The 72089-nt window shown below is 33.2% G+C and overlaps 1 protein-coding gene across 1 annotated transcript; it reads right to left on the bottom strand.

Moving 5' to 3' along the window:
• Positions 1-26582: 26582 nt before the first annotated feature.
• LOC129226637 (pseudouridylate synthase 7 homolog) lies at positions 26583-64238 on the bottom strand. The gene is made up of 15 exons (XM_054861266.1): positions 63758-64238; positions 59844-59940; positions 59631-59711; positions 51737-51875; positions 50536-50641; positions 49598-49741; positions 45171-45233; positions 42548-42673; positions 39497-39558; positions 37887-38044; positions 36661-36793; positions 33262-33420; positions 30578-30647; positions 29172-29323; positions 26583-26723 (listed from the first exon to the last, which is right to left on the bottom strand). Exons 1-15 carry the CDS (start codon positions 64012-64014, stop codon positions 26599-26601), a joined length of 1872 nt encoding a protein of 623 aa, XP_054717241.1. The 5' UTR covers positions 64015-64238; the 3' UTR covers positions 26583-26598.
• Positions 64239-72089: the final 7851 nt, after the last annotated feature.

Genomic DNA, 72089 nt, shown 5'->3' with positions numbered 1-72089 from the left:
AAAGCGTAAGCTTTCGGTTTTTCGCACGACCAAGGAAATTTCTGCGGGAAGAGGTCCCATTTAATCCAGCTAATCAAAGAACTTGGCGAATAATTTTAGGTGAAAATTAAATGTAAAATGTTTCATTTAAGTCTGCAGAAACTTTTACAGTACTCAAATGTGAATTTTTCATAATTTTTTTAACTTGAAATCAACGATCAAGTTTTGTCAACTTTGCCGATTGACCTTCTCTTACCTTGTTTTCGGTCCGATTCCTTTCTTTAAAGCATTTTATCAAGCACTTTACTATACAAACAAATAAATTAACTAATTTAGAGACATTTCAAACCAATTTACCACTACTGTGGGAAAAATATTCAAATTTTGAATGGCGTTTTTCGGTTTTTTACGAATACCAGCCATTTTACAGTAATAAGCAATATATTAAGGAATAAATAAACAAAACATTAAAGCCAAATGACTTATAAGGGTCAATACAATGCAAAAATACTAATAAAATGGCATATATTAATTTTAATCATGAATTTATTCGAAAATATTTGAGTGTACGATGACTTTTGTGGCGTGTTATTTCTCTGTCTCTTAGTTTTCTGACCCATTTCAAAAAGAAGCTCCGTCAATATTTTGAAAGAAAAAAAAAGCGAATGGGTTATATTTAGAATATGACATATAGGAATGATGTGAAAAAATATTGGACTTAATATTCGAATTCAGTTTTGAGTTATTTTGGTTTTAATAAAAAATTTCAAAGTGCACGAACACTTTTGGGAGCCACTGTATTTTGCTTTACGCTTTGGCATCAGTGAATGGCATTTCATCATTTGTGATGTCCTCGGCAGAAGCATAAACAATGAAAGCGCACAGATTAAAGTTTTTTTTTTAATATTAAACTTAGTCGAATTATTTCAAAAATGCTCATATCCTATTTTTTTAAGCATGCTCTTTCAGAAAAAAATACTTTTAAAGTTTTGGAAACCACCCCATTAACTATCTGCAAATCTATGCAAGTGATACTCATGGAAAACAAATTTTAGAAGAAGAAAACACAAAAACTACAGAAATGGAAAAAAATTCAAAAATATAGAGACAATGTAGGCTTATTTGACGCAACTGTTAAAGTAGACAAAATTAAATAGGGGATCGGATATTTTATCAGTTTATATTTACATGTGCAAAAATCTACCTACTGGGTTGAAATAGCTAGATCATGAAACATCTAGCTTGAAACACTTAAAGAAGACATTGTTCTGATGGAATTTGCCATCAGACAAAAATTTGCAACTCCAAAAAACTATAGGGGGCGCTGCAGCCACTGTCTAATGGCGGATTAAAAAGGTAAAACAAACGCATGCCGTAACTTATAACTTGCTTTGACGCTTAGTGAATGACAGTAGTTTTTTAACGTATTTGTGGGAAGCTTTCTTTTCTATTCTTCTGAAATTGCATTACACCATAAACTGTCTGAAGCCTGCAATTTACCCAAAGAAAACACGTGGAAAGGAATGTTTTACCTTTTTCGGCAGTATTGTTAATAACCGCAAGGTAGCGTATTCGAATTCTTTTATGTTGGAAATATTCTAATGGCAGCTGATAATGATGGAGACTTGTACTTTAGTTTTCTACGCATAAGTAAAACTATTTTAACTGTTTTTATTTGACCATAAACACCAGATGTTGCATCCGCTCCGAATAAAAATAATAAATTTGGTTTAACAACTCCTACGAAAAGAAATGATACAAAGCGAAATCAATATATATATATATATATATATATATATATATATATATATATATATATATATATATATATATATATATATATATATATATATATATATATATATATATATATATATATATATATATATATATATATATATATTGTAACGGATTCGGTGCGACTTCCACTTTCTTGAAATGAAAACACAGTTCTTGATAAAAACACAGGAAATTTATTTACACTATGTACAGGAAAGATCTTCAACAACTGCTAAATTACTCATCAGCAATTAAGCAATTATCACACAACACCGTAAACTCAACGTTTACACACGTATTTACTTCCAAATACGAAAACAACACAGCGAACTGCCTCGCAATAAACAGAGCAAAAATGCACTCAGTTCGAAATCTCCATCGAAACTAAACTGTTTATCCATCGCTAACGGCTTAAATACACCGAAAAGAAATTTCTCAAATATTCCACACGTTTCTGTAAAGTAGTAGACCGTTATCAATGAAAAGAAAGAAAATAGGGGTCGTATACTTTAGCCGAATGAAAAAGGGGTTGTATATTCATTACGGGAAACTATTTACAGGTTACGTTCCTACAATAATTACTATTTACAGAATTTGTAACATTGCCCCCTTCCTAAGGACTGCACGTCCCGGGCAGTACAATCCCCAGAAAGGGTGCCAAACTTCTATCACAAGTTTACAAATATACACATTAATTAATAACTAACAGATACAGAAAACACAATAATAACAAGAAATATTACTAAACATTAAAAGCAAAAATTATCTACAACTTTTATGTTATCAACCATGGTTGTTTACGTAATACTCATGAACTATGGCCATAGTATGGGGCTAACCGATCATAATGTACAACCCTAGGTTTTGCATTAGGTGATTTTTGGATCCTCACTACGACGTCATTTAGTCGGTTAACGACTTTGTAGGGTCCATCCCAATGCGACTGCAATTTGGGTGAAAGACCTTTCCGTCGGATGGGATTCCATAACCAAACCCTGTCGCCTTCGTTGAATTCATGTCCAGTAGACCTTGTGTCGTATCTGGTCTTCATCTTCTCCGCCGCGATGTTGATTCGCTCTCGTGCGAAGTTATGAACGTCTTCCAACCGGGCCTGGAGATCCTGGATGTACTCCTCAGGCGATGAAGGCGCATCCGGAGGACGACCGAAGACGAGATCACAAGGTAGCCGAAGCTCTCGTCCGAAGAGCATCTGAGATGGGGCATATCCGATAGTCTCGTGGACAGCACTGCGGTAGGCCAGCAGGAACAAAGGTAGCTTCTTGTCCCAATCCTGTTGATTTCTGGATACCATAAGCGAGAGATTATTTAGGATCGTGCGGTTAAATCTCTCCACCATGCCGTCCGATTGTGGGTGTAGTGGTGTTGTCCTAGTTTTCTCAATTCCGAAAATTTGACATAGGCCCTTAAACACAGCAGAGATGAAATTCCTCCCTTGATCGGAATGAATCTGCAAAGGTGTTCCATATCTCGAGATCCAGTGTTGGACCAGAGTCTCTGCTACGGTGGTAGCCTCTTGATCTGGAATGGGATATGCTTCCGGCCATTTGGTGAAGTAGTCGATGGAAACAAGAATGTATTTGTTCCCATCAGCAGTTCTTGGTAGAGGACCCAGGATGTCAATCCCAATTCGTTCGAAAGGAGCTCCAACGTTGTACAGATGTAGCTTCCCTCTGCTTCTCTTCTTCGGTCCTTTACGAGCAGCACAGGCGTCAAAAGAATGGCACCACTTCTCCACGTCATCCTTCGCCTTGCTCCAGAAGAAGCGCTCCCGAACTTTATTGAGGGTTTTCAAGACACCAAAATGTCCTCCAGTCGCACTACTATGTATTTCTTTCAGAACATCTGAAATCCTTGATCGGGGAAGTAGTAACTGCCACCTAGATGTTTTGCCGTCGTCAGATTCCCATTTCCGGTACAGTACGCCGTTCCGTAAATGGAGCGAGTTCCATAAAGCCCAGTATCTTTTTGTTGCAGGACTGAAGATGGAAACGTCCTGCCAGCTAGGTCGCCGACTGTCACTTTCCATGAACTCCAAAATTGGTTTTATGTCGGGGTCTTCAAGCTGATCTTTTCGAACTTGGTCGTCACTCCATGGATCAGGTTCTGATGATATTGGAGTCACTGTCACCTGATAGGCGGTAGGGCTAGTCGTTCCATACTGTTTCTCGATTCGGGAACAATAATTGCAGTTCTCAGGACAGGGTCTCCTTGATAAAGCGTCAGCATTACCGTGAGATAACCCTTTTCGATGCTTGATCTCCATGTCATATTCCTGGAGCCGCTGTATCCATCTGGCTATCTGGCCTTCCGGATTTTTGAAGTTCAAAAGCCAAGTTAATGAGGCATGATCTGTCCGAAGCAGAAATTTTCGGCCGTAGAGGTAATGATGGAAGTGTTCTACAGCTTTCACTATGGCCAGTAACTCCTTTCTGGTGACGCAGTAATTTCGCTCCGACTTTGATAAGCATTTGCTCCAGTAAGCGATGACATGTTCATTTCCGTCAATTTCTTGGGATAAAACAGCTCCGATGCCCTCGTTGCTCGCATCAGTGTCCAGGATGAAGGATTTTTCAGGCTGAGGATAGGCGAGGATAGGCGTTGATGTTAAAGCCTCCTTCAGTCGTAGAAATGCATCTTCGCATTCTTTGGACCATTCGAACTTTTGCTTGCTCTCCGTCAGCTTATGCAAAGGTCGTGCAATGTTGGAAAAACCCTTTACAAACTTCCTGTAGTAGGTGCAGAGCCCCAGGAAACTTCGCAGCTGATGGATGTTTTCGGGACGACTCCAACTCCTGACCGCAGATACCTTCTCTGGATCGGTTTGTACACCCTCAGAAGAGATGATGTGACCAAGGTAGTTCACTTCCCGGCGGAACAAATTACATTTGGACGGGCTTAACTTCAGATTGGCTTCCTTAAGCTTTTGCAGCACCTTCCTAAGATTTGCCAGATGTTCTTCGAAGCTGCGTCCCACGATGATGATATCGTCTAAGTAGACCAGACAGGATTCGTAGGAAAGTCCTCTTAACACTGTCTCCATAAGACGTTCGAACGTAGCTGGTGCATTGCAGAGGCCGAAGGGCATCACTTTAAACTGCCATAAGCCTTGTCCAGTTGTAAACGCTGTCTTCTCTCGGTCATCAGGGTGTATCTCAACCTGCCAGTAGCCGCTCTTCAAGTCCAGGGTCGAAAACCACTTGTGTCCGGAAAGAGTGTCTAAGGTGTCGTCTATCCGTGGAAGAGGGTAACTGTCTTTCTTGGTGATTTCATTCAGTCGTCGGTAATCGACACAAAATCTGGTGGAGCCATCTTTCTTTCGGACCAAGACGATGGGATAGGCCCAAGGACTGGATGACGGTTCGATTACATCATTCTCCTTCATCTCTTTCAGGAGGGTCTCAACCTCTGCCTTCTTGGCGAACGGTAGTCGTCTTGGATGCTGTTTAATAGGGGGGTGTTCTCCAGTGTAGATCCTATGCTGCGTTAAATTCGTCCGGCCCACATCCTCCGATGTAGATGAAAACAGATGCTTGAAGTCGTCCACCAATTGTTCCGCAGCAGTTCTTTGATCCTTCGATAAGGGTGCACTCCCAATTAACTTCGATGTCAAGGACTCAGAAGTCACAGTCTCGGGGGAATTGATTCTTCTAATGATGCAGTTTACGGGAGTACAAGTTGCTAACACTTCGCCTTTCCGGATATTCCTTGGCCTTTCACTCATGTTGGCGACTCTCACAGGAATTACATCCTTGGAAAGGTCCACAAGCGTAGATGCCACCAGCACTCCTTTTGGGTTATTGCTTAAGTTGGGGTATTCAATGAGTCCAAATCTAAAACTATTGCTTTCTTCAATGGAGCCGGGTATTAATGATTCTGACCTTGAGGGAATTGATAAATCTGTTTGGGCAATTATTTGATGAGCGGATTTTACATCACTTTCTGCGGGAAAGACTGCTATGTCTTCTCTCGTCGAGTGCAGCTCGTTAGTCTTGAAGTCGAGGTTGAAGTCATACTTCTTTAAAAAGTCCAATCCGAGAATGAAGGGGTCTATGATAGCAGCAACGAATGCGGTATGATGGTAAATGGCATTTCCAAACACAATTTCTAAGTTTACTTTACCTTCAATCTCGATCTTGTCACCTGTCACAGTTTGGAGGGTAACGCAGGGCGGCGTCCACAGAATGTTGAGTCCAAATTGACGAGCCACATCTGTTCTAATGATCGTAACATTGGCTCCAGTGTCAATAATCAGTTCGCAGGGAAACCCGTTTACATATGCGTAAACAAACAGTCCATTACTGCCGCCACTCGTCGATGAAATCTGGAAAACTTTAAGATGGGGCTCATTCCAATTTGGCGACCTCCGCCCCGCGAGATTGCCATGGCTTAGTTTTCCTGGACCTGCGAGGGAGAGGTGCTCTTCCCTCTGGTTTCTTGACGAGCTTCACAGTTTCTTCGTAAGTGACCCTCGCCACCACATTTCCAGCACTTAAGTGATTGTCCATTATGGTCCTTGGGAGCCGAATTCCTTTTGAGGATTCCTGCAATTTCTTTTATTTGCTTTTCCAGATCAGCAAAACGTGACGAAACCGGATCAGGCTCATCAGTTTTCACGCCGCGGATTGAATGGCGATCCTTGCGGGTTGCTTGCTGGGCGGCCTCCAACTTCATTGCATACACAACAGCAGAACTCAGGTCTTTGACATCCGCCATCCGTAGAGCTTTCTGGATTTCCGGATCTCGAACCCCGTCGATGTAGTAGTTGAGTGCCAGGTTGTCTCGAACATCCGCACGACAGTCACAAAAAGCAAGATGAGACAATCTCTCGACGTCCGCCGCTAGCTCTTGCAGGGTTTCCCCGGTTTTCTGGAAACGGGATTTCAACTGGAGTCGGCTGAAATCTTTCTGGCACCAACGCAGATGTGAGGGCGGCGAAATCCAGGCGCTGGCTGTCCGGAAGGGTCTGGAGAATGTCCGCTGCGTCACCTCTCAGGGATGCTGCAAGATGACAGGCCTTGGTAGCAGAGTCCCATCCGTTCGCTTCCGCCACTATCATGAATTGAGTTTTGTAAACCTGCCACGAAGTTTTCCCATCAAATGTGGCAAGTTTAATGGACGGTCGAGCAACCGATGTGGGAGCGCCAAACTGTACAGAGCTGCTTTCCGCGGTCGCCAATCTCCTTTCCACGTCCTTAAAGATCTCTTCTTTAAGTAGATGAAATCTTCTATCTTCATCTTCAAATTTATTTTCTACAGCATTGAATCGGCTTTCAACGGTATCAAATTTTTCTTCAATTGCATCAACTCGATGCTCTATGTCATTAAATTGAAAACACAGTTCTTGATAAAAACACAGGAAATTTATTTACACTATGTACAGGAAAGATCTTCAACAACTGCTAAATTACTCATCAGCAATTAAGCAATTATCACACAACACCGTAAACTCAACGTTTACACACGTATTTACTTCCAAATACGAAAACAACACAGCGAACTGCCTCGCAATAAACAGAGCAAAAATGCACTCAGTTCGAAATCTCCATCGAAACTAAACTGTTTATCCATCGCTAACGGCTTAAATACACCGAAAAGAAATTTCTCAAATATTCCACACGCTTCTGTAAAGTAGTAGACCGTTATCAATGAAAAGAAAGAAAATAGGGGTCGTATACTTTAGCCGAATGAAAAAGGGGTTGTATATTCATTACGGGAAACTATTTACAGGTTACGTTCCTACAATAATTACTATTTACAGAATTTGTAACAATATATATATATATATATATATATATATATATATATATATATATATATATATATATATATATATATATATATATATATATATATATATATATATTGGTTTGAAAATTAAATTTTTATTTAAATGTACAATGAAACCTGAATCTTTTTTTTTTCTCATTATGATTTAATCTTGGTTTCAAACATTGAATATATTCTGTTATTCCACGAGAATGTCAACCTGCACACCAAAATATCAAACTCAATCAATATTAATGTGTTATACATAATTTTAGAGATATCATTCTTAATTTTCGAATATCGTAAAAGGTTTTTCAAGATGGATGCCATGTGTAGAATAACTACTGCTTAATGATCTTCAACAGCAACATGTAAATTTTAACTATATATAAAGCATTCAATAAATGCAACTTGTAATTTTTTAAGCATACCTTCGATGTCAATATATATATATATATATATATATATATATATATATATATATATATATATATATATATATATATATATATATATATATATATATATATATATATATATATATATATATATATATATATATATTCAGTTATTGCTTGCAATTTGAGATTTCAGATTCTTTAATTTCTGCCATTGTGAATTTTAATTTTTTCTCGTTGAGCCTAACTTGAATTATGTGTTGAACAGCCTGTTACGTTCGTCATAAAACATCGTATTTTTCCCTTCCACACTTTTTATAGGACTATAAAAAGAAAAATTTTGCTTTCTTCTCTTCCCAAGGGCTTCCTAGAATGCCTTTATAATGTTGAATTTTTATTAAATTATTTACACAATTAGCTATCAGTGTGACGAACGTAACATATTGATCGTGACGACCGTAATCGCTTGAAACAAACACTGCATCTTTCGAATGTTTAGTTAATAAAAAATAAATGAAAAGTATATTTTGAAGTAGTTGTTTTTTCAATGTATAATATTTTGTAGTTTTTGCAACAATTAACTCGATTTTCGACACATATTCGCAACTCCAACAAACTATAGGGGGCACTGCAGCCAGTCTAATGGCGGATGAAAAAGATAAAACAAACGCATGCCGTAGCGTAGAAAATGCTCATAAGTCTAGTAAATTTTTTTCGTTGGCGAGATTTTTTCGCTGTATTCTTTTTAAACTAATTTTCAAAGTCTTGTGGATATTCTGGCTCACGTAGAAAGAAATGAGAATTCATGAAGCATTACAAAACGTTAAATATTAATGCAAATTACGTAGTTCGTAGTTCTAAGCAGCCATTTCCACGATGTTAAATTCGATATTAATCAATTCTTGATAAAACTAAATAATAAGTGTAGCCTCACAAGAATAACAATTAATGCTAGATAATTTAATTATATGACATTACGAATTATTATCTAAAGAAGATGATATTTATTTGCCTTGCTTGGCTAGCGCTAATTGTTTTGCATTTGTAGCTTAGTTATTTTTCTCAAATTGCTGAATCGGTTAATTTTAAATTCTTCTGTTTCGTTTGTTTCTAATTTCTGAGTTATGATTTAATTATGTCATGCTTTGCAAATCATCAACAAAACTCTCACGGATACATGGTGGTAGTTTTCTTTTCAATTGATCTACCATTATTTCTTTTTACTTATCGAATTCTGTAATCTTTCTACAATTTTATTCCACTCATGATAAAAAAAAATAATAAAAATGGTTTAACTGACATGCGAAATCTCGCTAAGGGTTCTTTGCTCGCACAATACTAAAACTATGACCCTAAACAAATTTGGCGAAACCTTTCAGCTGAGAATGTAAGCAATAAACTAAATTCTTTCTTGGTTAAACATTTTTCATTTCGTTCTACGATATTATAGTCAAGAAAATATTCTGCATACTGTCCATTCCAACTAAATGCTGCAGTAAAATATGGTTAGTTAAATTAATTTAAGATTTAAAAAAGGAAAAAAACCATATTCTTACAAATTCACACAAAACAATAATTTTTTAACCTGGTATAACATTATCCAAGTTTGTTAATCCAGAGTTTTCTTGTGTTTACGCTTTCACTATTTAATAATCAACTCACTTTTTAGAAGGAAATTAGGAAAACTAACATTTGAGAAGCTCGAGAATGCCATTAAAGGACGAAACAATTTCTGTAGCTGAAAGCAATCTAAGACACAAACGAATGCGTTAATAAATACTCATAACAAACTGCCTATGTTAACCAACAGACACACGTGGAGCGCATTGTTTTACACTTTTCTTTAATTTTGTAAATCACCGCAAGGTAGCGTATTCGAGCGTTGGAGTTGCGAATTAGTGGAATTTTTTTGGGTTGCATTTTATGGAAAAATCGGCAGCTCAAAAAAAAAAAAAAAAAAAAAAAGAGAGAGAGTTAAATCTCTCTCTCAATATTAGTGTGCTATACACAATTTTAGAGGTAACATTCTTAATATTTGAATCTCGCAAAAGTTTTTCCAAGATGGATGCCGTGCGTAGAATAATTATTGCTTGAAGACTTCAACAACAACATGTAAATTTTAACTATAAAGCGTTCAAGAAACGCGACCTTTTAATTTTTTAAGCATACATTCGATGATTTTTTTTTCAGTTAGTGCTTACATTTTGAGATTTCAGTTTCTTTAATTTTTTTCATTGAATTTTAATTTTTTTCTCGTTGAGCCTAATTTGAATTCTGTGTTGAACGGCCTGTTACGTTCGCCATAAAACGTCGTATTTCCCCTTCCACACTTTTTATAGGACTATAAAAAGAAAATTTTAGCTTCATTCTCTTCCCAAGGGCTTCCAAGAATGCATTTAAAATTTTAAATTTTTATTACATTATTTACACAATTGGCTATCAGCGTGACGAACGTGATAACAAACACTGCATCTTTCGAACGTTTAGTTCAATGAAAAATTAATGAAATGTATATTTTTAAATAGTTTTTTTTTTCAACGCTACTGTATACTATTATGTAATTTTTGCAACAATTAACTCGATTTTCAACACATATTTGTGGAATTTTCTTGGGTTGCATTTTATGGAAAAATCGGCAGCTAAAAAAGAGAGAGAGAGAGAATTAAAAGCAGAGCAAGAATGTTAGGTAAACGAAAAGAAAATGACAAGAAAAAAATCAGCAAAACGTATGCGAATATTACGGCAAAACACACACACAACGATAAAAAAAATCAAGAAGACTGAGGAATAAAAAATGAGAAGTCAGGAGATGAGAATCAATTGTAGAGAAAGCTAGCTTTGTATAGAGTTGTAGACGAATGCAACTTCGCCTTTTTCAACATGCTAAGTTTACAGAAAGATTCAAAAAGCATGCTCTTCCATGTAGTCCCAGGAAAAATAGGCTCTTGTATGATATCTTGCTAAATAATAATAATACTATTGGAATGACTGTGGCAGAAATGAAAGTCAAAAAGTTCCTCGAAGAAGCTTTCTTGAAAAACACCATCCTTACAATGGATATTGCTTTTGTAAAGAAGATTACATTTCTTGATAGATTTCTGAGGAAAATAAGTGCTGCTTGTGTGTGATAAAAAAATAAAGGATGTTGTAAAGACCCAGACAGAAGAAAAACTTGTATTTTTTCTTCTTTATTACGTTCTAAACTGCCACTTCACCCGTACGTTTTCTCTCACGCCAAGCTCTAGTTCTTTCTGCGTCTGACTTAGGCATATTCACAACATGATTGTGTATTTTAATGAAGAAAACAGATTATAAACAGTGAGAAAACTAAAAATTACTCGAAATCCGCCTTTTAGCTGTTGCCAAAAACAATAAAAAATAAAAGTAATGATAAAGTTAATTTTGATAGTAAAAGTTAACAAACTAAATTCAAGGCTAAACCTTAGCAATGTGGATTACGTTCTTGAACGTGAATCAAAAAATCCTCGAAAATCTGCATTTTTTGCAACGTTTAAAGTGACTAAAATCCACAAATATGAGTAATTCTCCAGAAAACGTAATTTTTTAACGCAAATATTTTTCAATTTCGAAACCTTTTGTTTTCTTTTTTTTTTTTCATTCTTACATGAAAGTGTTACCTATTAGAAGTAACCATAAACAATGGCCCAGTTAAGTTCCAATTATTTTACTCATAAATAAAAATATATAAAAAATGCCTTGTTCACAGAAATAATTTTTTTTTAATGTTTAAAAATCGAGGCCAATTTAATATCAAAGTAATAATTTTGTAAATTATGCAAACAATCAGCCATTTTAATGATTAGTGGTAATATAATATTAAGCTCGTAGTTTCAAATGTATGTTAAACGAGCTGATGTGTGAATCACATGACTTCCTTTTACTCCAATTTAATGTCATTTTCTCATTATTGGCAGTTTTAATGTGATTCAATATAGTTTACTCTCTAAATATCACCAACAGTGTCCAAATTGAAACCAGATTTGAAAAAAGAATCGCCAAATTTGTCGCCAAATTGGCGAAAAGACTTGGCAACCAAAAGACTGGCGATATATCGTCAAGTGTCCGCCAAAGTATAACACCACTTGAGTTTATATCGAAATTAACAATGTTTTCCCCACAAAAAGGGGCAAAAGACCCCCTTTGGAGCATCCGAATGCAACCAAAAAGGGAGGTACAGAACTAGATCCCACTAGGAGTCTCAGTACCAAATTTCAACTTTCTAGGACATTCCGTTCTTGAGTTATGCGACATACATACACACATACGCACATACATACGTAGATACAGACGTCACTAGAAAAGTCGTTGTAATTAGCTCGGGGATCGTCAAAATGGATATTTCAGGTGTCTGATCGTTCCTAGGCATATATCCACGTGTGGTCGGGCTGAAAAATAAACTCAATATTCATTCGGGGGTGAGAAAAATAGAAATTAAGGCCGATTTTTGAATGAAAATTTTTTCGCGAATACAAGATTTCCTTTTTAGTAAAAGGAAGTAAAAATAGTATTTAGTAAATTTGAGGATATACTGGCAATTTATAAATTTGGTAAAATGCCTATTATTGATGTATTTTCCCTCCATCATTTATTTTTCCTTCAGAAATAGTGACATTGACAAGGTCTGTCGTGGACGTGAGATTCACGGAGATGAGGAATTTTCCATTAATATAGGCCTAATGGATACATTTTTCAGGGGATTTTTTTTTTCTTCGTTGCTACAATCTGCACATGTTAAGCATATGAAAACAGGTTCACTTCTTCTTACTTTCTTCTATATCTTAATATATAATAAAATAATAGTTTAAAAAACTAAAAAAAACACGCTTTCGTAGCAAAATGAACTAAAAAGTGAAAAATAATCTTTGGATGATAGTAGTTGACCAATCACTTAATTTTAATGTAATACAAAAAAGCGTAGGGTGCTGTCTATTTACATTTTTGCTTGGACATTAAATGGAAGAAATTCAAGACAACTGATAAGAAACCCCCCACGCTTTTTTGTATTCCATTAAAATTAAGTGATTGGTCAACTACTATCATCCAAAGATTATTTTTCACTTTTTAGTTCATTTTGCTACGAAAGCGTGTTTTTTTAGTTTTTTAAACTATTATTTTATTTTTCTGTTTTTTAGTCTTTTGTTGGAGAATTATCAGGCAAAGTTCTTTTTTTTTTTGTGCGGTATATGAAAATTTGAATCAGATTGGGACTTAATTGACGAAATTATTTATGAAACGAGTGCGAGGTAATATCTCAAAGTTAAGACAAGGGCACCCCGATGGGAAGCTACTGTGAGTCATCGATGTATGTTTGCGGAAATCATATTTATATTACTTTGAAAATTTGAGATGCATTTGAATAAAAGTTTTGTTCAACAATGGTCTCATCAGCAATAAATTTCCAATTGAAGGCTCACCTCAATTTTGGCATGAAATTAGTTAAAAACAGTTTTATTTCATGTTCTAATTACCTTGAAACATTGGAACAAATTTTGTCTGATGCAGAAAAATTAAAGGTTTTTGTAGATATTTTTAAATAATTTTTGCGAGTATTTTTTAATGTATTTTTTTAAATTTTTCCTTTTCACATTGTTGGATTTATGCCAAAATATTGATTAAAATTGTAGGAAACTCACAATTAAAAGAGTTAATTAATTAATTTGATTATAGAATATTGCATTGTTATCGGGTCTGAGGTCACGTGCCAAATTTCAAAAGAATCCGATCGCAGGAAGTGGGCGAAATTTGAGCTGCAAGATTCCATTACAAGATACATACATACATACATACATACATACAGGTGAAGCTAATAAAAGCTTGTTAAAAATCAATGTCCTGAGATAACATATCAATACATATCTTAACATATATCAACGCACAGCCAATACCGCTGAAGCCTCAGACTTGAAATTTGGCAGGCATGTCCACATGATTACGAAAGTATCCATTAAGAAAGGATTTTTAGAAATATCAATTAGTTCGGGAGAAATTAATTAAAACCCCTTAATATCTGTGAAATTAAAACCTGTCATTGAAATTTAAATTCCTTATTTTCAGAGGCTTTCCTCCATTCAAATCATTATTCAGTACTTCATCTCAACTTTTGGTCGATAGCGAACTATAAATTTGATATTGTTTTTGTTTCTCACGTGATTCTTCGAGGCTTTTCTCAAGTCAAATCATAATGTTTCTGTCTTTTACTTTTATTTTTTTCAAAACTAGAAACGAAGTTTTAAAGAACATCATCACAGACAGACTTTCCTTTTGAATTTAGAAGAGTGCAGTTTCCCGTAAAAGTTTGCTTTGCAATAACCATTAATAAGTCACAAGGACAGACATTAAAAGTAGCAGGGATCAATTTAAGAGAAAACTTTTTTTCAACACGGCCAATTTTATGTAGCTTGCTCCAAAGTCAGTTCATCAAGCAGCTTAATAATTTTAGAACCAGAAAAAAAAAAAAACTAAAAACGTTGTATACAAAGAAGTTCTTGCTTAAACATAGGTATAACAAAAAAAAAAAAAACCGAGCTGATGTGTGCAGCACATGACTTCCTTTTACTCCAATTTAATGTCATTTTCCCATTATTGGCAGTTTTAATGTGATTCAATAGTTTACTCTCTAAATGTCATCAACAGTGGCCAAATCGAAACCAAATTTGAAAAAAAAGTCGCCAAATTTGTCGCCAAGTTGGCGACAAAACTTGGCGACCAAAAGACGGGCGATATATCGCCAAGTGTCCACCAAATTATAACACCACTTGAGTTTACATCGAAATTAACAAAGATTTCCCCCCAAAAAGGGGCAAAAGACCCCCTCAGGAACATCCGAATGCAACCAAAAGGGAAGGTGCACAACTAGACCCTAATAGGAGTCCACGTACCAAATTTAAACTTTCTAGGACATACCGTTTTTGAGTTATGCGAGATACATACACATATACATACGTACATACAGACGTCGCTAGAAAAATCGTTGTAATTAACTCGGGGATCATCAAAATGGATATTTCGGGTGTCTGTACTCTGTACGTTTCTAGGCATATATCCACGTGTGGTCGAGTCGAAAAAAAACCCAACATTCATTTGGTGGTGAGCAAAATAGAAAGTAAGGCCGATTTTTGAGTGAATTTTTTTTTTTTTTTTGCGAATACAATACTTCCTTTTTTGGAAAAAGGAAGTAAAAAAAGAATGGCCTGTGTCTGCAAAGATAATCAATACTTTAAAAGGATCGTTAATAACAGTTAAAGATCGGTTAAGGACAAGGGCATATATATAAGGAGTCCAGGGGCCCTGGGATCCTCCCAAAATTAGAAAAAAATATAGGTAATAAGTAATTATTAAGGGGATTTTCGAAACTAGGTGCACCAAGCACTGTTAACCCCTGCTTATTCCATTACCCGAGCAATGCCGGGTACGGGGAATGCTAGTCTAATATATAGAAGAAAGTATTGGATTCGTGCAAATTTTCGAAGGATTCGAACGTTTTGAGGTGTGCTGAGTCCATTTCGACTATTTTTGGAAAATGTCTGTCTGTGGGTATGTGTGTGTATGTCCGTGTGTATGTCACGTCTGTGTGTGACCAGTTTTTTGTGGTCGCTCTACAGCAAAAACTACGGCATGAAATCGAACGAAATTTGGTACACATATGTGCCCCCATGTGAACTTGTGTCCATTGGTTTTTGGCGCGAATTCCTCCAAGGGGGGTGGAGCAATGGGGCGTTTTTTGAGTTACGCGTGCTTGCTATTCCTCAGGAAGTAACTGGCGGAATCAAACAAAATTTGGTCCATATGTTGCCATTAACAGGAACAGGTGCTGATTCAATTTTGGTGTCAATAACTCAAACGGGGGTTGAGCTATAGAACGTTTTTTGTCGTCAATTGTGACTGCTGTATCTCAAGAAATAATGAACGGAATGAAAGAAAAATTTATCGGCAAGTAGCCCTCAGTGGGCAGGGCCGGACTTATACTTCGTCAGTCCGTGTCCCGGCACGGAATAAAAAATTTGAGGGGCGCAAAATTACCAAATCAAAATGAGAAAAATATTTGCGACCGAGTGGCTGAAAAATAAAAGAAAGTTCTCTGGAAAAAATTCTGAAACCATCTACAAATGAAGAGGGCGCACAGCGATAACCCTGTATCTATTCCATAATCGCAGTCTGCACAATTTGTAAAAAGTGTTAGTTCTTGTCTAACTTTAACTTATTACAGAGATTCAAAAATCATTTTAAACGAAGGAGAATCATCAGTAAGATCATCACTAGCAGGGGCGTCTTGAACATAAATTTTTGAGAGAGGAGAATTTCTTAAATTGCCAAACAGAGCTCCAAATTTTGTCGAATGATAAAATACGGATATGCACAGCACACATACGTACTTACATCTGACATTTAGGCATTTAAATATTTCATTATGTCTCCAAATTTGCTGAATCGTCAAGCAAATTATGATTTTTTTGGGGAATCGGTGACCTCCCTTCGGGGTGCCCATAGTCACCAGGAGGAGGGAGGGGAGCGGTTTTTCAGAAAACTGGCAGTCAATTTGATTTTAGTAATGTAACGAAACGAAGTTCTTTGTGGTGTTAAGATTTAAAAAAAAAATAATGAATAAAAATGACAAATTTTATGCTGCAAAATTTGAGAAGAAAATGCAAATTAAAAAATATATATATATGTTTAGTAATGCATCAGAGAGAACATCTGTACTATTAAGACAAACCAACTAAGGGCAGCTGAGATGAACGTTTCAAACAGTTTTAAACAGGAATTTAAAAAAAAGAAGAAAGTAAAATTAATTTGAATTTTGACGTCTTAAATTCAAATCATGTTTTTCGCAATCACGAGTGTGTATGTATGTAGGCGTGTGTGTGTTTGTGTGTGGGGGGGGTATGTGTGTGTCGACATGTGTATGTGTGTGGGTAGTTGTGTGTATGTGTTTGTAGCTTCGTGAGGCCGGTCGACGGTGGTGCTGCAGAGGGAGACGGGGGGAAAATAAAATCATAGGAATTCAAAACTGTCAAGTGAGAACAATAAGCAATCGTGATTGCTCAAAAAAAAAAGTTACTGTAAAAGGACTAATTTTCTCGAAAATGAAGATAACGGTGATATCTCGAGCTGAAAATTTGAATTTCGTATAAACAGAACTGAAAGTTGAAAAATCCGACGTAAAAAGATGGTTCGCGAGGTTCAAATTTTTCGATTATGACTGGGTTGGGAAAATTAAAGCCTCGCGAAAATAAGTGCTTTTACAGTATTCAGTGCATTATAGAAACTCATGGCAAGCTTTTGACTAAAAAAACGAAAGGTCAAAGCAATAATTCTGCAGGAGAGTCATGAGGCACGATATTTAAAATAAAAGAAAGTGGAAAAAATACCATAATTATCACACAAAAGTCAAAAATAAAATGAAATAAAATAATTTAAAAAAAACCACCTCAGTCCAAAGCAATGAAATATTTGATTGTGGCTGTAGGCGTTTGAATTCAAATATGTTAAAGTGTAAGGTACGGGTGAAAATTAAAAATTTTATTTGCGTATTTAGGACTCTAATTTCGAAAGAGTTGCTAGGGAAAGCCCTAAAACCTGATCCCTATAACATCATGGAAGGTTATCTACAGTTGATCATAATTTTCAAAACTTTAATTTTGAAAAGATTCCGCAGAAGTGTTTTCGAGTTCCAAACCTTCCCTCTCCATCATTAAAGATCAGGTTTTGTTCAAACAATTTCAATTTCAAAAAATTCTGAGGGGAGATCCACTTAACTCTCCTCATCCTAACATCCCGAAGGTCTCTAAAACTTGCGATTTTAGAAATTAAACTTCTGACAATTTCCTATGGAGAGTTCTCCAATTCCATTCCTTCTCTTAAGATGACCTACAATTACGTATTTTGGACGAAAAGTGTATGGGGAATGATCCCCAGAAAACATCCTGTTCCCCTACTTCAACAGAGGCTGCCTGCCGACCAAGTGATGTAATGGTTAGGCGTTGGCATTTTACGCTGGAGCAGGTTCAAACCTGGCCCCAATCGGTGGATTTTAAAGATGTAGAAAATAAACAACACCCGGGTCGCATGATTTGGAGGCCTGTAAAAGATCCCTCGATTATTCGTTTGGCTTGAAGTACTCTTGAAAAAATTAAATTCCTAGCTCAGTTTCGCATCGTAAGAGCCCAAGTTCCACCTATATGATAAGGAAACTGAGAGTCGATATTATCGTGGTCATGGCGTCTGCCGATAGCTGTGCCACATGAACGAATGGATGTTAAATCGGTGGATCGCTGCAGTCTACAAAAGGTAAAGGCTCAAACACAAACCCATTAGAAAGGAATAAAAAAAAATAAAAAAACAAGGATTGCCAACAACTGCAAGTTTTTTTTTTCTGAAAATTTTTCTGTCTAGACCTTTAGACAACTCCTTATTTCCTTCCCTTTTTCAAGTTTCGTTCACAGAATTAAAATTTCGAATCGTTTATAATTTCGCTTTGATTCTTCAATTTTGAAAAATTCTTCCCCTTAACATTCCTTCTCTTCCTAATATCTTCAATTATTATTGTCTAAAATAGCGTTTTTAGAGCTACAATATAGAAAACTTTCCACAATGTAACCCCTGGACCCTCTACTTGTGCGCAAAATATAACGCAATGTTCACATTGCTCTTTATTTATTTATTCATTTATTTTTTTTAGCAATTACGAATTGCTTATTGTTTTACTTGACCGTTGAACGACGTTCGTCCTTAGATTTTATTTTTCTATGCTTATAATACAGGCGTCCAAGTGCCTCGGAGTCGAATTATTTATAAACGACCTTCTCGGCTTAACAATCTTTTTAATGCGAAAACAGTATCCAGCACATAGCACATAACATCCTGCATCCAGCTCCTGGCATTTATTTTAATTTTATCGTCTTGAATTCAAATTATAGTTGCGATAAAAGTCATTAGTAGAAACAAGAAGCACGAGCCCAACTAGTAGGTTCTTATCGCAATTCGTGATTGTAAAAAACATAATATGATTTCAAGATATCAAAATTCAAACTATTTTATATATTTATTCTTTTTTGCACATAGAAATAGGATTAGTAATATGCATGTAACACATAAGCATAATTCTACTAATTTCAGATCTTACATAGATTACACAAGTCTCCTAATTTGTATGCTCATATTCCAGTAAGGACTCGCTCTTAAACAAGTCGTTTGATCCGCTCTCTCTCTCTCAGATCGCTGTCTTAAGAACGGAGAATTAGCTCGATAAATCTTTAGCTAATTTTGAAATCACCAAAATCAGATCTGTTAACCGTTTTGAAAATTATTATTAATACTTTCATTGATTACCAAGTTACTTTGACACATTTAATGCGTTTGCTAAAAAAAATGTAAAAAAAAGCTTGTATTTATTTACTTTTTTTTTCTTGGGGGGGGGGGGGAGGGGAGTTATGTGCAGTTAAAAAGGGGCGCAATTTTTCACTTTTGCACGGAGCGGTTGAAAAGATAAATCCGGCCCTGCAGTGGGTATAAGAGCTGATTTTATTTTGGTGTCAACAGCTAAAAAGGGAGCAGCGCAATTGCCCGTTCTTTTTTTCCATTGTGAGTGCCCTATCTCAAGAAGTAATGCTACATTCTGTTTGAAATTTGGAATATATATGAATCCATATGTAAACAGGCTTTGGTTCAATTTTGACGCCAATCGCTCCAAAAGGTGTTGATTTTTTTTTTTTTTTTTTTTTTTTTTGTGAATAAAAATAGCTTTATTAATACAACAGTAAGATAAATCGTAATAGATTGTCGTCTGCTTATTTCTCGTGATTTTAATTGTATGGAAATGATCGGAAATATTATCTCAATGATTTAAAATTTTTAACTGTTGCCATCTTATGTTTGTTAACAAATAAAATATTTGTAATTAATTCAAGCAAAGCTTTTAAAATAACTTTCAATTTTCGCTCTTTGCTTTGCTTTTGCAATAATTCAGACATTGGGATGGTCGTCAAGTTTTTGCATGTGTAGTTTTGTTTTTGTTGGGAATATTGCTTCCTCGTCAAGCATGGGGAGGGATCAGAAAAAAAAAGAAAAATATAGAAGAAAGTTTCGTGATGGCCACAACATACTAGTTTTACATTAATTTACATCCCTGAAATTCAAGTTCAAGGAGGTGAGAAGTCAGAATTACCACACTTAGTTCTTCAAACAAAATCCATCTTCTTGTTTTTCGGAAATAAAATCTCGCAACTTCCACTATGGCTAAAAATAAACAAGGGGGCTCCCTTGTACCATGGAAAATAAAATTTAATATCATTACTGCCCTGTGTTAATGAGGAATGGCATTTTGTTTTTAGGTAACGGGGTGAGAATTTATTGTGTGACATGACTCCTTATCCTACTAAAACAAACTAAAACACAATATTAAAAAATTAAATATACTTAAACAATTAGTATTTGAGACATTTCTGAAAGGAATAATAAATACATAAGTATTTACTTTTAATTAAGCAAGTTATTATGCAACATAAACAGTCACACCAGGTGTGTGACATGCCATAGAGGTGAGAATTCACATGTTGTGAACCAAAAGTACACTAAAATAAAAATTATTAAAAAATTGTTGGCAGATTTAAATAGATATATTTTTGATGAAATTAAAAATCAGTTAAATGAATTGTTCCTTAAAGTTTTTACTGTAAAAGCTGTGTGACAGAAGTTACTTTTTGAAGAATGACCCATACACCCATATATGCTTACTTAAGCCTTGAAATTAAATTGTTAGTTTTATTAACAAAACTAAATTTAAACGCTTTCAGTTTAAATTTTTTTCTGGAAACAATTAAAAAACAACTACGTCACTTCCGTCACATAAAAATGTTGGGGATCAGAAAAGCAAAGCTCTCGCATAAAAAGTTTCACTTCAAAACAGAGGAGAAACAAATAAATTTTGCACAAAGCCAATAAAAAAGCATTTATTTAATCCATGTTGAAAAATTATTGATATAAATGTTACTTTTAAGACAAAGTATCAGTGCTTACTTATTAATTAATATTTAGACATGTAACAGTCTAAAATACTACTCGAATCATTACTGTGACGAACGTAACTTCAGAATTACGCTCTTCAATGTTTCTTTCGTCACACGTCATATTATGAAGAAATATTCATTTCTGTTACATTATAAGAAAAATGAGTATTATTCTGCATGAAAAAAAAAGTTAAGGAATGAAAATAACGCATTGCACTGTTTTTACAATAATATCTACCTATACTTTTGAGAGCTGAATTTCATGATGCAAATTCAAGGTTGCAAAAATGTTACGTTCGTCACACTATAGTAATTTAGTTTCAAAAACCAAAGTGATTTATACTGTGTTTTATTGCATGAATATTACACATAAGTTTTATTCTTTCAGAAAATTCCACAAAACCACAATGTCCCGTATGATGTCTCATTGTACCCCATGCGTGGGGTACAGTGATACAAAATTTTAAATTTCCTTTTTTTATATTACCTCATAAACTTTACATAGTAGAATTGACCGGGGCACGTTTACGAGGATTTTTTTCATTGACATTTCTAACTTTTATGTTTTTAACTAAGGAAATTTTAGACATTGCCGTTTTTTGAAGCAGTTAATCAAGTCAAAATTGGTATATTCAGTTGTTGCTCAGCTTGTGTTTTTAATTGCTAAAAAAAAATTATTTTTGCGCCCAAGTTGGTTGCGTAAACTTGCCCCATACACGGGGCACGTTTACGCATATTTATTTTGACACCTAACGTGATTGTTGGTATTTTACAAATACAGTAGACCCTCGTTTTACCCGGGGGTTACGTTAAATGGAAATGCCGCGTAAATGGAAACTGCGTAAATTGTGACCTAATACTAGTGTTAAAATAGGGGTTTGGCTCCGTAGATAACAAAATACTTCATTCTAGTGATGACTAATTGTATAAGTTTAATGTGTACTTATATCGACTTTATGCACAACATGCATAAAGAACACATAAATTAATTTTGTGTCCTGTTTATAAAGAGGAGATGGCTATGATAGTCTTTTGGCAGTCATTAGGAATTTTTCTCTGTAATTCTTTCCAGAGCATTAACGCATCCATGATCACTTGCGTCATTTCCAAGATAGAATCTTCCTTCATTAACAAATCAGAAAGATCATTTCTATTGTCCAGAAATGGCTCACAATTTTCAATGTGAACGTTTTTGGTTGTGCTTCACCGACGTCGGTATCTTCGTTGGTTTTGGCCTCCTTTGTCACTCCTAAAAGCTCTTCGTCCAGTGAGTTCTGAACTGTGTGAGTTTAATAACTTTACTTCCTTTTTACAGCTAGATTAATTTAATTCACGAAAATAAAAACTAAAAATTCCAAATAAATGGACTTTCTCGTATTTTTCATAAGAATGGACAATTTAATTGGAAGGGGAGGATGGTAATCTTCAACCGTTGTCATGCGTCCCCATTTTCTAGCCACATTCCATGCTTTTTAGAGGTTGCTCAATTAGTAATGAAAAAATCCAATAATATAAAACTAAATTTTCCGAAAAAGGGGGGGGGGGTCAACTTTTGCCCCCTCAGCTTTTGAGCACCACCAGCCTATAATACAATACTCACACACCCCACCTCAGCCAAAAAATTTATACCTGCTCTGTGTGATTTTAACTTAAATTTGACAAGCTCTCATGGGATATGGCTTAGACCTCACCCGAAGTAAATTTCTACATCTGCTCTTCCGTCCTTTTCCTTTCCCTAACGTCACAACAGATAGCATTAAATTTCCCTTTCAGAAAATTCCAAGAGAGATTTTTCACACCTTCCCTGCCAACAGGCAGTCAAAAACTTACTTTAGTTTCGGAGAAAGATATTTCAGGGGGGAGCCCCAACAAAAGGCTCCCTGAAAACCCTCCCCTCGTTTCATCTATCTTACCAAACAAAAACATAAATTCACATTTTCGAACTTCAATTTCAAATAATTTGCAAATGAAAATGCCTTAAATTCACTTTTGGAAACAATAAGTTATCTAAACCAGGGGTAATAATAAATGACCCAAGCAGATAAATTTAAACATTTTATTTCACATGTTAATCTTTAAAAGTTACTTTAGTAAAAAAAACTTTGATGAATAAAAATTGGAACAATATTTTGGTTTTAATCTTGTGGTAAAAATCTCTCTCTCCTCACAAGCTAACCCAATATTGTGAAATTAATTTTACAAGTCAATGCTTCAAATTACAAAGTAATCTTCCAAAATAATCCTTCAGGGTGTATTATGTTTAGACTTTTTCGGTCATCTGTAATTAAATTTATATTTTATTGGGATGTGAAGTACACCGGCCTGGACCCTGGGGTGCTGTCTGAAAACCAGGATTGTCCCGGTCAAACCGGGACATCTGGCAAGCCTGCCTATAACCTTAATGTCACCAAACATAGCCTATAATTGCATTTTTAAAGCTCTAATTTTAGAAGGTTTCCGGAAGGAGCTGTTGACCCCCTAATACAGGGTGCGGCAAAAAAAATAGCAACTTTATTTTTATAGTATAATGTTATCAAACAAAGAAATTTTAACAAGTTTAACAGTTTATAACGATAACATGGACTTTCGGGCATAATATAATCAGCCTGTTTCAAAGGGACCTCCTCCGGCAGTGATACACAGGTCCATACATGACTTGAAATATTCAGCGATGGGCCGCGGGTCCTCTGCCGACAATCAAACCTATTCCCAGCGCAGAAATTGCTTCAGTGCCTCCAAACTTTTGTGGGGCTTAATACAGGCCATGGCCTCTAAAATGGACCACACGCTATAGTCCATTGGATTGAGGTCCGGCGAGTAGGGCGGCCATTCCGCCGACAGGATGAAATCTGGAAAATGGGTCTTGTCCGAGTCTTGCGTCTTTTTTTTGTTTTGTGAGCTGGCACCGAATCCTGTTGAAAAGTCCAATTTGCATCGACGAAGTGCTGTTGAGCCCAGGGAAGTACAACAGCCTCAAGAGCGTCACAGCAGTAGATTTCTTGGTTGATTTTCACCCCTTGATCCACGAAAACAAGTGGGGTCTTACCGCTGGCGCAGATTCCTCACCAAACCATCACCGAAGCTGGTCTTTGACGGTGTTCAACGGTGTTGAATGTCAAACAAACATGCTGCAATTTTGGAACTGTTTCAGCAAGAGAAACGTCAATGTGAGATTGTTGGTTTGCTCAGTATTTGAAAGGAATTCATGTCTGAAGCAATTAAACGATACTGCTGAGGTGCCCAGAGCTTCTGTGGACCAGATCCAGTTGTTTTGGTGGTTGTCCTTTTGCTCCACGATGAACAGTTTGTTGTCCGTGAAGAGGATACGCTCTCATTGTTGAGCAGCTTCCTGATGCTTGAGTTGGGGGCATCTTAGCAACCATATGCATTTCTTGTCGTCGATGAGGCCCTGCACTTTCTGCAGCTTGTACGCATTGAGGTTGAGCTCCTCTTTAACCATTGGGCGGATTAATCAATCACTGATGCTGGTCTCACAAGCGATTTTTCTCTTGAAGAGCCTCGGATTTCGCTGCATTCGCTTCTTGATGATCTTAGGGTTGGCCGACGTGTTGACATTCCGCTTTCTGTCACTTAATGGACGGCGGCCATCGTGGCCAAGCTCTTTGTATCGTTTGATTGCTTCAGACATGAATTCCTTTCAAATACTGAGCAAACCAACAATCTCACATTGACGTTTCTCTTGCTGAAACAGTTCCAAAATTGCAGCATGTTTGTTTGACATTCAAAAAAGAAAAGCATGTCAACAAATTGATAGAAACACGACAAACGACTGGCACAAAAAAATACAGAGGATTTAATAGTAAAAGAATCATGTGGCTGCGCTTAACCATGTTCGTCTAAAAACTCATACAAAACGGTTGCTGTTTTTTTGCTGCACCCTGTATTACCAAAGCTTGCCTGAAATCATCTTTAATTTTGAAAATAATTGGGTCGGAAGTCCCAACCAACTTTTCACTAATGTCAATAAAAATTACTGAAACATGAGTTTACTGAAGCTGGTTTTGAAAATTTGGGGGAGGAACCTGACTCTTCCCTTTCCAAATTTGAAAATTTCTGCAGGATCAGCTTAGAACTCCCCTCTCTCACCCTCTTTCTGTTTTTTGAATTAATTATATAGGCTTATTTGTCATTTATTTTGCAATGGGAAGTCTAAGCTCTTTTTTTTTTTATACTAACAAAATATTTTTTGTGGGCAGAGCATCTTTATAACCCAGCTGTTCTGAGAACTTGGCAAACAGTTTCAGGTGAAACTGAAATGCACCATGTTTCATTAATTTCTACTGAAAATTGTACAGCACTCAAACGCAGATTTTTCATGATTTCTCTAATTAAATCTCTAATCACAATTTGTTGAATTTGTTGGTTAACCCACTTTTACCAACAAACAATGTGCCAAGTTAGTGGTACATATTTTCACTTTGCTAAGGTTCTAAATTGTTTTAAACATCTTTGTAACTACAACATTTGAAGAACAAATAGGGATAAAAATAGCAGACACAAGTTTCTGGTTTAAAAGCAAACTCTCTTTTCAATGGAAAACATGAGCTTGTGGATGAAAAGAAATGAGACAAATTCATTTTTTTCTTAGAAGCTAATATATTTTTAGTAATTTTAAAAGAAAACAAAACAGATTTAAATTAAAGCTTTTTTTTTTTAATGCACATAATCCACAACAAAATTTTTTCCCATTAATGCACATGCGATTCTTAAGCAAAGATTTTTCATTGTATAACTTAAGTTTTTTGAACTGTTCAAGATTGAAGGAAAAATTATAAAAATTAAAAAATGAGACATAGGAATGTTGTGAGCCAAAATCTTAAAACGTTTTGGTTAAACTAGAAAACAACCTTAAAATTATGGAAGGGGGAAGGGGAGGGGGGTCCAGACGAAGACTTATTTTCGTGTTTCACTACTTTTAAATCTTTATTCCTAAGCAATTAATGAATTTAATTTAGAAAAAAAAAAAAAGCTTTTGGAGATATTTCTGAAAGATATTAAACCTCTCTCCACACTTTTATATATGTTTGTATTTATTCATTTATTTTTAAACTTTTAAAGAAAATGACATTAAAGAGAAAAATTTAGAAGAATGTACTTCCTCTACAGATTCTTTTACAAAAATACAGTCAAACCTCGTTATAACAAATCCTCAACTAACCGACTTGAGAAATCGCAATAACCGACGAGAAAGGCTTTTGGATTTATCAGAAATTACTGAAGCTCATGAAACCAGAGAGTTTATTTGCATATGTTCAAAGTCAAAATTTCTGTCCAATAATATTTATTTGAAGTAAATCCACTTTTTAAGTCAGGTTCGTTTTCAAATGATAGGATTTCTTACTTTTTACTAGATGATGAAAAGCTTGAAATTTTAGAAAATTTTGGATCGCTATAGCTGATTTCCCATTTGGGGGCAACCTTTGAAATTGCATTAATGACATAGGACTTCAGTTCGGACCATTCAAAAAGTTCGCTACAACTAGGGGATCGCTATATCATGGATTCACCATAGCAAGGTTCGACTGTAATTCTCTTAAATCACTGACTCATATCCCTAAAAAAACTTTTTTAAAAACTTAATTGAAGAAACTCATAATAATAAAATAATTTTATTCACATTTTGTTTGTTTAGATGAATACGAAGTACTACATTTAAGTACTTCTCTGATAGCCATTGTTGCATAGCTGGATGGAGGCAGCTTGAATTCAACTTTTAAAGCTTTCTTTGAACCAGCTGAAAACAAAATAAATACACATTTATTTAGTCATATTTATCGCTTGACACTGAAATCTACACTGAAATCTTTTATATTATCAAATAATATGAAAAAATAAAATAACTTAATTTAAATAAATACTTTTAAACAAAATGATGAAAAAATGTAAATCCTAAAGTTTTTGGACAGCAATCCATAATGAAAAATAAATGAAATTTGAAGTTTAGCATTCCGCCTAGAATTCAGTCAATGATAATTAAAAACAGAGAATTGGTGGAACAAAAGTTTCAATTACATAAAACAGCAAAAAGAAAAAAAAAAAAAATGAGAATATGTTTTCTGGATGTAAGTGATTGCATTCTGAACTGGTTCCCCAATGCACGGATCAAACCGCTCCAGTAAGTAGATTACTAATGCTACAGAGAAAAGCAGAAGATTTTTCGAAACAAATTGGTCATGGTGAAACATGGTTAGAAAGCTTCAAAAATATTGTTTTCCAAAAGCTTTGTGATGAAAGTGTGTCTGTGCCGAAAAATATTTGTTCAGACTGAGTTAAGGAAGTTCATTCTTTTGTAAACGATTTTATGTCGAGAAATGTTTTCAATGCACATGAAATGGGAATTTTCCTCACTATAAATCCAATAAAAGTACTAAATTTAAGAACAAAGAACATAGAGGGGGTAAGCAAAGCAAAGTTCAAGTAACGGTACTTTTGACCGCAAATGAAGATGGTTCCAAGAAACTTCCTCCTCTGTTGAGCAGCTGTTCTGAAAAACATAAGTTTTTCGTAGAAATGAAAGACATTTCCTTTTGTTACAAATCTAATAAAAAATCATAGATGACTAGCAAAATATTTAATTAAGTGTCTGAATAATTTTGGCGAGAGTATGCTCTTGGAAAAACATAAAATTCTCCTTTTGATGGATGATTGCAATGCACATTTCAGTCTCCCAACTTTGAGCAATGTTAATGGCATGATTCAGTTTCAAAATCGGATACAGACGGCTGTTTTTATGCAAACTTTTAGATGCCATTGACAAAGGGGATACTATTCTAAAAATAAACATAATGGATGCTATTGTGATGGTGGATTATGCTTAAAGAAATGTTACTCAGAATACAATTCCTAATTTCTTTAATAAAAATTGGTTTTAAAAACAGATGCAAAGAGCAAGAAAATAGCGAAAATGATGAAGAGTGTGCTGATAAGGAAGATAAACAAGTAACTTTGATACAACTGACTGATAGGACCACCAAGAGCAAAGGCCACCCTAGTGAATATGGTCAACAGGTCCCGTCCCCATGCACTACTGTGCACTAAAATTTGCACTACTGTGATTCCAAGCCAGGCCCCTAGTTTCTTACTAGGCCGACATGGCCACTTGTCGGCCCTGTGGACAGAAGACAATGGAATAAGTTCCCAATACTGAAAGAAATAAAGAATGGACTGAATATTGATATTCCTTCGGAAGAATTTTCAGACATGGATAATTCATACAAAACTTTAACCAAAGTGAAAATCGTGGATAACGTGAGAGGTGATTCAGAAGAAGAAGAGATGCAACAAAAAGAAGATGTGCCTAAAGTCATAGTCAAAAATAAGCAGAAAAGATTCTTGCAACATTGCAACACTTTCCTTGAATTTCAGGAAAATATGGATAAAACTGAATTTACAGCAATTGCTTACTTCAAAAAGATAATCAAAACCAAAAAAAAAAAAAAAAAAATCAATAACAAAAAACAATGAAAGACTTTTCTTGAGAAAGGTATGCTTAAAATTTGATTACTGCCAAAAATACTCGTAAACATGTCGTAATGAAAAGCAGAATACCCAACAGCACTACTAAATAAGAATTTTAATCTACAGCACATATTGTCTTCAGTATTGATTTCAAATTGCAATAACCCTCTTTGAAAAATGTACTACTTAGTATGTTGTACAGTTTTAAAGAAAAGTTATAATTTAAGAATTTAAATCAACAACTTATTGGGGAGAAATTAAAAGAAGGGATAAACTATAATTTTGCATACAATTTTAGTTAAAATTTGTTGTGATCATTGATTAGTGGTGTGGTTTCCACCATAACTGTATTTTTATAAACATAATCATGTTTTTTTTTTCTTTAATTTCTGGTTCAACTATAAAAAACTGACATCGAAAGGGCATCAAATGCAAAAACATCAATGTTAGAAATACAAGCCGTAAAACATCAATGGTAAAAATATTGATGTTTTGAAAACATCGACATTGATGTGTCTAATTTACAGTTGGGCAATATTTTCTTGTATGTTCGATCAGTTCGATCGTTTAAAATTGAAGTTAAAGCAAATTAGATATATTATACAAATTTTATGAAAATAAATAACATTGGTCAAAACTTTTTTTTCAGTTTATGTACAAACATAGTATTTTTAGTTAGAGTGATCAATGAATAGATATAACATTAAACAGTTTTACTACTCACAACTGATTGGGGTAATGGCCTTGTGATGTTGTAGAATATCTAGATCACTCAAAACAAGCGGTTCACAAGCATCTTCATATGGAATTATTTCCCATCTTATTTCACTTGGAACAACAATCATTTTCCTATAAGCTCCGCTGAGAGAATAAGTTCTGAAATCACAAAGAAAAGTTATTAAAAACCAAGAAAAGAATATAGAAAAAATATGTTCCAAGTTTCCCTCATTGATTGAACCAAATAAAAGTTTGAAACTCATGTAAATTTTTTATTCACTTTGAAGTACAGTGGCTGCCGCTTATATGAATCACATTTGTTCTAAACAGTTCTGATTCCATAAAGCAGCTGATTTAAAAAAGCCGGATTTTGTTCTGTGTTTAGTAATTGATTCAGAAAAGCGGTTGATTCAATTAACTGGCATACACTGTATAAGAAAAAGATATCCTTCAGCTGCGTTATGGCTATTCCAGACTGATGAATTCCTAAAACTGCAGTCTCTGCCATACACAGGCTGTTGATATGTGCTATGTAAAATAAAATTTATTACAAAGGACAAAACTAATTAATGCAACAAAAAATTAACATAATTACATTATTTTGAATAAGATCCAAACACAAGAGCAATTTATACACGTTAGAACTAAATATTGGCTACTAAAATGAAAAATTACAGTAAGTATATAAAAAAAATACTCTATAATGTTCAAAATAGTAGTTTAAAAAAAAAACTTAGTTATACTAAATTTAATAAATTAAAAACATTAAATCAATTACAGTTTCTTTTCCAATTTTAATTCAACTTACTAGAAAAAAAAAAACACACACACACACACATTGTACACCAAACTTTTTTTTTGTGTGTGTGTGGGGGGGGGAGGTGAGAAAAAAACCTACAGCAAATAGTGCATGATTTTTGGATCATTAAATAAGGTTAAGACTTACAATCATTTGTACACACAAAAAATTTTATGAGTAAAACACTGGGTTCATAAAAGCAAAATGAAAAATATGCATATATATAATAGCTGATGATCGAGTACCACGCATGTTTCAACAATGAAACTTGTGCCACAGCATGATAATTTGATAATAAGTTTTGGTAATGTTTAACATACAGAGAAAGCATTTATTTTGACAAGGCTGGACTCGATGCGGTAAATTAACTGTTTTACTGGTAAGACTCATTTCAGGGGATTGAAGAAACAAAAAAGTGATCAACTATGAACACTACTACATCTACTGGAGTTTAGAGTTAATCCACCAGAGTTAGGGTTAAAATTTCAACTATCAAAATATCACCAAACAGGCAATTGCTTGGTTAAAACGTAGAAGGAGGGAAGCAATTTTTACCCATCATACCTTGATGGGCGACTTTCTAGTTATAAAAATAAAAAAGTACTAAGACATACTTCACATTAGATTCAAAATTACTCCAATCAATTCCATCCTTCTTAAGAAATGCTTCATACCATTCTTTGCCTAAAATATTGTTTTAAATGTTGAAACATAAGAAATATCATAAAAATTAATAAATAAAAATCAAATAAATAAATAAAATTAAAAAAAAAGAAGTAGAATTACACTGTACTGTATTTATATTTAAAAACAATTAACACAAATTTTATATATTTTTTTAGAATGAACATCTTTATTTTTTTTTAGAATGAACGTGTCTTTAATTATGATTATCATTAATAGTTTGAATGAGTATAAAAAAACAGTAACCATCAAATTAAAATTAAATAAAAAAGAAACAAAAATGTAGAAGAGGTGCAATTTCCAACACATCTATTGAAGTAGAAGTAAGGAATTGAACATTAAACCAGGAAAGTGCAACACAAAGGTAAAAATACTTTTTTGAAATTCAAAACTCAAGATCAAGATTCAGTTTTATTTAAAAGTAAATTGTTTGACTGGCCAACACATTCATTTTAAGTTCATCTATTTCAGTCCTCACTTTTATGTATTAAAATAACTATAACACTAATTGTTTAAACTATAATGTACAAATTAAAGATTATTTTTTCAAAAAAAAAAAGAACTCAGATGTAGCTAAAACAAATGCTTTGCACAGGATCGAGGTAATGTTTATTTTTTTTCCTTCTGTCATGGCAGAGTAAAATGGCAGCAATGGTAGAAAGAAAATGAAAAGAACTATTAATGAACTTTCATACCCAAAATGTAACTCAATATATACTCATCTTTATTTTGCAATAAAATTGTTTGTTACAAATATTTAGATTAATTACTTTTCATTAATCTTTATCACATTTTATAATACAAAAATCATTTACTTAAGTGGACTATCCATAACTTTTCCCAAATGTGTGTGTGTATGTAGGGAGTGAGGGCATTGAGAAGAGATTAAAATGGAGAGAGTTAAGACTTTCAATCGTGTAGCAAAGACTCCAAGTCATGAGATATATTTTAAAGCAAACATTGGAAGAAATCAGGTTTCTTTAATTAGTTTCACTAGTCTTTACCTCAGCTTTTGCTAAGCCATCGAATGTACTTGCTCTCTCCATTACTAATTACTGTACTAATAGTAGGTGGGGGGGGAGAGGAGTGGTTCTTTTGATTCCTTTTTTAATGAAATATTTATACATATATATATGTACCCAAATGTATGTAACCATGCAAGATCATACTTGTTACAACAACTGTTATTTTAAACTAAAATTCTTTTAATTGGTTGGAAATGCTTACTATAAAGTTTTACAATCTTCTTACAAAAAACCTGATAATTATTTGCCAGAAATAATAGAACAAATAACATGTACACATATAGTGTCGTACATTTATTAAAAGTCATCCACTCTTTTAAAACATTTGTGCAATCGTTTCCAGTTGTCAAGTTCATCCCCTAATCCCCAGTTTTTTTCACCAATACAAATATTAATCCTCTATTTGTGGTGCACAGACAGAAAAATTGTCACCCCTCTTCTCTTTATTCCTGGACCCATCAATATCATCCTAGATACCTCTTCTAAGAATTAATTCACCCAGAAAAACAATATTTTCTCTTTAAGTAGTTTCGAAATTTGAATACAGATAAAGTAATAATTTAGTTGTTTTGGAGAACACATTTAACACTTCTCAATCCCAATTTACACCACCTAAGATTTTTTCTTTAAAAAAAATAGATAAGAGATGACGATGTACAGGGTGTTCAGTTTTAACCTGCAAAACCTTTATTTTCGCAACCGTTACTCCTAGATGTATACTTCCATTTGAAAAAATATTTAAAATCAGATGCAGAGTTAAGATATTGAAAATTTGAAGTGAAAAGAAAAATGTCAAAAAATACAAAATTTCACTTTTTATACGGGCATTAGGTCTTCTAACATATTTAGGAAAATAATCTCCATTAAAAAATAATTCTAACACAAAAAGTTTGAAATTAGTATGACCAATATTCACCGCGATATGAAACGAAGCGTTTTGTGATTTACACCACTTTTCACTCGATTTCAATAACACCTTTTGGGGGAAAATATAGCGGTTAACAAGTGTTTAAAATTATATGCGTGCAGTGCATAGAGTGTTTTTTCAAATTGTTCGAGGTTTTATGGTGTGTTTTTGCGTATCACAGCATAACATTTGCATTTATTTTAAAATTACAATGAAAAAATATAAATGCCTTGTTTTTCTTACTTTGACGACCTGTCAACCTTCTGAAAGGGGATAAGTTCCAATCTCATCTTCAGTATGGTTCCCTAAAACTTTGAACTGGAATATCTCCTTGAGTTTTGTTATATAGATGCCAAATTTTTTGTTTCAGTAATAGTTTTTAATGGAGAATATTTCTCTAAATATTAGTTAGGGGACCTAGGGAACATACAAGAAGTTTTTTTTTTTTTTTTTTGCATTTTTGACTCGTTTTTATTTTTGCTACAAACTTCCAATATCTTAACTCTGCATCAGATTCTGAACATTTTAGCAATTGGAAATATACACCTAGGACTAACAGTTGCCAAAGTAAAGGTCTTGCAGATTAAAACAGAACACCCTATATAATCTATTTATATTGCCAATATATTTTTAAAAAGTATAAAAGAAAGTAAAAAGTAAAATATGTAGTAAGGTATATTACATTCATTTTTAGGGTACAGCACACTATGTCCAGGAAGAGGGAGAAGCACATCCTTGATACTAGTTTTCTCTATGTCCTCTTGAGATACAAATTTTACTTCATTGGCAAGTTGTGTACGCCTTCTTTCAGACTTTTCAACATCAGGCACTTCTAAAATTTCTACATAAAAAATATAAATAAACAACCTATTAAATTTTTTAAAAAAAACCTTATTAAAATTAGCAAAATCGTATATATACCTGCTAACCTCAGAGAAAAAAAATACGGAAGATTTTTTTTCTTTTAATCCAGAAGATTTTAACGAAAAACAAATCTAACAGGATACCCACCCAACCCACTTTACATTTAACAATATGAAATTAGTTATGAATTCTATATCAATTGAACTTACTTTTGATCAGTAAAAATTACTTGTATTGCTTTCTTTTAAAGTTTGGAAATAGCTTTTACTCGTCTTGAAAAAAGAATGAAGCAAAAACAGCATGAACTGAGCAAACAAGAAGATGATAAACGACGCTAAAATCATGCCCCTAGTTGCTTGCTTCGATTGGATCCCAATAGGGATTGCAATACCGAACCAACAATTGAATACCAGTATTCAGTATTTTTAAAACGTGATACCGGAATACAGGTATAAATACCGGTATTTGAAAATTTTCAAAAAAATGCTTGAAAATATAGTTTTGTTGCCACATTTCATAATTTTGTGCAAAAATGCTATTATATATGAAAACGTATTGTGAACAAATATAAAATAAAGGAGCAAATGTCCTATTAACACTAGAAAGACGGAGGGGACTGTGTGGCCCCTAAGCTTTTTTACAATTAAAAATTTTTTTTTTCTTTCTCCTAATTGTTCTAGCATAAAAAAAGGCCATTCTCTCTAGTTTAACCTGTAACTTTCGCTTTATACAGCCGTTGGATATCCAAATGCTATAAACAGTACTGACTGCTTACCTGTCTAATGGTAGCCATTGCTCTTGAAAAGAAAAACTGATCCAAGCTTTTGGCCAGTATAGAGAGAAACACTACAAATAATTGCATACTAAGTTTTTATTTATTCATGAAAGAAGGTGCATTGGGCATGTGGACACACTCAGGAAGAATTTTTAAAATAATTCACCCCAAAAATGGGTAGGGGCCACACTGGCCCCTTCAGTCTTTCTAGGTATACAGAAAATGTCAGTTGTTCTAGTGTTAAAAAATCAATGTCTTCTAATTATCTAGAAGTCCTTCATCTTCAAATTCTTCGGTCTCTTGCATGTTGGGTTTAGATGAATTATTTTAAGTGTGTGTGTTTTTTTTTTTTTCCTTTTTGTATTCAGTACTTTTTTGTGCAAAAATGCTATTATATATGAAAATGTATTGTGAACAAATATAAAATAAAGGAGCAAATGTCCTATTAACACTAGAAAGACTGTGTGTATTATTATTTTTTCAATTGATAGCTAGTTGTAATTTTTTTACGAGAGACAATACTTTTCTAACATTACAGGGTCGGCTCTAGTAGTTTTGCTGCCCTTATACAAATAGAAGGTGCTTTAAAATTTCAAACAGTTGGTCCTTTTGAAGAGTGTGGTCTAATGTCTCTATTAAACACCACTCTTCAGATAATTCATGTAAAAAGTTGCTTGAAACAATAGTTTTCAAAAAAATAATCATTATTAAAAGTGATGTGAAAAAAGCTGTGTAACTAAAATCGAAAGTAATAAAAATGTATAGCATGAAAAAACCATGCACAAAAATGTGTACCTTACAGTAATAGAATAAAGTACCTTACAGTAATAGAAGCTGCTTTGAAATATAAAACAGTTAGTCTTTTTAAAATGCTGCTATCTATTGTATCTATTAAACCACTCTTCAGACAATTCATACTAAAAAGTTCCTTGAAACAATATTTACAAAAAATAATCATTATCCAAAGTGAGGGCAAAAAACCTTTGTCATTAAAATCGAAAGTAATAAAAATGTATAGCAAGGAAAAAACTATACATAAAAATATGTACCTTACAGGAAAAAAATCATTAAAAAACTAATTAACAAGTATTTATTTTTTATTATCGATTCGGCTTAAAAAATAAGCATTGATAATCAGACTTACCTTCTTAAAAAATTTTTTGGTCAAACAATGTAGCTTCCAAATATATTTGTAAATGTTAAACATTTTATACGTTAAATTTTCATGACTAAAGCATCCCAATGGCTTATAATGTAAATTCACAAAACAATTCCATTGCAGCATTAAACATAACATATACAAAGAAAGAAAAACGAACATGATTCCAAGTCTCCATTAAGAGACTGCTGATAACGTTAACTAAACATTCATACATACTTTTAAAATTATTACTTTGCTAACTAATACCAGAGTTGCTTTGCAACGATCAGCTAGTCCATGAATACAGTTTAAACTAAACTGAATTTCCCGCTGATCGAAGATAACCGCCTGTGGGAAGTCACATGACATTGATTGCTTAATACAGCGCGCAGTCCCGATATATAGAAGGCTGTGGCTGTATCACTAAGTGACGTCATAATCTTGCCTCAAGTCTTCTCATGCGATTCTCCAACAGCAATCTCTCCTTGGCTACTTGGCCTAAAATGCGGTTCCACAAAGTATCGTTATTGCCAAAATTCTCGAGGTACACCTTTTTTCCTACAAAACATTAAAAATCTGGAAGCTTTTGCTCATAACTGGAAAAATGGAAAAGGACATGAAAATCCTCAAAGCTTCTGGGAAATCTGGAAGGGCTGGCAGGTATGATTTATATTCATTTTTTATTTAACTTTGTTCTCATAGAGCGTTGACAATGTACACTGCTGATTGAAAGACATGGTGAAGTCAGAGAGGAAACTAGACCTAGATGCTATTAACAGTTTAATCTTGATGAGCACAATCACCGCTTTTAGTGAAAATCATTTTGAACACCTTAAGTATACATTATATTTATCTCAAATATCCCAAAGAAAAGTCGAATGCCTTGAGTAGTACTGTAGTATATCTTAAACAGTAAACATATTGAGAAACAATTCTCTGTTGACTTATTTAATGTTGTTGTTGTTGTGTCTAATGACGTGCAGAGTGCGAAAGGTTTAGATGTCTCTAAAAGTCTTGATAAAAAGATCTGCTAATTCTGGAGCCCGATGGCTGTACAGGATTTCAATTGGTGGTGCTCCAAGTTGGAGGAGGGAGCGAATAATGGAATGACAATTAAAAACATGATCTGGGGTGAGTTGTAAATGGGGACAGTGCTTGCAAATGGGATAGGATTTATTATTACACTTATTTAAAAGGTAATATATAAAAACAGGGTGTTTAATAGACAATGAGCAGATGGCCACATTTTAGAAGCCACATCTATTTCCATTTTATACTATAACAATATAAATAAAACTTACCTTCTGAATTATTTGATATCAAATCACCAGGAAGAACTTTCAGACCGTGTGTTTTGATTCTTTCGGATACTACTCTGTTCCAGACAAAACTCTGGTAGCTATGTATGTACATTAATCTTGTATTTCTAGGAATCTGTACAGAGAAATACATTAAATACAAAAACTGTAGCACATATAAGATTATATTTACAAAGGTATGAGAAGAATAAATGAAAACATAATAAAAACAACCGAAATTTGATTTCTTTTGCATTTATGTTTCACTCATTTTCTTCCAAAAAAAAGTTTGTGCCTCTACAATTAAATCTGGATCAATCATGAAAGCAGTGTGCGGTGCTTTATTACTTTGCATTGTAATAGAGATGCCACACAGGAACCTCATTTTCTCGTAAACCTGCTTGAAGAACTTTTAAGAGAAGTGACAATGTGATACAATGTCACTGCACGCTGGCACTGCAGGTTGACACTTCTCTTAAAAGTTCTTCAAGCAAGCTTACGAGAAAATGAGATTTAGGTTGGTGTCACAATCATTTTTGAAAAAAAAAAAAAAACATAATGCCTTAGGTGACACGAGGATCAAGTGACATTTTGTTTTGAGAAAGTGGTTGTCCCGCTTCAAATTGACCTCCTTCCTTCTCCTAGCTTTAGTAAGGCTTTTTGCAGTTTTTTTTTTTTTTTTTTTTTTTTTTGTACTTCTGGGAAAAAGACAAAAGAAAGTAAAGTCAATGTAGCAGCCATTTAACATGACATTTTAAGAACTGAAAATTAATTGAAAAAATCTGAAAGCATAAAACAAGCATCCACTTATGTGATTTTTCAAGAAAATAATAGTAAGTATTATAACTTATTAAAGCCTCATTAAAATATAATAACTCCTTGCTTTCACAGCCCTTAACACATGTATTTAATGATATTATTAACTAATTTAACACAATTTCTATTAAACAATCACATTCCTTAATGACAGGTTTTCTCAGAAACCAGAGGTGGTCAGGTTTGACAGATTTCACTATAAATTATAGTTGGCAGTTTTGGACAGTTTAATTACTTTGTAATAGGCAGGCAATGAACTAGAAAAATGTAAGTGTTTGAAAGCTATGTATTCAAACAAAAGAAAATTATTTTTAATGTAAAATAATAAATAGTTTTGAAGATACTGATAAACTAATAAGCGTTGCTTAGGCTAAAAGAATAAGTTTAAACTAAAAGAAAAAAATAATATTTACCGCATTAAGAGCACTAACTAAATCATTTTCATTATTGGAAGAAAGTCCATGCAATAACTTCTTCTCAATCATTGATTTAATTTTTGAGCTTGTCAATGCTTTCTTTGCATCTTTGATTTTTTCTTCACTCTTTTGCAAGTTATCTACGGTTGCATCACCTACAATGAAGCAAAAATACAAAAACCAATCAAACGTTAGTTTAAGAGAACAAAGTTATGGAACTGTCCTTCCTTGTAAATTGTGCAACTTTGCTATTATTTCATGTTTTTATGGTAAAACAATATACCAATTTATACACTTTAAAGGCAAAAAAAAGTCTAAGGTTTCTATTAGCTTCATTTTCAATCAGGAAAAAGTAAAACTTGTAGTTTTGTGAATCATTCCAATGAAGCATACATTACAAAATCTTTCTATGGTGATAATTAAAATTTCAATAAAAAGAAAAATAATCCAAAATGACTGCAAAATGAAATAACTATATCAATTACACTGAGTTACAGTAATCAATCAAATAATGCAAAAGAAAGAACAGGCATCAAATATTTTAACTGACACTATTAACTGTTTGCACAAATGAATGTTACAATTTAAAGGCTTTCACAATCATAGCTGGGATATGTAGTTTAGGGGGGAAAGGGAGACAGTGGGGTCTGCATTGTAAAAACCCTTTTTTTTCATTAGATAAACTTATCAATGATTTGATGAACAGCAGAACTTTTTTTATGGGGCAGAAACTGGTGCCTGCTTGCAAATTAAAGGCAAAAGTTACAGCTGTTGAATGCAATAAAACAGTAGAAAATAATAAATATGTCAGGTGTAACAACCTTAAACTATGAGTAAATAAAATCCCTAAATATTTATCTTATGTTTCAATGTTTGTATAGGTGTCACATATGTCATAGCTATGAAGAAGCAAAGGTGGTGCAAATGAAAAAAGGAAGATTTTTGAGTAAACCAAGTGCAATTGAATCATAAACGAGCTTTCATCTAGCAGTATTTATGAATATAGGTCAATAGCTCCACTAGCAAGGGATACTATCTATTAGGATAATTTTCCCTCTGGATTCAGAAAATGATTGGGATAATCAGCATTTTGGATAGCCAGAATTTGGTGATTGGAGTTGTACTGTACAGTCAACTCTTGATAACTCGAAGCCTTATAACTCAAATATTCCTTTATCTCAAAGTTCTCATTGAGTCTCAAACTCGAGAAGGCTGTGATAACTTCCCATGACTCAAACTATTAATAATTCAAAGGTTTTAGTCAGTCTATTGATGATACTTTTGAGCTGTTGAGAATCAACTCTATTATTTTTTTTTTTTCTCCTTTTGAAAAAAGCAAATCAATTCTAAAAAGAACTGCCCTGAAACTAAAATGAGATTTAGTTGTGAACTTACTGGAATAGAATAATTTTACGAGGAAAAATAAAACTACATATTAGGAAATATTATTTTATTGCTTCAAAATATATTCATCTTAAAATTTTCCATAATGAATTTAAAATACATGCATAAATAAACATAAATTAAAAAATAAATAAATAAATAAAACTTAGCACACATTTAATATTTTGATGCAACATAGAGAAATTAAAGTATAAGTTTCATACCTTCTAAGCTCGGCTGCAAAATTAAATTGATAGCCTTTTTCCAGTCTCTCAGTAAAAGAGCCCTTAAAATGAAATATAGTGGCAAATTAAGAGAATATTATTTTAAATTTTTGCATTATACAAAATGAGAAGAGTAAGTTAATATCAGAAAAATAATCACTTTGATAGAAAAATAAAAATTACTTCTCCAATTTTCAATACAAATTTGACACTTCAGTTGCAACCAAAATGACTGATCATTTTTGAGCAATTTTAACTTGGCAAAGTACAAAAATTTTTGTTGAGGGAACCCAAAATTTCTATTTCTTTCTTTTTAATATTAATACTTTTTTTTTGCATGGCAGGGATTAAAAAGTAAAACCATTTGTTTCTTTTTGAACAAATAACTACAGTTCCATTCCATTCCAATGGAGGTCACCCAGCATGGCATGGTAAGTTGTTTCCAACAGAGCAGACAAAATTTGTCAACTGAAAAAAAAGTGCAGAAAGAAAACAAAAATTGTTTAAACATGCAATAGCAGGCCCCTCAGGGGCTCAACTGATCCCCTAAATTTTAGAAACATAATGAAATTAGGGATTTTTGCACACATTTTGTTGGTTTTTCTTTAAGAAATGAATTGAACACAAACCCCTTGGAAAACTTTAAATGATGAGCCTGTGTAATGGTACAGTAAAAGTAAAAATTTTCATGCTTTGTATCATTATTCCCATTTAGGGTGGACAAAGGAGTTCCGGAACAGTAACAAGCAATGTTGGGTCTTATTAGATGTATTTCTAGACAGTTGCATACCTGATTTTTATTAGTAACTAGCTGTACCCGACGTGCGTTGCTACGCCAACAAAAAAATACATCATTATACTGATTTTCATGACAATTGGTTGAACGGGGCAGAAGTTGCTACTCTGCAGTGCCACCTGGTGGCGAGTGGCTTCAATGAGCATATTATGCACCTTCTCCGTGGAAAAATACATATATATAGCAATTTTCATAATAATCGGTCCAAATATCAAGTGAAGCCGTGACTATACTCAAATTTTGTACTCACGCAGTTTGCAAGATCAATCAATCGCTAAAAATATCAAATAGAAAAAGTTTTAAATCCCCCCGTTGCATGAAAAGTCATAAAACAATAAAGAAAGAATTTATTTGTTCAAACTCAAGAAAAATGGCAACAGCTAACTTCTTATCAATGAGATCTTTCACGCGAATTAATTTCTGCAGCCGATAATTTTATTCGTATTTATCCAATGGATTGTGACTTAAATTGGAATAAAAAAGGAACTATCGATCGGATTTTTTTCGAACTGGTCTATAAACATTCCCAGTACCAAAAATAACAAACGGTGAAAGTTTCAGCCAAATTTGCCGGGTAGTTTTGAGTTCATGGATGACATACAGACAAACATTCATTTTTATATATATATATTAAAGAGAACTTGGGTTTAACAATTCACAACTTTTTGAGAGCTGCCTTGATTGAGAAATACGAAATTACTTTTGACATGTTAAGTAGGTATCCACTAATCGTGCATACAAGATTGCTGTTATAAAATTTGTTAGTCATTCATTAGTTTATTTATTTATTTATTTGTATTTAAATGCATGCTAGGACATCTGAAAAGTCAAAATTTGATAAAGAAACCGTTTTAAACAATAGTAAACTTGGCTCTGAATTTTCCAATACTGCAATAAATTTATGCCTGAGAAAGAGAAGCAGCAAATATAAAAAAAATTCTGTTATTGGGACCACATTTAAGGGCCTTTTAAGGAATTGAATAAGACACATCATTTGCTTTTAGGTAAAACCACCAGTAGTTTACATTCGCACTTGTAGTTGACACTGTACTAATAGTTGATGCTTATAAAGTAAAAATAAATTAAGAATAGAACGTATATAACTATACAAAAATTTAAAAAAAAACTATACAAAAAGTGTAAAATGGTGCTTTAATTAGCAATGATTATCTTTCAGCTTATTCTTAGCTAAGATTTTGGTGCCTATGTTTCTTTTGTTAATTTATTTTTTTCATATAAGTGTTAACTGTTAGTGCAGTGTCAACTACTAGTGGTTTTCTTTATACATTTTCCCTATTTGTTTTTTAGGAATTCAGGAAATTGCCTCAAAATTTGCCAAATTAAGTTTTTGGGGGAACTGATAGCTATATTATGTAACCTTTGGTTGTGTACAGACCGTCTCATTTTTTGAAATATGCAATTGCCCAATTTTTTGAAAGAACAAAACAATGCTTCAGAAAGCAACAAAAAAAAAGTGTAAAATTAACTTAAAACATTGGAACAAAAATGTTTGTTTTTAGCAATAATTTGCACTCTATTAAAAATCAAACATACATTCAATTATTCGTACATTATTAATACTAATTCAGTACGAACTAACTTTAAAACATTGACTTATACTATATTTATAAAAATATTATAAAACTGCAATATCTTTTAAGATACACATTGAAGCACAATACAAGAGAATACAAACATGACCTCAAACAGTAAAAGTCAAAAACTCAGGAAAAAAACAAGCGAAATATTAGTTTCATATTAGTAATTCAGCAGGGCTCGAAAAGTATATTGCCTAATGCCCGGAGCATGTAAAAATTCCACTTGGGCATGAATCTTGTACCCTAACATGCCCGGCTGGGCATGGAATTATTAATTTTTAAATTAAGTATTGGTAATTTTAATGACTTATTATGTGCTATTTATTTAAACTTTTTTTTATGTTGTATATTGAAATAATTCTTGATTCAGGTATAAAGCTGTTAAATTCATTTTTTGTGTGATTAATGCTATACAACAAACTCAAATATTTTGATTATACAATAAAAAAAATGGGCATGTATTCAGGCACATACTTTTCAGATAAACAATGCCCGGTAGGGCATGTAAAATTTTAAAGATTTTTCTAGCCCTGCCCAGCAGCCAACATTTAATCAAAAAGTCTTTATTAACAATTTATCCTTATGACAATTGATTTTTCATGCAATTGTAAACAAATGTGAATTTGAATTTGTAAAAATAGATAGAGGATAACATACCTGCCAATACTGTGAGTAGGAACAGAGAGTGTGCCAAACCGCTGCAATCCATAATAATTAATAAAACCATTAGAAGCGAGTGATTTCATCGATTTTTCTATAACTTCTAGATCACCATCTAATTGTCTATTGTAAGAAAAAAATGTCAGAAGAAAAATGCAATTTTTTATTACAGTAGACCCTTGTCTTACGTGGGTGTATTTCATGCTGTTTTGATTATACGCGATTTAAGATTTGACACCTTTATTTTATTTTACGCAGATGAGTTTCAGTTTTACACTGATGCGGCAATGCAAACCGTATAAAACTTTCCTTTCTTTCAAAATCCAAACTTCTAAAGATTGCAGATTACACATAATAAACTGCATTTTGGCTTGTTAATAATCGAACTTGGGTCATTGGAGACATTTTGAGATTGGTTCCAGAGCACTTTCAAGAAGTAAAGTTATTAAACTCACACAGCTCGAAACTCACTGGAAGAAAAGCTTTTAGGAGTGACAAAGGAGGACAAAACCAATGAGGATACAAACATCGGTAACACTCCACCAAAAACGTTCACATTGAAGATTTTGAACCATTCCTAGACAATAGAAATGATCTTTTTGATTTGTTAGAGAAGGAAGAGTCTATCATGGAAATGACACAAGTGATCATGGATGCATTAATGCTCTGCAAAGAACTACAGAGAAAAATTCTTAATGACTGCCAAAACTAAAGACTATCATAACCAGCTCCTTTTTATAAACAAAACACAAAATTAATTTATGTTTTCATTATGCATGTTGTGCATAGAAATCGAATAAGTACACATTAAACTTATTACACAATTAGTCATCATGAGAATGATTTTTTTTTTATCTACCGAACCTAACCCCTTTTTTAACAATCCTATTAAGTCTTAATATGCGCAATTTTGATTTACTCGGCATTTCCGTGGAACGTAACCCCTGCGTAAAATGAAGGTCTACTGTACTACACTTAATGATTACTTAAAGCTTCAGTGATTTCATTGATTTTTCTATAACTTCTAGATCACCATCGAATTGTCTATTGTAAGAAAAAAAATGTCAGAAGAAAAATTGCAATTTTTTTTATTACTACAATTAAAGCTTCAGAACTATTTGACACACATGAGAAAAGGGGTTCTTGACACGTGATCATTGTAGGTGTAACTGATAACTGGAAGCAAGAAATCTTGGAAAAATTCTGCAAAGGCAATACCAGTCCTACCTTTAGGAAAACTTTTAGAGCAAGAAGCCTTTTGTGTTTCTGTGTTGAAAATTTCTTTGTTTTAGCAGCTGTTGTGTGTAATTTCAATACTGTCTTCCTCACGTGAAAACACATCTTAAACTAAACAACAAGCTTTCACTTAAAACTATTGCAAGGTATTGTATGAACATTCAGGTAAGGTTTCGACATTGTTTAAGTCTATTTAATGAATCAAAAATTCTTTATTTTTGTAATTTGCTCTTGCACTTGTGAACATGACATCTAGGACACATGCGAACAGTTCCTATAGTCTCTCCATAATACAAATAGTAATTTAGAATATTTTAAATTAAAGGAAAATGTGTAAACATTTATAATATTTATTTCTCTATGTCATTTCATAACTTTATTGTAAATCGTTCTTTTTCAAAATTATTTATTTATTTATTTTTTCTCCTGTTACTAAATAGTTGATCAAAAATTTAGTGTAATAGAATAGCTACAGGAAATAAAATGATACAAAATATTTCAATTTAATTAAAACTTAAATTTAAAATCATTTTAAATACATTATCATACCCTGTGTAAGAAGCGTAAAAGTATTACATTTTTGAATAATTTTTGTGTAATTAAAATATTATTTTCACTATGAAGTCTTATAAGTTGTTTTCTTGTCTATCCAGTGATCAGGACATGCGACAAAACCTTTTTTATATAATCTTTCTCATATGTGGCCCAGGCTTGTTTACGTGTTTCCCCTGAAGCAGACTTTTTTTTTTTAATATCAAAAAGCAAAATATATATATATATATATACATATATATTTTTAAAAATCTCAAAAATTTATACGGGACAAAGAAACCGTATTCAATTATGGAGAGAGACACTTTTGCTCTGAAAAATTGATAATACAGTCGAACCCCCTTAATCCAATAGCCATGAAAAAATATTCTAATAAGTGGGATAATCCATTAACCAGGATCAAAATAACATATTACATTGGTTTGGTTCATTGAAAATATGTTATATTAAGCGGGGTATTCTTTTAATCAATATTCTAATAAGCGGGCTCAACAATTTCTTTTTAAATTAAGAAACCAAAAAGAATTGTACAAACGTGCCCCCTTTACCCAATATTTATTGATTTTATTTGTTAACGCTACCGAAGATAACACTTTCCTAAGCCATTCTGCCAGGGGGGGGGGTGAGACTTATGTCTATAATTGTTATGTTAGGATCACCTTAAGGTTTTTTTAACATTATTGAATAATATTACAGTAAAGAAATACAAGCACATTTTCAAAACCCATCTTCCAATAATCTTAAAAGAAATAAATAGTTGCCTACTGGCTTAGTGCAACAACAGAATCACTTAACGAAAATGCTTATTTGATATCATTCATAAAGCTCTTACCTCAAAATAATTGCAAAATAATTTCCTAGTAAATCTCCAAGATATATTTGTTCATTTTTGTACCTAAAATGTTTGAAATATGAACATCAACAATGTAGAAAAACTTCAGTACAATATTACATCTATTTATATGATATTTATATTATGTTAGGTAAAGATGTATTGAATATTTGGTTCAACCAAATACTTTAGCATTCTGCAACCAAATAGTAAATGGTTTTAAATATTGGTACACTGCAAAATGTGTTCTTTTTTCAGTTTAAAACTAAGATTTTGAAATTTTTGAGCTTTGAAAAAAATAAAGAAATACTGAGTATTCCTTAAGTGAATCATGAAGATTTTTTAAAAATTGATGAGAAAAAATATATACTCCCTCAGAAACACAAAAGTTAAAATTTTTCAAATGCTTTAGATTTGATTGAGACCCCCCCCCCCTCCAAAACACACAAATAATGCATCAGACACTTTTTTGCCAAGCCAGTGGTAAAACTGTTTATAACTGGTAAAAAACAAATGATAATAACATTGTAAATAAATCGTACTTGAGTTAGCATTTAATTGTTTCCCTTGTGTATTATCTATTGTATGTTAGTCAAAGGTTATTGTCATGCCGGATATAGCTGGTTTCTACCTGCGGTTTTGACCGCCTCAGCTGAAACCTGCTATCTCTGTGTTATACACACAACATAAATAATGTTTCAATAAAAAATTTGTTGTTTTCAAAAAATCTGAATTAGAAAAAACCCCTATACAGTGAAACCTCTCTGAGCGGGCACACCTCCGTTCTGCAAAATTTTGGCCATTGAGAGGGGGTGGCCACTTTAAAGGGTTTTTGTTACAGTTGCGATATAATTCTATAATACACAATATACGCAAGTCTAATACATAGAATGAAGTTTGAGATTGTTCTAAAAGGGAAACAGTATATTATTTAAGTATATTGTTTATATCTTTGGAAGAAAGGTTACAATTTGTGACTTAAGTTTTTAATCTTCTCCAACAATTGTTTTCAAAATTGATTTCAAAATGTTTTTCAATTCAAAATGACAAATAAATTGCTCTAACCAATTATTTGTCATTGCATCTGAATTTCCGATGACTTTCTTTATTATCCCCAAAATCACTTAAGTTGAAAGTTTAGGATGCTTATGATTGCAAAACGTTATAGTAAATTGATTGTCAGAGGCTGAATTAATGCCTGAAAGGTATAAAAATGTATTTGCTCAAAATACATTAATAATACACACAACAAACTGATTAGTTAATTTAAATCAATCCCAAACTAATAGGTATGGTTGAAAAATTTTTATTTTCGCTGACTTGTTAGCCAGAAAATATTTCTCTCAGTTGGCAGAGTAATTTTCAAAGTTAACCATTGCTGTTTCGTTCGGAAAGAATTCCAAATCATACTCTATTAATTCTGCTGCCAATTTTCTGCGTTCATATTGCTCAGAATTTCAGTACATGTTGTTTGAGAATCATAAAATGATCTTCGCCAGTATTGTTTGCGACCCAGATTACACATATAGACTGACAAACTAATAAAATAATTACGTGTGACTTTTTTGCTCCAAAGTTATCGGAATTCGTTAAAGGTCAATAAGAATTCTCCTCTTTGAACTGAAAAGCTGCAGATTAGAAACAGAAAATGAATAGATTTTCCAGAAAAATGGAATTGACGAATCCGCTTGGAGGCTGTTCAGAAGGGGTCAGTGGCCGTTGCCGAGGGTGTTTTTAACATAAAATCTATGGGATAAAAAATCCATGCCGCAAAAAAAGGCTGTTAAGAGGGTAGCCGCTTAACCCATTCATGCTGGTTGGTACAAAAATATACCAAACGGGAAAAAAATTATAATTCGTCTTCACATGATGCTATCTCCCCAATAGCTGTACATTTTACATAGTAAATAATCACAAAAAGGGAAAAAAATATGTTTACTGTATCTTTGTTAAAAACGGTTGTAACAGTAGGCTTAAAACTTGAATAAATCATAACTCCAAAAGCATTCGTCTTCCGTCAAAAAGTGAAATGCAAGTTTTGCATGTATTTTAGTAATTTCAAAAAGGTTTAAAAATTGTACCATAATTGTAACAGTGTATTTGATTCAGATATACTTTCAAAACGTTGTTTCTATCTTTGTTTCGTGTTATGAATTCTCTTTTACTTTCAATGGTAGAAAAATTGTACCAACCGGCGAATATGTAGTCACTGTCTTGCTTCAGGCAAATGAAGTGTTTAATCTAAAATTTGTACAAATAAGTGATATTTTTAAAAGATTTTTTAAGTATTTTAGTAGTGTTGTTAATTTATTATGGACGTCATGGACGCAAAAAGCTGATAAGAGGAAATTCGATTAGATTTGAATATAACAGGGTGGCGACAGGAACTGTGAAAAAAAGTTCCCTGACTTTTCCCTGATTTCCCTGATTAAGTTCACCAAATTTCCCTGATTTACGTTACCAATGATAATGGTTGTCTTTCTTTGCTCTACTTGAAATCCATTGTATATCTGTATAAAATGCAGTATTTTTAACGTTTTAAGCTACGTAAAGTTGTTGAACTAAAGATATATTTTCAAAAGATGTTACTTTTTTTTAAATAAAATGGTTAAAAAAATATATCAAGTCAATCTTTGGGGGGGGGGGGGACCTACAAAACAGTACATTAAATTTTTCTACAATGGAAAGATTATAGAAAAGTAAAAAAAAAATACTTCACTTCCAGAAACCACTTAGCACATGAGAATTTTAAGAAACTATTAAAATTACTCTTAAAAACATATGTGTATTTAAGATAGAACTAAAAAGTAATTAAAGTCATTTTGAACTAAGTTTTCAAACAGTATAATAATTGTTGCAAGAATAACAAGTAATAGTGAAAGAATAGAATATTTATGCAAAACAGATGAAACCATTTGACATCCATTCATAGGGAGCTTTTCTCTAATCAAGAACATAGGTTTTAATGAATGAAAACAGCATTTTAACAATATAAAAAAAATTTCTTAAGTACACAAGTTAACTCTATTTAAAATCATTTCAGTATGTAATGAAAAAAAAAAATCTTAGATTGCTTTTGTAACAAAAAACTTTGAAATGCAAGAAAAAAAAACAATTAGTTAATTTTAAAACATATAAAAGAATACAACTTGGTTATAAAATTAAAGAATCACTTAAGTCTGAAGAAAAGAAAACCTTTATAATCTACGGTGGCAACAAATAGTATAACGGCAAAAAACAAAGTTTTTTTATTGAAAGTTCAGTTTTAGCAATTAAATTGAAAATGCAAAGAAGTGATAACTTTTAAGCTTTTATAGTATTAATTCAAAAACCAAAGATTTCTTCTTGAGATCGTGATTACAGTACGCTAATCACTTCAAGACAACGGAATAAAGGCAAAGAAGCTAAGGCATTAATGAAGGCTTCCTCTTTGCCTGTATGGTTGTTTATTTTACGTAGCATTGAAAGCGTAAAAGGAAATTTCAAGCTAGGTAAAATAAACAACTTAACAGACACAGAAGCAATCTTAGGAAGTTCATCCTTTGGTTAATAAGTAAGATTCAATACTTTGACGTTGAGGAAAAAAGATGCACAAATATGCGGCAGTGTATAATCACACCTCATTAATTTTACTTTTTTTTAACAGATCATTGGCAGAAAATGTGTAGGGAATTAGAGTACTTAATTTTGTAAAGCAAAAAAAAAAAAATTTTTTTTCTTCATCAAATAAATTTTCCCTGATTTTTTGTTATTTTTTCAAAATTCCCGAATGTTCCAGACTTTTTGAAAAGAAGATTCGCTATTCATTCCGAGAAGATTGTGATGCATAAATATTCGGTTTAAAAATATATTCAATTCGAAATTTTACTACATTTTTAGTATCGATTTTTTTCAAGTTCATATTTCATAAAATTTTATTTTACAAAATGAACACATTTCTTTTTTCTTTTGAAATAAATGAAATTGTAATTAGAAAACTCTTTTATGTAAGTGTAAGTAATATTCTACAATTATAAATAATTATAAGTGGTAATCAATGCAATTATTGCAATCAAACAATAAATGTAAAATTTGCAAACAAAATGTGCTCACACCATACAAACGCCAGTTGGTAGAAAAATCTACCATAAAAATAAAAATAGAAAATTTAACGGGAAAAATTAAATTTGTATATAATGCACTTACTAGACATAAAATAAATAAATACTAATAAAATTATCACAGTTTATTGTTTTTTTCGAAACCGGCATTAATGGGTTAAGACAGGTGGCCACTCGGAGAGGTTACAGGAAACGTAACTAGGAGAAAAACACTCAAACAAACAACTGTTTGAGTATATTTCTCCTAAATAAGTTCCCTATAATCATTCTACTACGCCTGTTTTTTTCTAAATAACAAAAATAGATTAATTTTGCTCTTTCACTTACATTATATTTCCGACTTTAATTTTGTTGAACCGTGCATTGATACTCAGTAACTTTTCAGCTGATAGTCTGTACGCAGAAACCGACTGACTTGTCTTTGCCCTCTTATCTTTTGTACCGGCATAAGAAAAGGTTTTGGTTGGAAGCCTAAATAAATAAAATATTTGCAAAATGAAACAGAATATAAATGAATACTCAAGAAATATTTATCTCATACAAGACAAGTTTACATGTAAATACTAAGAAAATAACTGCATTTCAAAATTAAAGAACTAATTTGCAGTCCTAATAACCTAGAAAAATGAAAAATCCTGCAACTATTTTTTCGACATATGACGTATCTAAATCGGAATATCTAACTTTGAGTACTAAAACATTCTAATCGATATATATTATAACAAAATCCCATTGAATAAAATACAAGGAAGAAACAGGGAAGGGGGAGGAGGCTACTCAGGCTATAATTTAAAAAATACCTATGGGCATGTATTGCATGTATGAATATTATGTTTTTAAGGCCTTCAAGAATACAGAATATGTAAGCGATCTCTTACATTACATGCTGCATAATCACATGGCATGGACAATGATTTTCTGCACCTTGGAAATCCACTAACTAGAGTCTGGTTTTAATGGGTGCTTTTGGTCATAACAGGTCGATGCCTAACCACTAGGAACCTAACTAGGGTCATGTGACATAATGGAAAGCATTTAAAATGGTGCAAAGCAACTAACAAAATGCAAAAAAATGAAAGTAAGTAAACCTCTACACAAGACTTGTTTCAATTTTTTTAATCAGGGAAGGGGGAGGGGGGCTGAAAACATATGTTCTTTCATTTGCATATGTTTATAAATTCACACAATAAAAATTAATAGGTTGTTAGACCTCTATAAATGCCATATTAGTCAACAAAGAGGATTAAGCAAAACAGTATACAAACCTAAGATATGATGCAATAGCACTGATAGTATTCATGGTATCTCTGTTTTCTTTATACATTACAAAGTGGAGGTAATTACCAGCAGGAGAGGGTTGGAACCGTCTGCCTTTAACAAAGCAAAAGATAAAGATAAAATTCTTTATTTGCACATTAAATTTTAATTAACTACTTTAAAAAATATTTTAATTTACCAGTTTTATAGCCTTCAAAATTTGTCAAAATTATGCAAAAAGACTTATCAAATTTGGTAGTTTTAGAATGAAGAATAAAATTCTTTATTGCAAAGAAAAACAATTATACAGAAAAAGTTGATTGGTCCGTTAGATTTGTCTTGAACCACAATAAGATAGAAGAGGATCAGCAGAATCAAAAATTTGAGTAAAACTGCTCTTTTGGTGCAAGAATTGCACTTTTAGTACAAATGCAGAGGTGCTTGCTTCATTTGCATTGTTTTGCAAACCATTTCTTCTCACTTAAAAAAGACAGAAGAGGCAAATAGAATAAACGAGGAAAGTAAAGCTTTATATGGGGAGTTGGCCATATTTTTATATTTCAATTTTATCTCATCAACACAATAAATAAGCAGTTTGATTTGCTGACATAACTTTCATAAGTTATTTATTATCATCCTGTATCTCAAATTTTTCTTGTCCCATGAAATTCAAAATAGACAGGTTGACTATAATAACAAAACACCACAACAAGTGAACCACACTGGGAGAAGGAAAGAGAGCTATATTTTCATTTTGAGCAGCATCTGTTACAGCTGAACATTCAGGTAATAGTAAAGTCAGAACAAACAACGTAAGTAGAAGCACAAATTTGTAAATTTGTGCTTCTACTTACGTTGTTTGTTCTGACTTTACTATTCAGCACAAAGGTATTTATTTATCTTATTCAGGTAATACTTTAAAATATTTTCAAAAGTAATACTTCGGTAGATATTGCTGCGTAAATAAATGCCCAGTGCATAAAACTAACCATAATTCAAAGCATTTTCAAAAGGGACAAGTTACAACATTTTGGTTTAGAACTTTTCAAATTATGCTATTATTTTCAGCTTGAAAAGTCTTCACATTGATCAATTTTTTCTCCTACATTTAAAATATTCCTATTAAGTTTTGTCTGAGGGAAATAAACAAAAGTTTAAATTATAAACAAGAAAAAATCTCTTACAAAAGGAGATTTTTAAGAGACAGACCTTTAGATTTTTGGTTTTGTTTCTTTGCAACAATAAACTTTTTAGCATCTTTATCAACAGTGAGAGATTCAATACCATGGAAATTCTGCCGAATTGCTTCATGTACCTTTTTCCTATAATTTTTATCTTCATTTGTAACCTACATTAGAGATAGAAAGTTAAAATCATTTAATATGCAATGCAGCATAAAAACATTGAAACAACCAGAGACCCGTAAAAAATATTAAGGGCAAATTTTTAAAATAAATCATTATAACTAATTTTAAACAAATCATTAAAAATAAATATGTTAAATCAATTTTAACCAAATCCATATCACTCAATGATAAACAAAACCTACATTCTCTACAGATAAATTGTTATACTTCAGAGAAAAGAAATTTCTCAACAAAAACATCTTTATGTTAATAGCTCTGTAAAACAAAAAACAAAAAAAAGTTCCTCAACTTTTCCATAACTGTTTTCTTGATTTGTAAAAAACATTTTATTTCCTTTGTGCATTGTAACTGTGTTTGTGAGTCTAAATTTTTTTCTTAAACTAATCTAACTTGACAAAAGTACTTTGGCTTTGTAACTTTTTGTATTAAAAGTTAGTCTAAAAATTTTCTCTTCCTGTGCGAGTGTGAGAACTTTTAATTGATGTTTGTAAAAATTTAATAAATTCTGAAAAAATAGTTATTTTTTGGTGAAAACTGATAAATGATTTAACACAATATGAGATACAGGGAAAATATGTGTTCAATTTGAAGTTAATGGCACATAAATAGCATTATAAAGAAATTCAGGCTCTAAAAATCATAAAACAAACTATAACTTAAGTACCCATCATTAGCAGCGATACATTCAAGGGGTTTGGTGTACCACTCCCCTTCATTGTACTCTGCTCCCCCCTCCAGCATAGCTTCCCCCACTCATCAATAACAATTTCTTTTTAATTTTATAATGCATATTTGTGTACCCCATCTTTTTTCTCAGAATTACACCAGTGATCTATAGTCCAATCAAAATGTAGATTTTAAGGGAGGTGGTTATTTAACAAAGGCTCACTCTAAAATTAATGCTGCTAAAATTATTAACTATATATATATATATATATATATATATATATATATATATATATATATATATATATATATATATATATATATATATGTAAGAACCGCCGCTCGGTTCTTATTACGAATCTTGTTGCAGTGTTGTGCCGTGATAATCCACCACGTAGGAAGAGGACAAAGCTACATTCACAAATCACATCTTTATTTTTACATGGAATATAACAGCAGGAACTTCTCTTAACTAACCAACTTGTTTAGTTGTGCCACGATTTTTATATAGGGAATATCATTAAAAGATTACAGATAATTATCCCTTGATCATGTGATCTCACGTGATCTGTATAGGAGGAGCAAATTGCAGTAACGAAATATTATTGGGCTTTGCACCGCAGACAGAGGCTGGCTTAAGTCTGGAGGGAAAAAAAGTGTCTGGTAGGTACTTTAAGGGAAATCTCATCTGAGCCTAGAACATAGCCATATATGGTGTGAGAAGCATTTAAGTGTGTAATAAATAATGTCAGTGACTCATACGCGCTGACATATAAGTGAACAGAACTTAATATGGAAAAGGCCTAGCAAAGGATTTTTCATATTACATCCCCACTCCCCCAAAGAATACGACAGGATTGAATAAGGGAAGGAAAAAAAAAATGAAGACGGGAAATTATCTGCAACCTCTTTCCTTTTTTTTTTTCAATCTTCTGAAATGTTATAACATTATACACATTACCTATACAATAACACTACAGTTACTAATAAAAACACAGTACATTAAAATGACAGTGTAGTTTGAGGTAAAATTATGTAATACTCAATACTTTTTGTAAGTTCTCTTTTATTATTTTTGCTTTTAGCAATTCTCGAATTTGATTGTCAATTTCTTCCTGTTGTTTAGGGGAAGTTTTATATGCCCTTAATGTCACCGGTAAGTCTGATGTTAACCTTAACCCGTTGTGGTTCAATTCTAATAGTTCCAACATCATACTTATTTATTGAAAATATATCGTCATAATTTTGAAGCATTTCCTTCAGATCCGCATTTTCTCCGTTTTCCGAATTCCCGTTGTTTGACTGACCGTGAGCGTAGGCCTCCACCCCCGCAATCCAGCACGGAAACCTTAGAAAAATGAAGAGAATCATTTTTTTCGCTTCTCCAAATTTTCTTTTTTTCTCCTTCTTGATTACTGGTGCTATTAATTGCCTTTTTTATGCTATTTTCAATTCGATTTTCCTCAAAACATTTTTTCTTTTTAGTTTTGTTAACTCTTTTTCTACGCTTACTTTTCTTCAATTTAGTATTTTCATTTCCAGGATCATTATTTTCACTGTCCTTAACCTTGATTTCAGGCAAAATGTGCAAAGACACATCATTTAGCGCGGACTCAGAAAAAGTGATCAGTTTTTTCCGATCCTGCATAACGACCCGTCTCATACAGTCAATGACTAAATGAAATCGAATGCAACTCTTTAAACCTAATATGGCATATGGTAAATCGGTGTCTAGAATAAAAAATTCCACTGGTCTAACGATATTACCAACTTTAAGGTGGAGCGTGCATGTTCGGTTAAGTGTCAGAATTCCCTGCGTTTGCTTAACATTCACGATTGTTTTTTCTTCAATCGAGACATTTAATGTTTTTGCAATCACACTAGGAATAATGTTTAAGGTTGATCCTGTATCTAAATTTAAACAAATCTTTTGTAATAAACTCGAGTTTCTTTTATTTTTAGTGTACACTTCATTATATAATTTATTTTCATTATATAATTTCTTTTCACTTTTGTAGATTATTTCGCCTTCTATATACCCGGGAACTAGTAATTGTCATGCTTCATTTGAATTTTCCTCTCCTTCCCTAAATTGTTTATCCTGATTCGGGGACTCTAGTAATGGTTCAACCGTCGAGGTATTTGGTTTATTTATGCAGGTTTGTCCCCAATGATATGCGTTAATAGTTCCTCGTCGTGCGCAGAATTTACAAGGATTAGGAGGTAGCTCCAGTGTATAATGTGTTGTTTGTTTTTTACGGGCGTTCTTTACTTCGTTATGGTTTAAAACACGACGTTTGTCCTGTGGTTGACTAAAATTATTTCGTGGAAAATTATTTCTACTTTGGTAAGCGTAATTAGGGTTTTGCCGAAAATTGTTTTGCATTTGGTTTCGCGGTACCCAGTTTTCATAAAATTGGGTAGGTCCCCTATAAGCACTTGGTTGCTGTGTCTTGGTCTTAAATTCATTTTTTGACATTTCATGTGGTACCTCGTTAATTATCTTAGTGACCACTTGAAGCCATTCTGTAGGAGTTTGCGGGTCTTTAATTAGCAGAAAAGGTTTAATTTGTTGCGGTAACCCATCTGAGAGCCCTTCTAGAATATGTTTGTTACTGAGATTTATTTTCCTTCCCAGTTCTACTTTTTCAGTGAAATAAAAGAATAATTCTTTGGCGTTTCCTGAGAATCTTAAGTTCTGGAAATCTGTGAAACTACTCATCGGGGTGAAATAATGTTCCTCAAAAATGTCTATTATCTCGCGAAAAGAAGTGCAACACAAACATTGATTAATATAGATTTTTAAGGCGGATCCGCGAATAAATTTCTGAAAATTTTTTAATTTCCAGCTTTCGTTTAATTTATTTAGGTTCGTTTCTTGGTTAAAATGAGCTAACCAAGCTGAGAAATTTATTCCCAACTCTGGCTCAAACAATAAGATTTCTGGGTTACTACCCGTATTTGTTTGTTTTGCTTCATTGTCAGAAGCAGAAATCCCAGCTAAATTTAGTTCTTGTTTTCTCTCAGTAACAGTTTGGCATTCCGCATCTGTGTTATTTACGTTTAATTCAGGCGGTAACTCAGCTTGAGTTTCCGCATCTTTTAGATTTGACTCTTTGTTTTCCATTTTTGAATTATTTTTATTAGAAGGGATTATTTCTGGGTCATTTTCTATTTCAAGGTTTTGACTAGTTTTGCCACTACGCAATATCATTATCTCTAATTTCACCAAACTTTAAAGCATTTCTTCTACTTTCCACATTCATATTCAAATTACTTAGTAAAATTTTAACAAGTGCTACAAATTAAAGACATATAAAAATAGTACCACAAAAGAGACTGTCTTACTTTAAATCAGAACAGAAAACACATTTACATTACATGAAACATTTTTGGCAACCAAACAAAATACTACCATAACGGCATGAGCCTTTTAAAGAGCTTGGTCGATAAATATTATACATATTTGCCATAATTAATGCAAAGAGATCATGCAAACCTTTCCCTAGAAATCACAATATAAACGAAAATACTTACTTGAAGAAAGTAAAAATAACATATTCCGAAATCTAAAAAAAAATGTAACTCAATCACCAGCCTGATCTCAAGATTTCAATTGAACGAAAGGGAAAAAAACACACAAGAGATCCTTGCAAATCGAACTTTCAACGAGCGAGGCCCCTCTTATCTGATCATCACAGTAAACCATATGGTGGCACAATTTATCACCAGCAAGTGGATTCTAATGATGCCTTCGCACCCAGGATGGGTCACACACTCACATTCAACAGATGCGCTGAGCACCAACACTCGGAAAAATCTTCGCTGGAGTTCCACTGAAATGATCTCTGGTCTCCATCTGGCACTTAAAACTTTCTTTTTCTTTCTTAGGATATTCCGAAGTGGTTTCACTGTTGTTAGCGGTTAACTCCAAAAGACACTGTTTCGATGTCTTGAAGCAAAAAATCCTCTTGCGGATGAAGCATGGTATTATCTTACGCAAATCACTCAATGCTGTAAAAATTTTAAAATGCTACAGCTCTGCCCTCATTTATCATCCTACCGGCTTGTAAGAACCGCCGCTCGGTTCTTATTACGAATCTTGTTGCAGTGTTGTGCCGTGATAATCCACCACGTAGGAAGAGGACAAAGCTACATTCACAAATCACATCTTTATTTTTATATGGAATATAACAGCAGGAACTTCTCTTAACTAACCAACTTGTTTAGTTGTGCCACGATTTTTATATAGGGAATATCATTAAAAGATTACAGATAATTATCCCTTGATCATGTGATCTCACATGATCTGTATAGGAGGAGCAAATTGCAGTAACGAAATATTCTTGGGCTTTGCACCGCAGACAGAGGCTGGCTTAAGTCTGGAGGGAAAAAAGTGTCTGGTAGGTACTTTAAGGGAAATCTCATCTGAGCCTAGAACATAGCCATATATGGTGTGAGAAGCATTTAAGTGTGTAATAAATAATGTCAGTGACTCATACGCGCTGACATATAAGTGAACAGAACTTAATATGGAAAAGGCCTAGCAAAGGATTTTTCATATTACATATATATATATATATATATATATATATATATATATATATATATATATATATATATATATATATATATATATATGTATATATATATATATATATATATATATATATATAATAAAAGTGAAAAATATTGAAAAGACCACACTAAGAGCCCATAGATGCGCAACGCAGCAAAACTAAAAAGCCAAGTAAATATAAAATTAAGCAAACAGAATTTCGAATATTAAACAAAATATAAATATAAATGATGATAAAAAGGAAAAATGCAAACAGCTATTAAGTAGGAATAGATAAAGAGTGAATCCAGAGCTCATCAGCCGTGGAGGATTCATTAATTATGGTCAAAAGACCAAAATTTTAACTATGAACTAGAAGAGAATGTTTAAGCTCCAGTACATGTAATATAGTAACAATGGGCAAAAGCACCACTTGTTAAGCTAAAAACAATAAACTAGAGCTCAAACCTAAAACTAAAAGCAGGGGGTTTCGCCTCGACTAATTAGGAAATAACTCGACTAATTACCGTGGAAGGCTAATTATCGGAACTTGTTTTCCTAATTAGTCGAGGTGAAACCCCCTGCTTTTAGTTTTAGGTTTGAGCTCTAGTTTATTGTTTTTAGCTTAGCAAGTGGTGCTTTTGCCCATTGTTACTATATTACATGTACTGGAGCTTAAACATTCTCTTCTAGTTCATAGTTAAAAGTTTGGTCTTTTGACCATAATTAATGAATCCTCCACGGCTGATGAGCTCTGGATTCACTCTTTATCTATTCCTACTTAATAGCTGTTTGCATTTTTCCTTTTTATCATCATTTATATTATTTATATTTATATTTTGTTTAATATTTGAATCTGTTTGCTTAATTTTATATATATATATATATATATATATATATATATATATATATATATATATATATATATATATATATATATATATAGCAAGAACTTAGGAGATAAGACTAACCGAACATTATTTTAAAAATGTACAAGGTAACATAATAATAACAAAAATATCAATGACAGGAACAAAAATGTTCAAAAAGGTACACAAACTTGTTTGAAACATTAAAAGCTGTTTTTAATTCTTCACACTATTTTAACACCATAAACTAGTTTTAAGATTGAGCTAAGCATCTAAAATTAAAGAAATAATGTGAACTGAAAAAGAGGAAAAAATATTCTTTTTATAGTTGAAAATGTAGTTATTAAGAAAGGGAATTAAAATAGAATGGTTCTTCAAAGAAGGATAAGAGAGAGTTAGCACTGAATCTTATGAGAGAACCTTATGTTCCATCAAAGTTATGATTCTTTGATGGAGTCGGTGTTTCCGCTACGGTTACAATTTTTGCAAAATGCTAAAAGAATATGTAAATCAAGAAAATAAAGCAAGGCATTTTCACTTTTTTGCTCAAATAAAAAAAAAAAAAAGAAACAAGAACGATGCACGACGATCCAAAACAGGAAGCATGTATGACAATAGTTAACTTAATCTGATTATAAATTTTAGCTAACATATTTAAACCTACTATTAAATTCAACAATACTTCGTCTTAATGGGTGTTATGTCCCCGGAATAAATGCATTATTGACGTTTTAAAAATTAAACTTCAGCTACTATCTCAATGCTAAATGTTGAATTTCAAAATTGGAAAAAATATTAGCTGCTGTCTATTTTTTTAAAGATGTTTCGGTTAAATCTAGAACTTTGCTTTCAACTGAAGATGAAACACATGAAAGGCAGAAAGATATATAAACATTTATTCATTAATCATCAGCATTTTAGCGCCTTGCAAAAATATTTTTTTTACCAATTTTTGCTTTTTTCCCAAAGAGCTTTTGAACTCAACTTAAAACACTAGATGGAGACTTTCCTACATGACATTACCTCAACTTAAATTAAAGGAAATTCATTTTCTTGAGACAAACCTAAGATCAATACCAATTCAACTGTCTGCATTGATTAGCATTAAAATTTACAATCAGCAAATAAAAAGTGGAAGGTAAATGCCAAAATAGGCTGAATGACTTTTACATGAGCAAGGTCGCCGAGGGCCAAGACGGGAACATAGTCAGTTTGTTGGTTTTCGGAATCCTTCCACTCAAAATCTGGCTAAGTTTATACTACTCTTACTCGGAGGCAGGCCGACTGAGTCATGGGACACCTAGTTTTCAACTAGGATGACAGGACCTCTCGTTGACCCTATACACATGAGAGGCTAAAGAGGCTTTTTTTATATAGCGTTAAAAACATTGCATTAGATATAATTTAATTACACCCTTGTAAATAAAAATACAAATATATAATAGAGCAGCTATATGTTTAAAAATTTGCTTTACACTTTTGAGTTTTAGGAGAACATACATAAATAATAATTATTTATTGTGTGAAATTCAATTATCTGATTTAAGGGTTTAAAACTATTTTATGACAGGCTATAAATGCATGCCTCGTTTCTCGTCACTGAGGATATTAAAAAAAAGAGAGAGAGTCAGAAAAAAACAAACCTCTATCAAAACTTCAGTTTCATTTCCGTCTGACAGTGCATGCAGTTTTTCTATTATTTCATCTTCAAGCACTGTTTTTATCTAAAATCAAAAATGAAGTGAGGTTGCGCATATGAAAAAAAAATGCATTTTAACAATTACAGATCAAAAGTTCTTTTTCAGATAAATATCCGTTACTTCAATAAAATTGAAAGTTTTAAATAGGTAACAAACCTCATGAGTATCTGTTAAATTCACAGGTTTCTTTATGTCTGTAAGCTTAACAAGTTGTCCTTGCAGATCAACTTCATTAACTAAAAAATCTGAATACCTAGGAGAAAAAATATATATATATATATATATATATATATATATATATATATATATATATATCAATAGAACAATGAACAGACAAGGTTACAACACAGATAAATGACAGAGATGAAGCCAGTACTCTTCAACAGTGGAAACTTCATCTTATGGTGGAAAGACCAAAAATTTTAATTATTAAAACTAAGAATGGGATGTCCAATTCCAAAAAAGTCAACATTCAGGATTACATTGGGCAAAAGCACCACATCCCGATATCTTATTCACTTGTTAAATTTTTTTGCTTTTAAGCAAATTATGATCTAAAATTAGTAGCACCAAGTGTAATTTAAAAAAAATTCGGATTTACTAAATTTTAAAGTTAACTATCATTCTATTTCAATTAAATGATTAATTCATAATCTATAATGTATTAGAACTAACCACTAATTTTTTTACACCATAACAATAAATTTATGTATGGATAATCAATTGATCTTTCCTTTTGTCCATTTCTTCCATTTTCTTCTTCTGGCGTCCCGGACTTTTTACAAAAAATTGGACAAAATACCAACCCTGATCATAGGACTTTAAAATACAATTTGAAAATAATTTTATCAAAAATATTTTTTTACAAGCCATTTCTATACTACTGATACCCCCCACTTTGAGAATTGTGATCTCTTTGCACCCGCTATGGAAATCCGATTTTTCAAATTTTTGATGTTTAGTACTCTTTGTCAAGAGGTAAACAAATAAAACATCTTTTCAGTTTTTTTAAAATCACGGAATTTTTAAGTTTTAAAGGAAATTCTGTGCTTTTTAAGTGTCTTGGGTCAAAAAGTTAAATGCTGAACATTTGTCTGAATTTTGATTTACTTGGGTTTTTAAATACTATACAGAAATATTTCTAACATAATTTAACATAATGAAGAATGTTAGATAAATATTGATACTTGAGAGAGAGAGATGTTGCCCTCCCCCCCTTGCCAAATACTAGAAAAACACCCCACAATGATATTCTCAACGTAGAAGAGGGAAACACTCAACTTAAAGTTTAAATGATGCAGTTTGTGCCATCTCTAAATTCTAAAATTTTGTTTTAACATTTTTTTTTTAATTTGAAATTATTTGATTTTTTACAAAATTAATTCATTTTACACAAAATTATATTCGATTTTTCACAAAAAATGGACCCTGTGAAAAGTCCTGGACAGACCTTTGAAACTTTTTTTTGTTTTTTAAAATTACGCCCACAATCGTTCTTTCAAACATAAGGTGTCTTGCTGTTCAGTATAACAATGAAGTGGCTTCAAGTGAAATGAAGTGGCCTGGAAGTCATCACAATTATGAATATCATGAAGAGAGGAGCATCTATAAAGATGCTCCGCTGTCATTGGAGAAGTGCCCTCACAGAGCACACAGAGAGGTGAATCTGCCAGGTTGATTTTATATAAAGACCTTTGAAACTTGAACAAAGCAATTGCCTGTTGGGTGATATGTTGATAGTTGAATTTTTAACCCTAACTCTAGTGGATTAACCCTAAACTCCAGTAGATAGCATTCATTGTTGACCACTTTTTCGTTTCTTTATTCCCCTGAAGTGAGTCTTACCAGGAAAACAGTTTAGTTACCGGATCCAGTTCAGCCTTGTCACAATGAAGCCTTTCCCTTCATGTGACAAATTATCTTTGTTATATGAATTTAACATGCTGTAGAGCAAGTTAAATTGTTGATGACGCCTGGAGCGTTACTAGATCACTGGCTATTATATATATTAGGATAAAACTTAAAGAAAAAAACATTGAAAATGTATGCGTAGAGTATAGAGTACCATATTTTTATAAAACTTCTATTTCTAACTAGTGATGTGGATCGGGTAAATACCCAGCGGGTAGGTAAATATTTTTTGGGTATTTACCCGGGTATTTACCCAAGGCCTGGGTAAATACCCCCAAAACTGGGTATTTTACAAAAAAAAATGCAAAAAGTGAATGGGGTTTTTAAAAAAAAATCTAAATATGAAATAATTGGTAAAACTGATACATACATATGTATTACACAGTTTATGATATTTTTTATTGAAAGACTTGATGAAATTATGAAAGAAACACACCGTGAACCAAAGAATCTTTCTTTTCAATGCCATAATTGGAGAAGTATAAGTAATTCAATGATGAACTTCAGGATTTCAAAGTCACAATCTAGGTTAGTCATATCCAAAATGAAAAAAAAAAAAAGCATGAGGGATGTTTGGAAGAATAAACTGAGAAGTTATTAAGACTATGATGTTATTTATTTAATTGCTGTTTAAGTGATAATGTGGCAATTATAAAACAGTTTTCACATTAATAAGCAAAAAAAAAAAAAAATCCAGTGTAAATCACTTTTTCTGTTGCATACAATTGAAATTGTGAAAACGATAAAACAAAGCTGTGTATTACAAGCAATGTTCGTCAAAATTCAAAACCAAGAGGTGGCGAAATCTGCTACTTTTTTAAAACTTCCAGTGAAAATCTAGATGGGGCAGTTATTTGTACTGTTTCCAAAGCTTAAAAGCTAACAAGTTTGTACTTCAAACTCTAACAGTCAGTGAATCACAGTTGTCCAGTGAATTTAAGAAAAGGCTCCTAGATGATGAAGTTTTTTGGCTTCATGTTGATAAAATGGTTCATATTTTAGAACCAATGGTGAAGTTGATTTTATCTCTTGAGTTAAGTGATCTGCAAATACATTTGGTCTATAGGCAGTTCAACAAATTACAGATCACATTACTAGAACAGCTTCCCATGTCCCCTTTTCAAAAAAATGAAGAAAGAGAAATTTTGAATAAGTTTAAAGAAAGGAAAGAATTTGGCATTGGTCCAATTCATCTTGCTGCAGATATTTTGGATCCAATGATGCAAGGCGGGGATCTGAAACCATCCAATGGTTTAACGTTTATCTATCAAGTTGTGAAGCATATGAAATTAGATAGTGTTCAACTGAAGACTGAACTTGTTTATTATAGGAAAAAGACTGGGATATGGGGAAGGAAAATATTGTGGGAAGGATTAGACAGAATGAATATTTTGTTATGGTGGAGAAATTTACGTGGAACCAGTGTAATAGTAGAAGTGGCTTTGTGAATTTTAAGTGCTCATGCCATGCAGGGACATATTACTGGGTTGTAAAGACTAGAACCTTAAAAAAATTGATGTTTGCTTTTTTTTTGTAACCAGTTAAGCTTTTTACTTTTTGTAGAATGGCTTTTTATATCTGAAATTTGGCTATCAACATTGATTAGGTATATCCAACACATTTAATGTGAATATCATATTAGATTGCTAAATTGTTTCACACAATAATTCTTTAAATATGTGATAAAAGTACAATTTTTGGGCAAAAATTTATTGTTTTGTATATGGTTGGTTATATATATACATAGTGGAATAGACAGAAAAGTATTTTAGTCGAATATAAATTTCTGAAATAAATACCCGGGTAAATACCCATTTTGGGTATTTACCCGGGTATATACCCTGGGTATTTACCCCTAAAAATAAATACCCAGGTATTTTACATCACTATTTCTAACTCAATGAAGATAAGTTGAAAGCACACTCCACAGCGCAGGGGGGGGGGGGGGGGCACGTCCTTAAAGGACGCAACGAACCAAGAAATTGAAGGAAAAAACTAGCACTAAGACTTACTACCATTGCAAATACTGCTAGCCACTAGGGAGGGGCCCAACATATTTTGTTGCAGGGGGACCCAAAATTTATTGATCCGGGGCTGCTCAGAAGCGGTCAAAATTTTACGATTACTTAAGAATACAAAACTATCTACTTATTTCGTACCTTTGTTTCATAACTGCAAAAAATCCGGGTAAATCACTAACATATTCTGTAATTCCAACATCATCTTCTGTAGCTCTAGTAAAAGTATCTTCGGCTTCGGCTTCTAAGTCTAGAAGGTCCTGTGATTCCTCATTTGCCAATGACTTTGAATGATCAGAAGTTTCAATTAAACAGATTTTTTTCTTGGGAGGCGACACTGCTTCCAAAGTTTGTTCAGACAAGCGCTTAGATTTCAAAAGGTCTGTCATGTTAACCATAAAAAAATAATCAACACAGTGAAATGAACTGCTATCAGAAATTTTTTTTATGTTAAGAGGTGGTAAGAAGCTTCTTTTTTTTTACTTCACAGTTTCAAACATCAAATATGTAAAACATAGACACATGATAAAACAAATTAGTTAAAAAATAATAAGCAACCACGTAAACAATGAGAACAAACAATTCAACAGCTGACACGCTACCCGCCGAACAACAAAACAACCCAAACCACCAAAACCATGCATGCGATTACAGAACCGGCGATGGGCGCATAGCAAGCCTGTAGAAGCAGCGAATCTTCATGGCGAGAAAAATATAAAGAACGCCAAGAAAAGACATGAGGTTTAACGCAGGGTTACCTATAATAGAACTTTATCTGCTTTTGTGAGTGATAAACAGCATATGCATATTTACTGTCATTAGTTCCTCTACTTTCAAAGCGTTGCCAATTGTAACACTGTTATAATAAGCTATGTACTAGGGTGGAGGTGAAAGTGAAGGGAAAATGATTGGGATTAAAAAAAAAAAAACAACCAAACCTCTTCATGTTGGGGGAACATGTAGGGGTGCTCATGTACATCGTTTAGCACTAGAGTCCCTATAGAGGGACTCTATTTAGCACAACTTTGAACTGTCTGCGACCGAATTGTCATGAATAGGAAGAAAGTTATTTGAGGCCTAATAACCCATGGATAGACCTTAAAATCCATTTTAGGCTATCTTGATCACATTTGGAAAAGGGTCAGGGTTCAAGAGGTGTTTCCAGAATATATTTTCTTTGGTATTGAAGTTTTAGGCTGTTGTTCAGACTAGAGTCCCTAGGGACTCTATTCGACTAGGGAATACTCGAGTTCAGAGGATTATGTAAATAGTGGGTACTCTTCTTCGGAGATTTTTAGAAATTCAACGTCTAAAAATGCACATCTAGGCCATTCATGGTGACATTAGTTAAAATTTTAAAATGATTACATTTAATGGGTGAAGGAAAGTTAAATCCAGGTTTTGGAATGAAGTGGGGGGAAAAAACCTAATTTTTTCCCCCATGTATAAGAATTAGGAAATAAATAATAAACATTTCTGGAGGGGGCCTGCACCCGTTCTACCCCCCCCCCCCCCCCCCCAAGCCGGTCTTAGGCTGATTAGACCGAAAGAGCCCCGCGCCAGGCATGTGCTCCGCTCTGAAAACATAGAGTTCAAAAAAAGTTCAAATACCATATTTGACTGATATGAAACTACTCGCTCCCCAAACAGCACAAATCGTCCCAAAATCGTAGAAGTAATGTTACATCATCGTGATCACGTGTACCGAAATCCTCTTAAATTCGTAGAGAACTGATTGATAAAACAGCAAAATGTCCGCCCAGCACAGCGATTTTACGTGAAATCGCTGTAGACATGATATGACTTTCAACATTTTTGGGAGCAATTATCAACGTTTTTTGGATGCTTACAAAACATCAACGATATTTCTATTTTGGTTATATTGCACTCTGGAGGAGTTTTCAACGGATTTTAGACGTCAAATGGATTTATCTACTGATATTAGATGAACTATCAACCTGTTTCAGAGGATTTATCAACGATTTTCTCATGTGTTTATGTGACGAAATATCTACATAAATTGCATCTTGGTAAATTAATTACCAATAATTTATAGACTGTTTCACTGTTTGCACACTTTTTGAAATTCTTAAAAACGTTTTTACCCTCAAACTTTTTAAAACAGTAATATATACTTAAGATTTTTTAAAATATCATTTGAATAAAATTCAAATTTGGAATATAACTCAATAAAATAATTAAGAAAGACAAGAAAACTGAAATAATTTTTAAATTAATTTGAAATATAAATAAATATGTATATCTTATTTAAATAATTTAAGAAAAAATGACTGATGTTAACTATTTTTAGCGTTTTAAAAAAGTAATTTTAAAGATTTAAGACTTCCAAGAAACATGTCAGTAATCTATGAATCATTGATAACCTATTTTGTGTTTATATTTAAGTAGACAATAAACCATTTCTTTTGTATGCACAATTCAAAAATTTTATTCCCGCAATAATCTGAACAAACAAACAAAATAATAATAATAATTATAATAATAATAATATGAGAATTTTTAATTCAAAGCTATCTCTACGTAGTTCTTGACGATCAGAACATTGTTTCTTGAATTTAGAAAACATAATTTTAAAAAAACTTAAAAAGCAGGCAATTACTTACTTCACGTTAATACAAGAAGTCGCTAATTCATTTACACACTCACGCTCGCAACAATACACAACCCGACAACTGACAACGTGGAAACATAGTAAATAGCCATTTTTCTAAACTGAAATTGTTGCGCATGAGCAGATTAAACAGTTTTCAGACATGTAAAAACTCGTCAAAATGATTACAAAAATTAATGATACGCTATATACTATAAATGTAAACTTTCAAACATATTTTGGATTTATTTTGAAACCTGTGCCAATTTTGTACTTTTGACAACCATATTTGGAAAAGCCCAACTACGTGAGGAAATCTACATCGCGTCGATATCCGTTTGTGATATGTCATGAGTTTTGCACAAGTTCAACGATATAACAACGAATATTAGAAGATCTGTGCTGTCTGGGTCAGTCCGATTAATGGAGTAAGGGAGGATCCTGATGCTTCAAGAATCATTATTAAAGTTAGTAAAATATATTTCCAGAACTACTAGTCTACAATAAATTTCTGGAGGAAAAAATCAAAACATTATGTTCCCGGTTAACATTTTAAAATTCACATCCAAGGTGGAACCTAATAAAAAGGAATTAGATATGGGACCCCAATGTGGAATTTTCTAACGATTATCGTCAGTTGATGCGGTCATATGGGTTCAGGGGCCCCATTCGAAGGACACTATAACTGTCGCAAGGGCAAAGCGGGAACAAAAGTCTCCAAGTGTTAAGGATTCTCAAAAATCCCCTTTTCAAGTTTTTTCATTTATATATTTACTTTTATTTCTTTTCTTTTAAAATTTGTTTCACTAAAAAAAAATTGCTAAAGCGCAGCAATGATTTTCCCCAACAAACAATTAACACTCAGTGCAGGTGGAATTTCGAAAAAAGTAATAATAATAACAATAATTAAACAATAAACCTCAAAACAGCGCAGTTGGTACAAGTAAAACATCTCCATTATATACAAATACAAATACAAATGTGCCGACCAGCAACAGGCTCTGGGCCCAGCTAGGCTGGTCCTAGTCAATTAATTAGTCTCCAATGAAGATCAATGGCCCTCTTAAAGCCATCCACTCCCTTGCTCATTACCGCCTCTTCCGGTAAGCTATTCCAAGTGTCCACGACCCTGCTAAAGTAGTAGTTTTTCCTGATTTCCAAGTTAGCCTGAGATTTAAATAGCTTAAAACAATGACCCCTTGTCCTGCTTTCCCCGCAAAAATTTAATCCATTTACATCTTTCATTTTGATAAATTTTGTTTAATGTAATCGCTTTCTCCATTGGTTTAAAAGAAAGAATTGTACTTATATCTTATTGGAAGAGACATTTGCAGCTTTCCACGGAGTTCGCAAAATCTCTTCTTTAATCCACCATCGGACTTTGGAGAAAGCTTATTGCTATTTGAGAAACATCATTGGATACTGAAAATCTGCCCTCTATTCTATTTAAAGAGCCGCAGTCTTGTTTATTGGGCTTCACTACTTTTCTCTATGTCTTGCTGTATGTGTGTCCCCATGTTTCGTATTAAACGTATTTGTTTATGTTCAGCTGTCTGAATCACTGCTTTACACAACCTTTCAACAAATTTAAATAACTGAATCATGTCCCCTCTGACTCTCCTTTGCTCCAGGCTATACATGTTAAGCCTATTAAGTCTGGTGTCATAATCTAAACCTGAGAGTCCCCTTACTAATTTAGTTACCCTTCTTTGAACCCTTTCCAATACAAAAATATCTTTCTTCAGATAAGGCGACCGAAACTGAACAGCATACTCCAAATGAGGTCTTACTAAACTCCTATATAAAGGTAGAAGAACTTTCTTAGATTTGTTTGAAATAGATCTATTGATAAACCCAAGCATTTTGTTGGCTTTGTTACTAGCAATACTGCACTGTTGACTAAACTTGAAGTCCTGATTAACAAAGATACCCAGATCCATAACATTTTCTGCCTGATTAATGACTGAACCCTGTAAACGATATCTCATACGCTTATTTCCATGACCTAAGTGTAGCACTTGACATTTCCCTATATTAACTGCCATACCCCATTTATCTGACCACTTAGTAATATGATCTAAATCCTCTGGCAGCTGATTTACTTGTTCTTCATTTTCGACAATCCCCATAACTTTTACATCGTCAGCAAAACAATTCATGCTTCCAGAAATATTTTCATTGATGTCATTCATAAATATAATAAACAAAAGAGGCCCTAACACTGATCCCTGAGGAACCCCACTTAAAACATCACTCCAATTAGAATGATTTCCTCTCACAACTACTCTTTGCTTCCTACCAGCAAGCCAATTTCTAACCCAAAGTAAAGTTTTTCCTCCTATTCCTATGTCAGCTAACTTGCTGAGAAGAGCAACATGCGGTACCTTGTCAAAAGCTTTTTGAAAATCAATATAAACAACATCCACACATTTTTTGTTATCTAAAGCTGAGGTAACCTTGTCGTAGAAATGCAATAAATTAGTAGTACAGGATTTACCTTTCCTGAAACCATACTGCAAAATAGTCAACAGACTATTAGTCTCTAAGAACTTCATGATCTTAATTTTGATCAAAGTTTCGAAAATCTTACAAATCTATAATTCCCAGCAATACCTTTAGACCCCTTCTTGAAGAGTGGCGTTATGTTAGCCAATTTCCAGTCCTCTGGCACCGTCCCCGAGTTATAAGAAGCATTGAAAATATTCAAAATAACATCCACTAATTCCTCTGCACATTCAACTAAAATTTTTGGATAAATATTATCTGGTCCCGGAGCTTTAATTGCTTTAATCTTTTTCAAATGAAATAAAACCTCCTCCCTGGAAAATACAAAATCCTCAAGCTGTATAATAGCTTGTGTCTTGTTAGTGTCAACTGTTGAGATACAGTTATCGTTAAACACACTGGAAAAAAAGTTATTTGGAACATTTGCAATATCCCTATCGTTTTGGATTAAATTCCCATACTCATCAACCAAAGGCCCAATTTGACTGTTTCGAGCTTTCCCAGAATTAGCGTATGCAAAAAACCTCTTAGGGTTCCCATCAATGTCATCTGCCAGCCTTTGCTCCAATTCCCTTTTCTGAATCCGTACCAAATACTTAAAATTTCGCCTTGCCTTACCATACTGGAGCCTCTCCGCACTCTGACCAGTTTCTTTAAACTGACGAAAAGTGGCTTGTTTATAATTAAGAGCTTCTTTAGTCTCCCTGGAGAACCACATGGGCCAAATTTTGGTACTAACACCTTTTCTCCTAAATGGAACATGGTCCCCAACCGTTTTAGCAAGTTTATCCTTAAATTCCGTCCACTGCTGATTTACGTCGCTATTTTCCAATCCTGACGAAAAAACCTCTTTCAAGCTCTGCCTAAGTGCAACAAAATCATTGTTTCTGAAATTGGACACAAACCTAAAATTATCATCTTTGCACACTTCAAATTTAACCCGGAACCTAATGCTGTTATGATCACTATCTCCAATATGCTCCCCTACACACAACCCCTGAACAAAACTACCTATGTCAGAAAAAACTAGATCCAAAATCGCCTCCTCTCGAGTTCCCTGAGTTACAACTTGATCTAAGAAACAGTCACCAATTACTTTTAAAAATTCCTCTTCCTTGCCATTTCCAGGTTAAAAATTATTCCAATCAATACCAGGAAAATTGAAATCCCCCATTATGATAACGGATCCCTTACTGGACATATCACTAATAATACGGTACATCTGTTCATCTTGTCCCTGGTTTGAATTAGGTGGCCTATTAATGTTTCCAAAGCGTAGCTTATTGCCCTTACTGCTCATCAACTCCAGCCAAACCATATCAATATCAGTAGGCTCATCATTTATGACCAATTCATTGCAAATAAAATTGTCTCTAACATAAAATAAAACCCCACCACCTTTTTTACCTACTCTATCCTGTCTGAACAAATTATACCAAGCAATATGTAATAACTCTGCATCAGATTCGGTAGCCCATGTCTCTGTAATTCCAATAACATCCAACTTCTCATCCATAACCATGCTTTTCAATTCATCCATCTTGTTCCTAATACTGCGAGCATTGGTATAGAAAACTTTAAGCATGCCTAAATTGCTTTTATTTAACACCATGAAATTTCCTAAATTACAATTGTTAACATTACTACTCTTGTTCGTCACTTTATTTCCATTTCTAGCAATACCCAAAAAAATTTCATTCTCTCGATACCTGATACTTGAACCATGTCCCCCATTACAACTTAGTTTTTTGACTCCGAAGCCCCTAAAATTAATCCACTAACCATTTTGACCCCTGTAGAGATCAGATGCAGGCCATCCCTAGCAATCCAATCCCGTTTACAATGACTCCATACATCAATGAACCTGATACTGCGCTTTTCGCAAATTGACTTCAGTAGCAAGTTCATACACCTCGCACGTTGATTTAGCCAGCTCCTATGCACTCCATACCTGGGAAGCAAACCAACCACTTGGACATTCGTCGAAAAGCTGGTTGCTTTATCCAACAGGGATTCCCATTTCCTAGAAAACTCCTCATTTTTACTGTGGCCTACATCATTTGTTCCCACCCACAAAGTAACCATGTCCTCCTTATTCAATACTCCCTTCTTTTCAGCAACCATATTAACGTCTTTTACCCGAGCCCCTGGTAAACAACACCTAGCCACCTTACGCTTTACTCCCCCAACTGTGTTACCCACCTCCCTTACCATAGAGTCCCCCAAAATTACATCCTTAGTTTCCCAATCTAACTCCTCATTTGAAACTGCCCCCTGAATCTCTGGAACATTTATACCCTCTACAACTGGCCTACACTCTAATGCTAACTGGGCTTCCAAAACTAGCATCTTAAGTCTTAAGTCTGAGAGTTCAGCACATTTAGGGCAAATATAATCCTCCTCAAAAACAGACTCATTTTCCCCCTTATACAGGCAGAACATATGACATAAATCACAAGAGATCCACCGGTCCCCCTTCCCACTCTTTACCTCTTTCATAATGCATATAACACCCATTTCTACTCAGTGAATATGTTTCAAAAGGCAAAACAGAAAGATAAAAATGCAAAAAAAAAAAAAAAAAAAAAAAACACACAGAATAAATACTAAAAACAGCAGTAAATAAACAGAGTTGCTACACCCAATAAAGCACACAAGATCAAAAACCAGGAGATCACCACATGTTAGGCTTAGCTCCAAAAATTGCAAAACCACTTCAAGAATACAATAACAGCAAAAATGAGCCCCCAAAACACAATACAACTAAATTAGATGATAAAGTGAAGTAACAAACTTAAAACTAGACAGTAATAATGAAACATTATAGTAAGAAAACACTTATCAAATTAGCAGCAATAACACTCCCTGCATCACAGGCGCCCTCTAGTGGCCGATTCCATTATAATTCTAAGGAAACAAATGGTTTGTAGCACTTATTCCTCTCGCAACGTTTATACATATAGCCTGGAATTCGGTTGTGTCAAAAGATTTCTAGAGACATCCACAGCCACCAAACCCCGACATTTCTCGTAACGTGACCGAAGATAACTTATAATGCGTTTTTGAGACTTCAATTTCAAAAATTTTCAGGAGGAGACTACCCGAACGCCCTCCCTTACTTCAAATTTATCATTAAACATTGACTGAAATTCCATTTTCAATTCCAAAATATTTCCAAGGGAGTTCCCTAAATCCCCCTCCCCCCTCTTCTTCCCTAACGTCTCCAAAGGTAGCCTAAAATCGCGTTCTCCAATCGGGCCCCGCATTTGCTAATGCCGTTATCTCCCCTCCCCCCGGCTAGGCCGCTGTGATAGCGCTGGGGCAAAGAATGAAGTTCGGCGCTCTACTCTGGAAATA

This window comes from Uloborus diversus, chromosome 7 (genome assembly GCF_026930045.1).
Source record: "Uloborus diversus isolate 005 chromosome 7, Udiv.v.3.1, whole genome shotgun sequence".
NCBI classification, from domain to species: domain Eukaryota; kingdom Metazoa; phylum Arthropoda; class Arachnida; order Araneae; family Uloboridae; genus Uloborus; species Uloborus diversus.
Note: the sequence above shows the minus strand (reverse complement) of the source record. Positions and strands in the feature narration are given on the sequence as shown.

Excerpts from the sequence above, each read along its gene's own strand:
- LOC129226637 (XM_054861266.1), bottom strand. The coding sequence starts at position 64,014 with ATGGTTAACATGACAGACCTTTTGAAATCTAAGCGCTTGTCTGAACAA. Across the intron at positions 42,674-45,170 it reads TATTTTGCAATTATTTTGAG|ACAATTAGATGGTGATCTAG; the intron begins GTAAGAGCTTTA and ends TTCTTACAATAG. Across the intron at positions 38,045-39,496 it reads TTTGCAGCCGAGCTTAGAAG|GTGATGCAACCGTAGATAAC; the intron begins GTATGAAACTTA and ends GCTTCATTGTAG.